This window comes from Triticum urartu, chromosome 2A (genome assembly GCF_056163025.1).
Source record: "Triticum urartu cultivar PI428250 chromosome 2A, HENAU_Tu73, whole genome shotgun sequence".
NCBI lineage: Eukaryota > Viridiplantae > Streptophyta > Magnoliopsida > Poales > Poaceae > Triticum > Triticum urartu.
The window spans coordinates 16,852,492-16,924,580 of NC_141874.1; the positions used below are offsets into that span (position 1 = coordinate 16,852,492).

Here is a 72,089-nt window from a genome sequence, read left to right on the forward strand (position 1 = left end):
TACTATGTAAAATGTAGTAATTCTGAAATATATTTTTATTATTCAAGTTTTTTGATTTCTCTATTGTAAAAAAAATTCATACATTTTATATGCTAAGTTACTATATTTTGTATAGAGCGTTACTAAGGTAGCACTACTAAGTGTAACGCTATATACAAAATCTAGTAAAACGGTGTATGAAATGTAGTAATTCTGAAAATAATTTTTTGACTACCCAAATTTGTAATTTATTACAATTTTACAAAAATTACTACATTTTATATACTGTGTTACTATATTTTGTATTGGCCATTACTGGGGTGTACAATAAGCTATTCTACACCGCTCTCTCTATTTTAACATCAATGCACCGTAATTTTGTGTTCCAATTGTTTCTTATTTCAAATGTAAAAAGAGAACTTTAGAAAATATTAGACCTCCATAAAAAATATATTATGCTACATAAAATTATAAACATAAAAACATTGTGTAAAATATACACTAAAAAATAAATTTTTTTGGTCTTATGACCTTTATTTCTTCTTCTGCCAAATTTTACACAGTGAATCAATATGAATGTAATTATTTGTATTCCAAATGTAATTTATTTATGAAACGATCGTCAAATTATCTCAGGTGAAGAATAACTTATTCTGCACCCTCAGTAATGAATAATACATATATATGTGAGGAACTTTTCGATAAAAAGGGAAAAAGGATATTGTACCTATGTTCATGGCCCATGATGACTACGTCCCATTCAGCCTTTGTTGTTAGCCTCACTAAGTACGAGAGCTATGTCTTGCTTACTACGAGATGTGTGCTCCTCTCGCCTCCGCGATCGACTGTGCACTCGCTTTAATGAACCGAACAAATAGAATGGTTTTGGAAATTTCAACAGACTAGTACGGACCCATTTTAGAACCATTTGTGTCATTTTTACTTTTCAGTTTGTTATGTTATTAGACAATCAGTTTACTTCTCTTTATGTTTCTTCTCTCTATTGATTTTATCAATTTTCTTTCTCATTTCTTTATTTTCTTGTTTTTTGTTTTTTCATTATTTATCATTTTTAATAAGTAATGATTTTTTAATATACGTTAAACATTTTTCTTATAGAATTTGGACATTTTCAGATACACTTTAAATATTTACTGCATAAACATTAAAACTTTTCAAAGTAGTTGTTCAATATTTTTGCAAAATGCTCATTTCAACATTTTTAATACAAAGTAAGCATCTTGAAATACATGTTTGAACTTCAAAGATGTCATTTATTTTTATACAACAAAACGAGCAAATATTTTTTGTATGTTGCAAAACAATTAAAATGCCGCCGACATTTTTAATATTCTTGGATACTTTTATAAAACTTTGTGGACAATATTTATTGTTCATGAATATTTTCTGAAAATATGACTAATGAAATTTAAAATACATACATGGTGAACAATTTCCGTGTACCGTTTGAGAAATTTCCAGATACACATTGAAATTACAAATAGATGATAATTATATAAATCCATGATGAACATTGGTGAAATGCACATTTGACATTTTTTTAACTACCTTCTGAACAAATTTAAACACACGTGGAATATTTTTTTAAACGTAATAAACATGTTTTTCAATTTTGTGAATATTTTTAAATTGTTATCAACATGTTTAAAATCTAAAAAACAGTTTTTTAATGCTATAGGACATTTTTTAAAATTGTGAGATTTTTTTTGACATTCCATAAACAGTTTTAGAAATTTAAATAACATAATTATAAATGCCTTACAACTTTTTAAATGTCGTCAACATTTGTTTGATTGATATGATTTTCTTTAAAAATTGCACAAACAAAATGCTATATTTTAAGTACATTTACCAAAAGACAAAAGTGTTTTTTACGGGAAGGCTTACTTTATTAATCAAATAATAGTTACATCGTCCACTAACAGTTTTATGATGAACTCGGGCGGGGCATGAACCCAAAGAGAAGGGTTATTTGCACGTCCCCATCTAGCCAACTCATCAGCTACATAATTTATCTCTCTACTACAACGCTCAATATTATCCCGAAATCTAGTAAAACTAGTTGATTCCCCGCGCGTTGCGGCGGGAACCTCTGCTTATAAACTAATGTAAGAAAACATGTATTTCTTGTACCATTGAAAAACTGACCCAATTAGCAATTAATTCATTTAAACGAAGTTCTCATGAGAGCTAATTTTAATTATCTGATTAAAAGAAAGAATACCTATATTTGTTTTACCATTGAAAAACGGACCCAATTAGCAATTAATTTATTTCAAGGAAGTAATTATGAGCTCTAAATTTTAAGTACCTGATTAAAAGTAGAAATCAAGACGATATGCAATGGCGGGTTCCAAATAAAAATCGACAGATGGTAGAAAAAATGTACTACATTATTTCCAAGTGAAGAAGCTTTGATCATTCATCTTTAATTTTTGTAATTGGGTAATGGAACAGACTATACTCATTCATCAAGAGCACACATCACAGAAATAAAGAAAATATTAATGAGAGTCATGCAATGCATGCAGGTAGATTTAAAAGTCAATCGAATCTCGACTTAATTGTTCCACCGTTGCTTGTTTACTTAAATAGAATTCACTATTCCGTCTCATGCCTAGGTCTTGGTTGATGCCGAAAATCCTTTTCACAAGGCTCTCAACATAATGCCCTGAACACTGGAGCAATGCTACCAAGGCATAACGATAATTGTGTAGCAGCATAGCAAACATATAATCTACATCAAACAAAAAGAGTAGATGTCGGAGTATGTTAAGTTCTTATAATAAAATAAACCTGTTTAAATCCTCATAATGGAACTACATGAGTAAAAGCTTGAGAAAAAAGTGATCACTTGTTAGCCATTAAATATGGAGCCAAACAAAGCTACTCCCTCCATTCCTAAATATAAGTCTTTTTAGAGATTTCAATATGGACTACATATGGATGTATATAGACGTATTCTTTTAGTGTAGATTCATTTATTTTGCTTCGTATGTAGTCCATATTAAAATCTCTAAGAAAGACTTATATTTAGAAACGGAGGGAGTACAACTAAAAAGACACATTTGGAAGAGGAATCCTACTTTTCACTGACTTTTTCATATGAAAGGAAAGGAACACACACAGATTGCATCTAGAATATTATCTAACTTGAGAAATATAAACTTTAATGCCGCCCGGTTGGTAAGGAATAGGAGGAATTCTACTCAGATATTAGTTGAAAAATCAAAAGAATATGCCAAGAAAAATAGACAGCATGATTCAACTAACAATTTGTACTGAACAATAAATAAAACTCAAGCTATATTAAAAGAAAAAGAAAATTTACCTCATTCTTCTATTCCTTTTCTTGGACTTTTTTTCACAAATGGATTATTTTTGGATGAGAATGGAGCGCAATGCGTCTCTTGATCTTCATCCCCACATTCTGCTAATGCATGAAACATGAACCAATTAAGAACACAACAAACATATCATTAATTATATCTGGAGAAAACTGTAAAAGCAATTGAGAGGGAATAATAATATGTTAATGCGAACTTGAAAAAAAATACCCTGTCTGGTTGCAATTTGCAAGAAGGAATGGCACACCTGCGGCTGTAGCATAAAGAATGAGGATTGTAAGCAAGATATAAAAATATAATATGAGATAAATAGGTACAGCACAAACTGAGTCTTAATGATATACATTGACTTGTCATCGATGGTGATCGATGAGGATGGTAATCCGTGAACAACAGCAAAAATCATGATGTCTGCACATATACAGGATCCAATCAAGAACAAAATCAATCAATCCTGATGCATAAGAAGCAAACAAAACAGGCAAGCAAGAAACTTCGCGTGCATACTATAGCTAAGAATTGTCAGGTCCAAGCAAATAGCCAAGGAAAATAACTTACCAGCCATGTGATATGTCATCTTGTATCCGATGTCACTTGACATGGAGGCGAGGCTGCCGAAGGGCTCACTTAAATGTCTATAAGATTCGAAGGAAGATGCATGTACAAATTAATTGGACGTCTTTGCGGCGTTTCTGATGATGTGCCCTCTGTCTTGGGCCGTTGAAGAGGACAGATAAAGTGTTTTTTTTTCTGTTTCTTCCAACAGGGGCGGAGCCAGCGTAATAGCGTTGGGTTCAATTGAACCCAACGATATTTCCTGGCTGAGTATATGTACACGTATACGTACTTGCAAGAACCCAGTGGAAAATAGAGGCTGAACCCATCAAACTTAGAATGCAACACAAGAAGCCCAAAAGCCCGTAAAGTGAACTCCATCCGTGCCAGCCTGCCAGGCAAGTTCGTGGCTTCGTGACCCTTTTAGGTATTCCTATTCTCCTGTACACATGTACGTGCACACAGGCAGCCCTCAGCAGCACGATCTTTCGCCGTTCGCTTCGTCGACTCTCTCCCAATCTCCTCCATGCGCCGGTGACGAGCCCCGCCAACAAGGGTAGGTCTGGGCGGCAACCTTGCCGCCTAAGAGCATCTCTAGCCGTTGGCCCCTAGGGGGCGCCTAAAATCGCCAGGGTGAGCCGGCGCAAAAATTGGGCCTGGGGCAAGTTGGTCCCCAGCCGCCGGCCCCAGGACCGCCCCCAGGCGCGTTTAAAAATAAAATTTTTATAGCAAATTTCGGCACAGTTCGGCGAAGTTCGGCTAAACACGAAAATTTCGGCAAACTTGGGCATATATTAGACATGTTCGTGGATTTTCATTACATAGCAAAATAGATAACTAATCTAAAAAAGAAACTAGCTGAACGCCGAGTAGTCGCCATCGTCGCCGCCATCGTCGCCGCCGTCGTCGGACTTCTCCTCCTTGACGCGGCCGTCCCTGGTGGACCCCTGACCGGCGTCGCCAACGCGGGCTGGTGGCGGCGGCGCATCGTCGTCGTCGCTGTCGCAGATGACGACGACTCCGCCTTCGTCGCGGCCGCGTCGGCGCTCCGCGAAGCGGCGCACTGGCGCTCCTTCGCCTTCTCCAGGCGCTCCTTCTCCATCGCTATGGAGTCCCTGCGCGCCCATTCCAGGGCCGCGTCGTCGTCGTCGAGCTCCGTCTTCACCGGCGCGGCCGGCTCCTTCTTCACCGGCGCGAGCCCCGGCTCCGTCTTCACCGGCGCGAGCCCCGGCTCCGTCTTTGACTTGACGAAGCGCGGAGGAGGAGCCGACGAGGAGGCGCGCCGGCCGCCCTCGTTGATGACGATGCCGGCGCTGCGAGTGCGCCGGCCGAGCGGCGTCTTCGCCACGAGCTCGGCCTTGACGCCGAGCAGGGCCGGAGTACCGGAGGAGTGCGAGGAAGATCGCGAGGAGGAAGAAGAGGAGGAGGACCCGGACCTCCTTGGCGCCCATGGCCCGGCGTGTCGGTGGTGCGCCGGGGCGGCCACCCTCGCCGGGTATGCCAACGGCGGGTCGTTGCCGCCCTTGAGGTACGTCAGCACGCCCTCGAGTATGCGGCCGGGGACGCCCCACCACAGGTGGCGCCCCTCGCTGTTCTTCTGGCCGCCGACCACCGGCGCGTCGTTGGTGGACGCCAACCGCTGCTGCTGGTGGCGCTCGAAGTATGCCGCCCAAGCCGCGTGGTTGTCGGCGGTGTACTGTGGGAGGGAGAGCTGGGCGTCAGTGAGGGAGGCGCGTACGACCTCGACCTCCTCGGCGAAGTATTTGGGCTTGGCCACGGCGTCGAGCAACGGGGGAATGGGCACTCCCCCGTCGCTGAGTCTCCAACCCGTTGGCCCGGCGCGCATGTCCGGCGGCGCCGGGATGTTCGCCTGGAACAGGAGCCAGGACTCCTGTTCGCGTAGCGAACGGCGGCCGAAGCCGTTGGCCGCCGCCTCGTCTCCGGGAAAACGCTCTGCCATGGCGACGGGCTCGGGAGAGGTAGAGAGGGAGAGGGAAGGGCTGGGCGGCGGCGCTCGGGAGAGGTAGAGGGAGGGGCTGGGCGGCGGCGAGGGGCGGGGCTGGTGTGGGCACAGGCGAGTGAGGCCACCGGCTATATAGCCGCGCCGCGCCCGTGTGAACGCGTGCGAGTGAGGGGAGGCGTCGGCGCGCTGTCCCGTGATGCGCCGCCCGTGAGGAATCAATGGCAAGGCTGACCGGCGGCAGCCTTGCCATTGATTCCCCGCGGGAACCGAGGCCGTTGGGGGAAGACGAGGCGCCGTGTCGCTGACGCGGCTGGCCCGCGGCTTTTTCACGCCAAAATAGCTCGCCCCGGCGCTCCCGGGCGGCCCCCAGCGCGCCGGGTTTGGCCTGGGTCCGCCGGCGCTATTTTCGGCCCAGGCCGGCGAAAATCGGGCTCCTGGGGGCGCGACTGGGCCGTTTTTTCGGCGCCGGTGCGATAAAATCGCCTGGGGATACCTTCCTAGGGACGCGGCTGGAGATGCTCTAATATAAACCAAAAATTCAAGATACCGAGTCGCATCGTCAGATCTCCTCTCCATTAAACATGGTGTGGTTTTCTAATTGTTATTCCCCGTATTTTGATTGATCTAGGCTATGGGATAGTATTTTTTCAGATATAGAGGTCATCCATTAGAGGTAGGCAAAGTGCACCAAATACCACTCCAAGTAGTCTTCTGAAGCCTTCTATACAAAGAGAAATTAATTAAGACAAGTTGCCTTATGATCTGATTTGTAGGAAGAAAATTTTGGAGTACACGAGAAATTCTAAGGAACAAGATGAGATATATTTATAACTATATAAGGGGCCTCAAATGTTACCGCTTTTGGATTATCCACAAAGAGAAATTGGAGATACTAAACTTAGATTTAGTCCAAAGTAATGACGCGGACAAATAAGATATTACTTTTTCTCTGGGCTATCAACTTCTAAAGCACTAATACTATTTGTTGTCACAACCTCTGTGGATGGATGCTTTTCAGCTATGAATGCTGTGAAGAAAAAATTGCACAATAAAATGGATGATTGGCTCATTGGTGATTGTTTAATTTGCTATGCGGAGAAAGATATGTTTTCTGTACTAGTAATGATCTGGTGTTTGATCCTTTTAAGTAGATGAAAATCAAAAGCGGGCACTCTAAAATGTGATTTACTTTACAACTTCTTTCGCTTGATAATACTTGTTTTTAAACTTCTCAAATTAACTTATCATCTTTTCAATGTTTTTAGGAAGATGAGAAGCTACAACTGGAGTTGCAAACTATTTACGGTATTACTCTATTTATAATATGTAAGGAACTCAATTTATAATTTCATCCGACAGGTATGTCTTGCACTCTTCAGCTTTCAATGTAACACAATTTGTGATAACTAATAGCGTATGTATGTTATTTTTTAGTGCTATACTCTTGCTTAAACTTGTGTCAAATTAGACTTTACACTTAATTATACCATACCAAATCTTTATAATGAGTTAATGAGTGAACCCAATGGCAAAATTTTCTGGCTCCGCCCCTGTCTTCCGTCCGCTAATGGCGTTGAAGAGCATCTTATAGGCTGTGGCCATGGAATTAACAGGGAGAACATGAACTCAGCAAGGTGGGGTTTGTAATGAGGGGTGATGAATGCTGCCGTTTCTAGATTATTTGTGGTTGCAATCCAGATCGGGAGACGGGGAGAGCGTCGGTTGCGGCGGCGGAAGAGACCAGCGGCAATCAGAATCCCAGGAGGGAGATGAACCGAGACCACGTAATTTTTTTTGAGAGTAAGCATAAGGCTTTATTACGCAATGTTTTGGGCTAAATCACCCATTACAGACGCAGCTACATGAGCTGGAACATCATCATCAAATACAACAACTTCTCCCTGAGGGAGTAAAGAGCCAATCTGGGCTAGATGGTGTGCGGGCATGTTTGCTTCTCGCTTACAGTGGACAAACTCGCAAGATGAAAACCAGAGGCTCGCCTGAGCCCTAATATCTGCAACCGCATGTGCCTGGCGAGAGAAATCCGGTGTTCGTCTGTTGAGGGCTTGTTCAACCAGGATTGCATCCGTCTCGATTATCAGCCTTACCACCCCGAGTTTTGCCGCCAGGTCCACTGCCTTCTCTACCGCATGCAGTTCTGAATCAAACGCATCAGCTACATGCTCCACACGCCCGGCCCTTGCAGCTATGACTGTGCCAGCACTATCTCGTGCCAGTACCCCATGCTCCATGCTGGTTGCTGGCATTGTAGGCCCCATCCACATTGAACTTTACCACCTCTGGGGGTGGCGTACACCATGTATGTTTATGCTGAGCTTGCTTAGGCGCTTTAAAGAAGCACTCCTGGTACTCCGCAGCTGTGCAAGCAGCTCTAGCGGCAAACTGGTTGGCTTCCAACGGCTTCTCACCCTCGCGCACCTTGTTCCACTGAGTCCACCACTGCCACCACATTACAATAATCTGCATACGAACATTCTTTTCCTGCTCCCACAACCTGTCAAGAGTCTCAACAATGGAGGTACAGTCCGCTAGTTGCTGCCTTACCTGCTCGAGATTCAGCTCTCTCCACACCTGCTTGACCTCCTGGCACTCAACAAACAAGTGTTTCCCCGACTCATGCCTAGAGTTGCAAAGAAAGCATCGGTGGTCCTCAATTTCCACACCCCTCCTGCCCAATATATCCTTAGTGGGAAGGGTATTGTGTGCCATCCTCCACATGAAATGACTGATTTTTCCTGGACATGGCATTTTCCAGATTCTTTTCCACTTGACGTCGCCCCCATCTGACATATTACCAGCCACTTGTGGGGCACAATCACTTACTTCATTAGGAGATTCAGAGAGAGCCCGCTTCAGTTTGTAGTCCTGACAGACTGAAAAATTGCCCTTGGGGTCGAAGTGCCAGGCCATGAAATCCTCAGCGCCGTCCCTCAGTGGCATTTGAAGGATTAGGTCGGCGTCGTGCTCCCAAAACGTGTCTCTGACCAGGTCTTCGTCCCAGCTAGCTGTAATAGGATCAATGAGCTCTGAGACCCTGGTTAGCAGGTTACCTCCTCTCGGAGTTATCACCTTTCGCGACAAGGCTCTAGGGATCAACGGGTCCTCCCAAATCCGGATGTGCTGCCCATCATCCACACGCCAAACCACACCCTGCTTAACCAACTGGATTCCATGTGTAATGCTGCGCCACGCATAGGACATATTTGCCGTTTGGTCTGCTTCTACCACATTGTAGTTAGGGTAGTACTTTGCTTTCATGAGTTGTGCACACAGGCTGTCCGGTTGCTGGAGTAGGCGCCACACCTGACGTGCCAACATGGCGATGTTGAAATCATGGATATCCCTAAACCACGTAATTATACGATATGATAAGAGTCACATGGGCTATCTTCTCTTTTTAACACTAAGAGTATCTCCAACTGTGACTGTAAAAAACGCGCGCGGGGGGCAAAAGTGGGTTTTAGCGCGCGGGACTGTTTCGCGCGCTCCTCCAATGCCTCCGCGCGTCCTCCCACCACTCTGTACCTCGCCTCCGCTCTCTCCCCGCTCTCTCTCGCCTCGCCGCCACCGCGCCGCCGGGGAGCTTCGGGCCACCGCGGCGTCCGCGCGCGCCCCTCCGGTGCCTTCTCCGCCGAGATTTGGACCAGCGAGATGCGCCTCGGCCCCGGCACTTTCGACACCGCCCAAGAGGACGCCCGCGCGTACGACGCGACGGTGTGGCGCCTCCGGCGCCCTCGTCGAGAGATGAACTTCCCCGACGTGCCGACGCGGGAGCGGGCGCAAGAGCTCGCGCCTCCCCCGCGGCTTATCACCGACGAGGTTCATCGCGACAACCTGAGGCGGGAGCGTCGTCTCGGCATCGCCGAGATGGATGAGGAAGCTATGGCGCTGTGGCGCCAACGCTTCCCGTAGGACATCATCAACGAGCGCGAGTTACGCGCAAAGGAGGACGGAGAGGGAGGAGAGGAGGGCGGAGTGAGCCGCTTATCGTGAGGACAGGCGCACGCGAAAGGCGGCCGCTCAATTCAACATCGTCCTAGGAGCAGCGCCGTCCTGGGACTCCGATGAAGATCGGTATCTTGATGCTTTCATTATGACGTCGCAGGAGGACATCACCGAGACGAAGTCGGAGGACGAGGACGAGGAGTAGTTGAACTATCCTTTTTTATCTATCTATGCTAAACTATCTATGCTATGAACTACCTTTGTATCGTTTATTTATCTCTCTATGCCTAGCTATGAGTATCGAGTCGGAGTCGAATGTGTATCGAGTCGAAATAGAAGGAGAAGACAACGAGTAGTAAAAAAAAATATAGCGCGTCTGCTGGAGCGGCGCGCGCGCACAATTATTTGCAGCGGCGGCTGGAGCCAGCGCTCTAAAACTGACTATTCCAACACTGTAAACGATTTTTTTAGCACGCCGCGTGTTGCGCGCCTGTTAGAGATGCTCTAACCAAACACTGGTAGAAAAAGGGCCTATAGTCCCGGTTCGTAAGGGCCTTTAGTCCCGGTTCCTGAACCGGGACTAAAGTGTCGGTACTAATGCCCTGTACCTTTAGTCCCGGTTCAATCCAGAACCGGGACTGATGGCCCTCCACGTGGGCAGTGCGCAGAGCCCAGGCAAGAGACCCTTTGGTCCCGGTTGGTGGCACCAACCGGGACCAATAGGCACCAACCGGGACCAATAGGCATCCACGCGTCAGCATTTCTGTGGCTGGGGTTTTTGTTTTTTTTAAAGGGGGGGTTTGGGGGTTTTGGAGGGTTAATTTAGGTGTTTCATATATTGTGTTAGCTAGCTATAATTAATAGAGAGAAGTGTCCTCTCTTACGTTCGTGCTTGGTCGACGCTACGTACTATACATACGTACACTACAACAAAAACGGCTTGTATGGTCGCTTTTTCTGAGACGCTATTTGTCTTCGTCTCTATGCCCAAGAACACTAGCAAGCTAAAGACGCTTCTTAAGACGTTTATGGGGTGTCACAAACTTTTGCTTATAATTGGCCATTTAGAAAATAGGTATATAATTTTAATTAATTTAGAGACAATTTGTGAGACGTTTTATATGCGACTATAATCAAAGATTTTGTACTCAAAAGGCAAATAAAATTGTACTTGTGGTAAAATTCGAATGGATGACCCGAGTAATTGCACGAACAAATTGACCAAGAGGCATTTTTTTATTTGATTGCAACCTTAATCATCACATTCATAATATTCTCCTAAGTAATATTATATTACCTTTCTAATATTCTCATGCTAAAACAAAAACCTTAATCATCTCTCCTTGGAAAAAAATCCTTAATCATCCGAAAGATACAAGGGATTTGATGATTTGCCCTATTATAGTTTGGCACTTGATGATTTGCAACATTTGATTTAGAGTTATATATACTTTACATTAATTTACTGATCATTTGCCCTGAGTGGCGTTTTGCTGAATTTTAATTTATTTAACTTGATAAATCCTGGTGGAGTGACCTATATACCCTTTGGTATTTTTGCAATCTACTTTGTACTAATATATGCGGCTCCTGGACTAAAAAAATCGATCTACTATGAGGGCTCGTCCTTAGCGTCGCTGCTGCTCGGCACCTCGGCACCAACCGCCGCTCTCCCGCCGCTGTTTGCCCCCAGCCAGAGCTCTCAAGCCGCCAACGGTCGCCACCTATCAAAGATCTGACGCCACCGCCACTCGCCCTTAGCCTCAACTCCTACTTTGCTCCATTCTGCTCCCCCGCCGCTCGGTGGCTGTTCCCTCTGGCCAGAGCTCCCCCGAGGCCCCCCGCTGCTTCTCCCAGCCAAGTTCCCCAGCCGCCATATGCTGATATCCTCCCTCCAGCCCAAGTTTCCCCGCCACCCGACGCCGGTCTCCCCGCCAGCCCAAGCTCCCCCGTCGCCTGACGCGATGGCGAAGTTAGGGGTCTTCCTAGGAATTCCGGGCAGATCCTATATGACGCCCATGTCCGTCCGTTCGTCGCTGCTTCGCTGAAGTGAAGCGAGCGAACAAGGCGCATGGGCCGGCTCACTTCGAGCGAGACCTGGTTTTGGGAACCTTCTAGTAGGTTCCCTAAACCGAGTTTTTTTTTCTTTTGCTAGTTTTTCCATTTTTACTGTTTTTTTTACCTTTTTGTGTCCATTTTTTGTTTCTTTTCTTTCATTTTATCCTTTTTTGTTTTACTTTTATACTTTGTTTTCAAGAAAATGGTTCGAATTCCAAATTTTGTTCATGATTTTAAAAATTGTTCATGGATTTATTTATTTCACTTTTTTAAAAAAATGTTCAAAATTTCAAAAATGTTCAGCGTATATCACAAAATGTTCAATATATACTTAATATTTGTTTAGTGTATATAACAAAATTGTTCCATGTGTAGTTAAAAATAGTTCAATGTATATTACAAAAATGTTCAATATATATTTAAAATTTATGCATCATATATCACAAAAATTTACAATGTGTAGTTAAAAAATTGTTCGGCATATATTCACAAAAAATTCAATGTATATTTGAAATTTATAAAAATTCAACAAATGTTTGGAGTTTCATCCGTGGTCAATAATTATTCACGTTCTTTTTTTTTGTAAAAATCAAGTTTTAAAATTTTGTTTTCGAAAATGTTATTCATTTCTTGAAGGAATGATTAGAAGACGGATCTACCTCTGTACATAATACCTATCTTTGAGCGTTGTAATTTAACATATGGTCAATCGCTGGTGCAGTGAGGAACAAAGTTGCTATATTGCGGTGGGTCGCGGGTTCTAGTCCATGGAACGCTCCATTTTTTCGTGGCATTTCTCTTTTTTAGATTCGCTCGTTGGAATGGCCGGCCCTTTTTGCGCTAATCCTTCAGCGTGTGGGTGAGCTCGCTGCCGGCCATTTCTCTTTTTAGGCGTGGACTATGAAAGAGTTTTGGAGTTTTGTGCAAAACAAATACTACATGTAGGTAATGAGTGACTAGGCCGTTGGCCCATGAGCCCAAACACAACCAGGCAGCCACGCTCGTTACCAGACACGAGCGACGTGGCGTCTGGTCAAGCGCGCGAGTCGCCGACCGTGTTTCCCTTCCTCGATTCCAACTTTTCCCCAACCTAGCGCTAGCTGAAGGCTCTAGCGGCGGCGAGCGATTCTTGGTCCGGCGGCGGCGGCCGGCTCTCCTGCCTCTCCCTTGGTCCCTCCCCTCCCCTCCATCCGGCCATCTCACTCCCCTGCCCTCGCCCTCCGGCGCCCAGCCCTCTCCTCCGCGGCTCCCCCAGGCGCCAGGCCACCAGTCTGCCTCCAGCCTCCCGAGCGCGGCGGCAGCCGGCAGCGCCCTCCAGGCTCCAACCACCGTCCTCGGGCCTCCCCGGCGCGGCGGCAGCAACAGTCCGGCCTCCGTTCCTCAACAGCCACAATGTAGTGCATCTATTCTTTCCCTCCGTTTCTATTTTCTAAACAAATTGAAGATTATTCTGTGATTGCTTGTAAATTTAAATTGAACTTGATTCATTCGCTGCGTATGATCATAAATGATTGCTACTTACTAATTACTATGTGATTCATTTGCTTCTTACTATGGAAATTGAAATGCTTATCCAATGTACATCAGACCCTGACGCCGGTTGCCCTGGCAAAATGCCGCTCCCCGCCAACGCCCCTCTCTCTCAGCTGCCGACCTCGGCAACGAGCTCACCCACACGCCTCTGCTGCCAGAAGATTGCCCGCAGGTTGTTGTTTTCTTTTTTTATATCTCTGCATCATGTGGGACATAGCTCGAATTGAGATGTATCACTTGTGTTTTCCCTTTCTATCTTACTGTGATGCACTGTATTATTGCAATTTGAAAATTGTTGTTAAAAATCGGTGAACCTTTTTGGTTGTTGAATAACAATTGTTGTTAAAAACAGTGGTACTGTTGATTGGATGGCGCTCATTTATGGCATAATATTCTTAAGTCGATCTGGTTAGGGGGAACTGCCTATGAATGCCAGAGAAGAATATTCAGCAGTGTGATGCAAAATTTGAATTACCTAAGTTGTGTGTCATCTCTACTTTTCTTGATTTAGCAAAGCGAAACTAGTGGATATTACTTAGATTTTCAGTAACTAGTTACACCAGCTAGCCTTCTGCTGTTTGTCACTTGAATGCAAAAAAAAATCAAGCATTGGAGACATCCATTTTTTGTCATGGAGGAAAACTTCTTTATGTACTTCACATAAATTCTTCTAGTAAAGACACATCTCGATTTATGTTTTGTAATGTAAGGTGAATGATGTCGGTAAATCATATTATACAATTTGAACCTAAGTATCGAATGCATAGTTTAAAATATTCATATAAACCTATGCTTAATGTAAAAGAGCATATGGAAAATTATAAACTGATCTATTTTTTTTTCATTACTACAGCTAGCAAAGGCTAATGGATCGAGGTTGGATGAGTAAACCAAGATCAACTACTGATTATAAAGAAGGTGTCGAGCAATTTCTATCTTTTGCCTTCCATGATGTTCCACTCGGTGATAAAATTCTCTATCCCTGTGTAAATTGTGGAAATAAGGCAACGCAGAATTACGACGAAGTGAAAACCCACCTAAGATGTGATGGTATTCTTCAGGGTTATACAAAATGGGTTTGCCATGGAGAAGAGTATGATTCACCGTCATTTGCATTTGCACCCATGTCAAATAACAACAACAATTTTCATATTCCGGGTTTTCCAGTGAATTCTGATGTAGAAGGCAGTAATAGAAGATTGCATGACATTTCTGGGCTCTTAAGTGCCATTTTCCCCATGGCTGACAGCTTCCAATCACTATCAAGCGCATCTGATGGGGAACTAGATGGTGTTCAGTCTGAATTTGAGAACTTGGAACCTGGTATGACTGAGAATGTCAATACAACATCTGCAGATGATGATGCAATGAGAGAACAAGACATATACGCAAGTTTCCTCGAGGAAGCAAACACAGATTTATACCCTGGATGTGCAACATATTCGAGGTTGTCATTTCTTGTCACTTTATATCACATGAAAGTCTTGCATGGATGGTCATAGGAATCATTCACACAGCTACTTGGTGTATTATCGGTTGCATTTCCTCAGATAAACCTACCCAAGAAATATTATGAGGTGAAAAAAATCATACGCGGATTAGGGCTGGACTATGAGAAAATTCATGCATGCCCAAGAGACTGCATGCTTTTTAGAGGTGAAAGAGCTAACCAGGAGTCTTGCCATGTGTGTGGTGCCTCTCGTTGGGTTACCAATGAAAATGAGAAGAAAGATTCGGCAACTGAATCTAAAAAGAAGAAGAAGAAGAAACCAGCCAAGGTGTTGCGATATTTCCCATTGATTCCAAGGCTCCAAAGGTTATTTGCAACCAAGAAGACATCAACTGACATGCGTTGGCATGATGAGGGTCGTACTCGATTGCTGCGATGTCCAGCTGATGGAGAGGCTTGGAAAGATTTTGATGCCAGATATCCTAAATTCGCTCAGGATTCCCGTAATGCACGGCTAGGCGTTGGGTCTGATGGGTTTAATCCTTTCCGACTCATGAGTGCAAAACATAGTACTTGGCCAGTGATGCTTATTCCTTACAACCTACCACCTTGGATCTGCATGAAGCAAACATCTCTAATTTTATCAATGATTATTCCTGGACCAAGTTCCCCTGGCAATGACATTGATGTATATTTGCAGCCGTTGGTAGATGAGCTGCAACAACTTTGGAAGGGTGTGGACACTTTTGACTCATGTACTCAGGAGAAATTTTCTCTTCGAGCTGCACTATTGTGGACTTTGAACGATTTTCCAGCATTAGCTTACCTCTATGGGTGGAGCACGAGCGGTAAATATGCTTGCCCGTCTTGTGGTCCTTTCACAAGATCATATTGGCTAAAGAAGAGTAAGAAATTTTGTTATATGGGTCATCGCCGATGGCTACCACAGAATCATGTATTTCGGAGATGAAAGAAGGAGTTTGATAACACCGAAGAGATGGAACTTGCACCTATAACAATGAGTGGTAGCTCAGCTTTGAGAATGTTGCAGGGCAGAGTGTTTGTCTTAGGAAAAAAGGTTATTGTGGCAAAGAAAGGGAAAGGGAAAAAGAAGGGCAAAGACAGTGAAAAAGGAACTGAAGGTCCTGAAAAACAGAAGCGTAAAAGAGCGCCTAACAAGAAATCAGGTAACGTCGCACGTAAACCTGAAAAGAAGCCTGAGGATTGTTTCAAAAAGAAGTCGATATTCTTTGATTTGGAATACTGGGAGCACAACAAGTTAAGGCACAATCTAGATGTAATGCATATTGAGAAAAATGTCTTTGAAAATTTAATTGGAACCTTACTGGATATTGATTCTAAAACAAAGGATGGCCTTAATGCACGACTTGACTTAGGTGAAATTGGAATTCGATCTAGCCTTCAACCTCATGAAGGTGATAAGGGTAAAACTGAATTGCCGCATGCACCTTTTAATATGTATAAAGAAAAGAAGGAGATTCTTTGTACAGTGGTTAAGAATTGTAGGACACCTGATGGTTGTGCATCAAACTTTTCGAGGTGTGTGAACATGAAAGAATTGACATTGACTGGCCTCAAAAGCCAGGACTGCCATGTTATTCTACAAGACATCCTTCCTGTGGCACTTTTACACTGCTATCCAGTAAAGATGTCATGATAATAGTTGTTGAGCTGGCTAATTTCTTCAAGAATCTATGCTCCAAAGTGTTAGATGTCTCTGAGCTTGACAAACTGCAAGAGAGTATTGTGAAGACACTTTGTAATATGGAAAAGGTTTTTCTTCCATCGTTTTTTACTGTCATGGTACATTTAATGGTGCATTTAGTTGAAGAAGCTAAACTTGGTGGCCCGGTGCATTACAGGTGGATGTACCATCTAGAGAGGTATTCTACTTTGATTGATTTGTTATTTTCCACAGTGCATCTAAGTATGTGATTTGATTTATTGTTTCCCATTATGCATATAACATTGTTGTTTTATGATGTTCAGATCATTTGTTTGGCTAAAGTCACTTGTGCGCAATAGAGCTTATCCTGAAGGTTCTATTGCTGAAGGATATACTGTTGAAGAATGCTTGATCTTTTGTTCAAGATTTCTAGAAGGAACCACACGTTTCACAAGAACATCTAGGAGCCCTGATCCTTCAGATAATACAAAGGGCATGTACATGTTTGATAGTGTTGGTGAGCCAATTGGAAAGGCTGTCACTATAGGCCAGTTGGACGATCAGCTTCTAGTTCAAGCACATCGATTTATCTTGCGACACTCTGATGAGCTTGATGATCTCCGTAGGTGTGCTTCAATGTTGTCTCCTATTTCTTTTATTTTTCACAAGTTGGAAAAAATCATGATGTTATTTGTCTTATTATTACAGAGAATTTCTGGACCAAGAGAGGAGGAAACCAGGTAACTGAAATTTGACGGATGATGACTATGAGGATTTGATTGGTAGACACTTTGCTGACTGGTTGGAACAAAAGGTATAATTCACCTTTAGCATGTTCCTTCACTGTAGTTCCATGTGAACTCAATGTAACCACTCTTACATACAGGTTATACTAGATGATGGACCGGATATCACAGAAAAGATAAGAGCATTAGCCGCAAAACCAAGCAAATGCGGGGTGCGCTATAGTGGCTATATAATTAATGGTTTCAGGTTTCATACTATCAGTCGCGAGACAGGACACGTGACACAAAATAGTGGTGTCGTGAACCTTGCTGAAAATGGCGTGTCCTATTATGGTCGGTTATCTGACATCTTCGAATTGTCATACAAAGATTACAAGGTGGTCTTCTTTAAATGTGATTGGTATGATGTTCATCACAAAGCTGGTATTATAAGAGATGAGTTTGGATTCACTCATGTGAACTTCTCCCGAAAAATACGTAGAGGGGAGAAGTTAGAGGATGAACCTTTTGTATTTTCTTCCCAAGTGGACCAGGTCTTCTATATCCAAAATCCGAGAAGTGAGAATTGGAATACCATGGTGAAATTCAAACCTCGTGATATTTTTGACATGGGTGGAGAACCATCTTCAGATGAAACAGAGTAGTCTTTGTGTTTTTAGCTTGTTATCTCCAGCTAAGATATAGGTTGAGCAATTGTCATCCATGCTCCTAGGTAGAATTACTCCAACATAATTATTCTAGCTGGGTGGATCTTCTTCGGAATGTATGTTACTTTGTGATGAACGAGCCTATGGTCTTTTTTTTAATGTGTATGTTCCCTTTTGTTATGAATGAGTTGTATGGCTGTCCGTTCTTTGAACAATTTTTTAACTTTCACTGACAGTACTACTGCTAAATTTTGGAACCTTCTGATAAAGTGTGCTTCAGGTTAATTTGTCCTGATTGGATGCTTCTTTGTGCTAGTTTATAGAAAAGGAAAGTAGTCTAGTCAATATTTCAATAATATTTTGCAAGTGCATGACATCGACTTTGCACGATTGACATCCCAGTTAACCAGAAAAAATTATAGTCAACAAATATGGAGAAACTGGAAAATCATAAAAATCAAACGCAGTATGGGATATTTGGTGAAATCATTGAAGTGTTACAGTAACTAGTACATTTCTTTTGTTATTTTTAAAATCCTTGAAACGGCTACATATGGCCGTTGACTTTTATAAAAATTTAAATTTTTTTGGGGGAAAATCAAATTTGAAAATGTTTGCGATCTTGAAGAAAAACATGAACTTGAAAAGGATTCACGGCTTCTGAAAATGTTCATGAATTTGAAAAAAGTTCACCAATTCAAATAAATATAATCACGAACTAAAAAAATCAATTTAAAAAATATTCATGACCTTTAAAAAATTTGAGTATTTGAAAAAGTTTCGTGAATTGGAAAATGGTTTATGGTTTCAAAGTTTTTTTGCAAAAAAATGATTTTTTCACAAATTAGGGAACAATTCACAAATTCAAGAAATGTTTGTGAACTTGAAATTATTGTGAATTTAAAAAATGTTCACGGTTTGAAAAAAACATTCACGAATTAAAAAAATTGGGAATTCTAAACAAAAGTTCACAAATTTGGAAGAACCTCAAGAATTTGAAAAATAAGAAAGAAAGGGAAATAAAAAAATAGAAAGGAAAAATAAATAAAAATTAAAACAAAAGGTAAAAAATAAAAGATAAAGGAAAAAAGGAAAACCCAGGAAAATATAGTAAAACCCGGCCGAAATAAACCTAAACAAGATAAAGATAACCGACTTTAAAAAGCTAACAAAGCTTCTGATGCTTCCTAGAACCCAAGCAAGGAAGCTTTTGGGGGCCTCGAAACCAGGGAGCAAGAGGGAGGTTCGCGCTTGTGCTTTAATTGGGCCGGTTATTTGTAACAAAAACAGCATGTGGCGAGATGCTGCAACCGGCCACGCCGAGAGCTGGAAATGGTGATGGTGGCCCTGCTGGATGCTCGAGCTAGCCACACGGTTTGCTGGAATCGGTGTGGCAGGTTTATTTCGGACCAACTGCATTTTTTGCTCCAACCGGAGTTGGGTATGGACTACGACCGGCGGCATGAGATGCTGGAAATGAGTGGCGGCGCGGTGCTTCAAGTGAGGTACTACGTTGATCACTCCTACAAGGATAAATGAACACGGGGACTGAGAAGCCTACTCCGGTCGATGTGCCACATTGAAGCAGTGTCGGTCTGTCTGCCCTGGCTATTTAAGTACGACGCAAACGCCGGCCAACATACATGTTGAGGAGGAGCCCCTCTCCTATGATGAAACTGTCGAGACCAAACTGGACGTCGCATTAAAAAGGAGCCACCGCAACACGTTTGACTGTTTCGACCAACTGGCATCACCACCGCGCCGCAACTGGCGTGACAAGGTCATGAAGGAGGAGGAGCCCTCCCGGACGCCTCCTCCATTACCTCTACATGGCGAAGACACATCATCACCCAGCACCCTGACGTCGGCCAAGAGGATGGCACAGGAGAAGGAGCGGCAGGAGTGGCGCAATGCTGGGCCACGTTTGCCACATCAGACGCCGGCACCGTAGAGATGCCGACGCCGCAACAATGACCAGCTGGTCTAGATCGGCTTGGAGGAGTCGCTGTGCGCCGCCGCCCCTGTCGCCGACAAGGGCTAGGTGAAGGGATGACACGTCAGGGCGGCGTCCGCAGTCGACACGGCATCGCGCGGAGGAGGGGCAGGCCCAACTTCGATCTACCACTGCCTTTATTATTTTTATTAAGCTATATAAAAAATACTTGGAACATATATTACCCAATGAAGTTTCATATTTTTTCAAAAAAGAACAAAGCATACAGATTTATCCAATAAATGATACACCTAAAAAAATTGGCGCTAAAATGTTTTATTTACCGTGGGAAAGACTTCCCACGTCTCTCCTATCCCCCCCCTCCATCTTATCCACCTCCCCATTATCCAACCTCCCCCAATGTGCCTCCATTCCCGCACACCGCGCGGTGGCAGCCTCTGTCGCTAGCTCCGCCCGCCGACGACTCCCTTCTTCCTCCATCAACAAGGTCGCTAGTTGGAACCTCGTCGGCGTTCGTCATCCTCACCATCACAAAGCCGCGCTCCTCCCGACTTCGTCCTCACATCCACGAAGCCGCATCCGTGCCGATCTCTCAGCCTTGACACAAAGTTGTGCCTGTCCATCCTGTACACCGCCCACCAAGCAGCTCTTGCCTCCATCTAGCATCTTCAGCATCCACCACATCAAGCAGGTGATCCCTCCATACATTCAGAGAAGTATGCTTCAGTAGTACAGTAGATAAGGTAACCCACTAGTATGCACTCTAATTGTTTATTGAATTGCTTGCTTGCCTATAAATCAATTACTTTTTAGGTAAAAGAGTTGCAGTTGTTCTTTTTACAGTATCAGACAAGATGACTACAGATTTTCAACCTTATAGACTGAACACTAGTCATAAGCAGGCACTGTCAGTGTCATGCACAATGAATTAGCCAAGTGACTTTAAACTCTGAGAGCTTGAGTAGACAAGCCTTGGTAAAGTAGTTACAAACTCGGATCCAAATTTGAGCCTAATCCATGAGAACATTTTGTTATGATGGCTAAACACACAAACCATTTGCTAAAATCCTCTCTAACCATAGCAAGGCGTTCATGTTAATCACCTAGACCGACTTGCTGTTAATAGCAAGTTTATACAAACATGTACTGTACATGAAGGATGGAGTTAGTTAAATGCAATTGACACTCAAGGTCAGATATAGGACTTAGAACCCAGCAACCTGATTCCTTTACTTTATGCATGCATACAGCAAGATACCCCTATACTACTGAAGCATACTTCTCTGAATTTGGTACAGAGAAGTATGTGTACATACTAGTGGTTACCTACTGTACTACTAAATTATACTTCTCTGAATATATCCTTTGCCCAAAATAATTGTAAACTTCCAAGCTACTTCTACTCATGATAAAAAGTACAGTATGTTATGTAAACCAAGTGTCCATATGCTTAGTATTTTATAAATTTGGTTCCAAGAAATTTGTGAAATCATATGCAGGACATTGACATATGCTTTGATGCTTGACCTTAACATATGATTTTAACATTGTTTGGTAAAGATATCATGTCGACGATACCTCGACGGCTTCGAAGCCTAAACATCCCAGAGCAAGCTTCTGAAAGTGTACAACCAGATGAAGAAAATTTACAAGGCCCTCCAGAGATTGATGATGTAGTACCAAAAAAGCCTCCTGAATCTACTAGGCAAATTAAAATAATTTGTAAGCTTAATTTTCTTTTTCAAACACATATCTAGTATGATGTATATGGTCCAGTTATATGCCACTGTGATACTCTTGCATGCAGGGCCAAATGGAGATGTGCGACAGATTGTAGGGGAATTCCGAGGTAAAAATTTGTCGGAATTACGCGGGGGGAAGATAATTGTGGAGACTGACGGAAGTGGAATTCCAAATGGAAGGTCGGCTGCGATTCTCAGTCAGCATCTTACCTGGCTTGCAGAAAACTCAACATTTGCACCATTGCATATTCCAAGATGGACAATGAATTGTTTCTACAAAAACATGGGCAGATGATCACAGATGTGGAGGTAAAAAAATTATAACACTGTTCAAGACTGTTCATTTCACATTGCTGATTGTCAATTTTAATATTTGAAGGAGAAATTTATCTACCCCAATGAGACTAGACAACTTACGAGAGACTGGATCCTATTGAATATTAACAAAAAATGGAGAGTGTATAAGTCTCGTTTGAAGAGTAAATATTTCAAGCGTGACAAGAAGTCTTTGGCTGAAATTGTAGCAGCTGTTCCCAAAGGTGTTAATGAACATCAATGGGGTACTCTTGTTGGGTTTTGGTGCCAGGATTCACACATGGTAATGTGTTATATTCTCACACTTAATCTGGTGTACATAACTAGTTTGGTGACATTAATATTGACTATATGTGTTGTTTTCCCAGAAATTATGTGAAAAGAACACCGAGTGTGCAAAGAAGCAGAAGACTCCACATACAACTGGGAGAAAAAGCCATGCTAGGCTCAAAAAAGAGATGGTAAAACTTTTTCTTTCTAAAGATGGATCAGAAAATGTGAAGAAAACTGAACATGTTCTAACAGAAATAGAACATTCTAATTTACTTTGTTGAACAGGAAATTAAGAGCAATCGAAAGGTTAGCAAGATTGAACTATGGGATGAAGCTCATAAGCAGAAGAAGGACGGTGAATACAAAAATGCGAATACAAAGATAGTGATGGTATACTTCTACTTGTGATTAAAGTAAAGGTTTTAATTTAAAACTACTTAGTATAATGAGATGTTTGTATTTATTTCAATAGGAGAAACTGGAAGAAAGAAAGAAAGGTAATAACGGGAGCCTTTCATTTAGTGATTTAAAAGTGTGCATGGGGAAGAGGAAAAAAAAACTTCGAGGGTATTATGGTGATAAGTATTGGAGCGAAATAAAAGTTTCTCAGGGACTGACTTTTGTTCAGCATCCTGAGAAAGAAGGAAATGTTCAATTTAGACTGCGGGCACTAGGAGATAATGTAGAAAATGTGACAGATGAGTTGGCTATGATCCGTTCATTCCTGAAGAGAAAATTTCCCACAGAGGATTTGAGAAATGAATATGTAACCGCGGGAAGTGATGAAGTTAGTATCTAGACCACACCTCTTTCTGCAAAGATAAAAATATGAGTATTAATATATTGTTATCCTATTCTTGTTTCAGGTTGATCTCAATGAAAGAGTTGTTGGCAGTGATCTCCCAAATGAATCACATAATGAAGCTGAAGAATATGCTCGATTGAGTGCTATGCAGGTGATGTAATAGTTTCTTCACTAATAAATATTCTACTTCATTCTCATACTTAAACAATTGTTCGTCATATGTTGCAGGAACTACATACTAGCGATTGTGCGCGAACCAAAGAGTGTTACACCGGTTTATCGTTACCACAAGAAAAAATGGTTGCTAAGGTGTTTGCATAAATTTCTGCTTTTTTATACTTGGACCCTGTTTTGATTGAAACAGGCCAGTTTTGAAGAGGTCAATTAAGTGTTTGTGCAAGAGTATGTGTGTGTGCTTGTGTACAAGTTAGTCTAGTGAGAACAAGAGAAAAGTAAAGTGTTTGCACTTCTACTTGTGTGTGAACAAGAGAAAGGCAGCTGTACTGAATATAGCTTAAGAAAATCTGAATATAACTGAACATAGTTTGGACATTTCAGAGCATCATACTGAATTTAGTTGAACATAGTTTGAACCCAATTTAGTTGAAAATAGTCTGAACATATTCTCAGCCCAATTTAGTTGAACATAGTCTGACAAAGTACTAAATGGGAAAGGGAAATAGTACTGAATAGAGCTTACAATCAACGACAGACATGAATTCTCACATGGTTTGACATAAGAACAGACAGCAGCAAATAAGCCATTCACAAGAACAGACAGCAGCAAATAATCCTTTGAATCTTCATTTGCAGCATCTGGATCTTCATTTGCAGCCTCTAGATCTTCATTTGCATGCTCATTTGAGTTACCTGCAGTGATTGCAAGACAATCAGTAGGTGCAGAACTAGCGACCACCACCGTTGCCACGCCTCACTACCTGCCGCTGCCGCCCATGAGGGACTCGCCGCTATCGCCGCCGCTCTATTTAGGGTTCATGAATGGGAAAGGGGATTGAGAGAATGTGAGAGCAAGAGTCGACAGGTGCCCGTTTTAGTCAAAAACCAGACCACGTGGTTCTTTTTAGTTAAAACGGGGTCACATCACTGTAAAACCACCTTAAACCATATTAGTGATGAAAAGTATCCGGTTTAGATAGTTGAGGGACTAACTTTTGGTGGTTTTGAAGTTGAGGGACGATTTCTCAACTTTGGGAAGAGTTCGAGGACGACAAATACTTATCCCTATTAAAAATACCTATGTTTTGTATAAGTTTACTTACAACTGAACTAAACCTCAATTGTAGAAAGCACACATTGAAAAGTTTGATAGGGCCAATCAAGGAAGTGCAGAATCAACTTTGCCGGACAAGCAGATCACTACCCAGGAATTTTATCCTAGTTTTTCTATGAGAACCAAAGAGGGTTACACTGGTTTATCTTTACCACACATGGTTGCTAAGGTGTGTGCGTGGGCATAATTTTTTTACTTCATTATCAACCAATGCCTATGATTGTGTATTTTTATGTCGTACTGGACTGCACCTCAATACTGGACTGCACCTCAAATGTAGAAGGCACGCATTGAAATGTTTGAAAAGGACAATCAAGGTCGCGCAGAATCAACCAAAGAGGGTTACACCAATGAAGGAAGTGCAGAATTAACTTTGCCGGATAAGCAGATTACTGCCCAGGAATTGCATCCTAGCTTTTCTTCAAGAACCAAAGAGGATTACACTGGTTCATCTTTACCAAACATGGTTTCTAAGGTGTGTCTGTATGCATAAACTTCTGATTCTTTGTCAAACAGTGTCTATGTTTTGTGTATGTTTACTTACAACTAAACTAAACCTCAACTGTAGAAAGCGCACATTGAAAAAATTGATAGGATAAATCAAGGTTGTGCAAAATCAACTTTACTGGACAAGACTAACCAGGAATTGCATCCTAGCAATTGCGCAAGAACCAAAGAGGGTTGCACTAGTTTATTTTCACCACATGAACACACAGTTCCTAAGGTGCGTGTGCATGCGCGCATAAATTTCTGCTATGTTATCAAACTATGTCTATGTTTTCTATAAGTGTACTTACAACTAAACTGAACATCAACTGTAGAAAGCACATGATGGTCCTGAAGCAAAGAATGGTCATGCTGAAAATAACAATGCGACCAAGGAAGGTGGTCCTGAACCAAGTGTACAACTTCATCGCATCACTAAGCAGGTATATTATATATATCTGAATGACAATGGTTAGAATAGTTAGTTGGTCTAATTCCATGTGCAATCGTCCCTTTCTATGTAAAGTGAAATCTTCCATGGTTTGTGATAATGGATGTTTCATTTCTTGAAAAAATAGGATAAAATGAAAGTCTCCTTGGTTTCATTGAACCCGAGATGCAAAGATAAGTTTGTGGCCAATGGAACTTTAGTGAGTAGAGATATGACATACGTGGTTGGAGGAAACATGCTTGGAGAGCAATATGTAGCGGCCTCTGTTTGTGCTGTTTCAAAACTTGGAGATCAGACACTGGTTAGACCATATGGAAAATTGCAAACAGTAAGGGATGCTATTGGTCATGTTATTGCGTGGCCTCTATCACATGTAAGTGCACTTCCATGCAATCATCGTATGCTCCAATGTGCGTGCTTAAGGCTTTTTATTTATGAAGGATCTTTATGATTTTTAGGTTAAAAAACCGAAATTAACCATTCCTACACAACCTCAAAACAAGCCACCAAACACTGGTATGGTACATCATCAAAACACATTTCTTCTCACAATAGTCCTAAAGCTATGTTCTAAATTTTTCTCTGTTATCTTTCTTTTTCAGGGCACTCAAGATTTATAAAAGGAGTGCATTGCAGGAGCCAGGAGCAACTATAGAAGAATTAGTCTTTAGATGGAAAAATATTATGTTTTATATACAGATTTTAGCTTTATAGGGAAACTTAGTTCAATTTTGTATTATCTCTTCTTAATTATTTGCACATTTTATATGAAGATCTTATTTGATTCAGTTGTGAACCTAAGGTGTTTGTTCCTACTAAATGAAATTGTACGAATGGGATGGTTGTGTATACAATCAGTGATATGGGTGGATCCCTTCATATAATGATATTTGTTGCTTATGAATGCGATTGGTGATATGGGTGGATGTTGTTATATACAATATTTCTTGATCATTCTGCACAAGCATATGGCATGATAAAGTTACTGGATTTGAAATGGCGAAGTACAAATTTGGAATAAATCAAATATTATTTAAATTCAAATTTTACATGGTTAAAGCTTTTGTATATTTAGAGACGAATACAACGTCTATACATAGAGTGTATAGGAAAGGGCCTAGGGCCTATGACAAATCAAATGGCCATGTTAGTAGAGGCGCACGAGCGCGCCTAACAGAATGACTCTACATATCAGAGACGCTTTTGAACGTCCAAATATAGCGTGTCATATCTAGAGACGCCTTTGGACGTCCCAATATAGCGTCTCATGCCATGTACAGACGCTTAGACAGCGTGTCTATATGTTTTGAGACGGTCCGTGGGGAGACGCTCCAAGGACGCTTTACTAAGTCGACTCTACGATTGCCTAGAGATGAAATAACAAGTCTCTAGCTTTGGAATATGACGTCTCTATATGCAGTTTTTGTTGTAGTGGTATAGAGAGGACTAGACACGCTAGTTAGCTAGTAAGCAAACGAAGGAAACAGAAGATCGTCATGAACATATATGCATACAGAGAGAAGTGATATCGACCACCTCTCCTTCTCCGAGAGATTGTTCGAACAACAAGTTCTCGTATATCTATCCGACACTACCAGCTACATATATACAATAATTATCTCTTACAAATATAATCATACGGACTCATGGTCCACATAGTATTCTCCGTCTTCAGCGATCACTTGGTCAAGAAAGAATGCCGCCAATTCCTCTTGAATTGCTCGCATGCGAGCTGGTGCTAGGAGTTCATCCCGCTTCCGAAACATCTAATTTGAAGAAGGGGGTCAATACATATATATATGAATGAATGAAACTCAATACAAATGATGGTAATAAAATAAAATTGTGAATGTTGTTATTTACGTACTTCATATTGTTCGTCAAAGTACCCGCCCCGCTCACAGGTCGTGTGGCGGATGGACTCGCAGACGTAGTATCCACAGAAATCATTCCCTTTTCCTGCCACAACCACTTTAGAAGAAATAGAGGTCAATCAAACTGATAAGCAAGAATGCTAAATGATATTGATGAAACTAGCGCTTGAATCACTAGGAGATGCGCGGAACATGCTACTATAGTACTTACTTTCGGGTGTCTAAATTCCAGCTCCTTCGGTAGTCCCGGAACTGTTCTGGTGAATTTTCTCCAAACCCTGCCGGACAAAGAAAACAATTACTTGATATCAGGAAATGAACAAAGTTGCTGATATGGTGGATAATGATCGATTTAACTTACTTCTTGAGGATTTCAGTCATGTCCGCATACTCCTGAGGATCTTTTCGTTTAGAGTCCAAGACGGTTACTACTCCCTGCTCAAGCCTAATCTCTAGGAGAATATAGTGGAAACTGCACACGCATGCATAACTCATCAATTACATTACTATAACCTGGACTAATATATAAGGGAAACCGAATATGCACAAGACAGTAACACTCACTTGAAGTTGTAAGGAAAGAGTATTATATCTTTGTTTTCATTTTTTTTGAATGATCGTAGCAAGTTGGCCTCGGTATCTCTGGGATGATGTTGAACCTCAGTTGCATCTATGAGATATGTGTTAATGAACCCAATATCACCGATTTGTCTTTTCTTCAATTCGGCGATCTTCATTCTGCATAATATAGTGAGGATAATTATAAATACATGCAATGAAAGAGATGAGCTATATAGAGAGACTTAATGACAGAAGTAGTAGTACTTACAGACAGTAGCAGGTGATCGTTGTTTTATCGAGGGCCAATTGATTGAAAAACTGATAGAACTCCTCAAATGGAATAGGTAACAGTTCAATTCCAACGAGGTCATGCTCCGCTTTTAACTCTCGCATACAAAGTACTCCTCCCCCCAGACTCTCTGCAGATTTTCAAGTACCAATCATGTAATCTTCGCATCATCATTGTTAAATATTTTTCATCTTTGACGAGAGGCTTCCCGTACTCGTATCTGTGTATCTGCACCTCCATGGTATCATAATGTACATCGTCGGGCAGGTAATCATCAACATTGCCATAACCAGGCACCATCCTCGGATCGACGATGTCGCTAGGCACCTTGAGGGGGGGGGCACGATTGCTTCGCTTGTTCGCCGAGCTGGGCAATTTGTTTCCCAGCTGCTCGTCGTTCTTTCAGCCTTTGATCACTGACTGTACTTCCCGACCGCTCCGCTTCGGCCCATGTCTTTGCAATAATGCGCTCATAGTTGCCTTTCGGCGGAGACTTGTGTGGTTTTGCCAGGGCAGCCAGAGTGCGCTTCACTTTCACCGGATCTACCTTCTCCTCCGGAGGTGGATGTCTCTTTGCTCTCAACCCTTGAAACCAGTCATCCACTTCGGTTCGCGCGATCTCGGCATTCTCCTCCGGGGTCCTCTCATATGGTAACTTCTCTAGAGTCTTCAGAGAAGGACCGAATCTGTATGTCCTCCCGCCTCTGGTTGTACTGCTAGACGTCGACCGAGCAGACGGAGCGGTTGTCTTCTTTACTTGCTTACGAGGCGGAGGAGAAGGACTACGATGCGCCGGAGCAGCTGGAGCGGCGGGAGGTCTCTTCCGCCCTTGCTGACGAGGCGGAGAAGGAGGAGGCTGGCTGCTCGGGCGTGTCGGCGCATGCGGAGAAGGAGGCGGAGTGCCGCCACGCGCCGGAGAAGGAGCCGGCCGAGGGCCCTGATCGTCACTCGCCGGAGGAGGAGGCAGTGGAGGAGGCGGAGTGCCCTGACTCGCTAGAGGAGGAGGAGGCGGAGGCGTCCAGTTCGGAAGGTTGATGAGCTCCTTCCGCCATAGGCATGGAGTCTTCAGAGCAGACCCCAACCGAGTCTCCCCTTCACCGTTAGGGTGGTCAAGCTGGAGGTCCTCAAATCCCTCTGTTATTTCATCCACCATCACCCTAGCATATCCTTCTGGAATCGGCCGGCAGTGAAAAGTTGCGCCGGGTTCAGTAGGATAAACAGAGCCAACAGCCGCCTTGACCTTCAAATTCATCCATTGCGTCATCATATGGCAATTTTGAGACTCCGTGATAGCATCCACGGGATAGCTGGCAGGAGCCATCAAGGCATGCTCCGGCTGAAGCAGCTCGGTGGAAGCCACGCTGCTTCTGCGCTGAGATGGCGGGGTAGCTTCGGGGGAGGCTTCGGCAGTACGTTTGCTGCGATTTGCTTCTCGTTCCTCTATCGCGTCTACCCTTGCTTGCAGCGCCTGCATTTGGGTCTGCTGCACTTTTTTCCTCCTCTCATGGGATTTGTAATCGCCTGCGTCCGGAAACCCAACCTTCCACGGAACGGAGCCTGGCGTGCCTCGTGTCCGTCCAGGGTGCTCAGGATTCCCGAGGGCCATTGTGAGCTCGTTGTTCTCTCTGTCTGGAAAGAACTTCCCTTGCTGCGCTGCTTCGATATACTGCTTAAGCTTCCTGACTGGTATGTCCATTTGATCGTTCGTCCAAATGCACTTCCCTATTACAGGGTCCAAGGTTCCGCCAGCCCCGAAGAACCAAGTCCGGCAACGGTCTGGCCAGCTAATTGTCTCTGGTTCGATCCCTTTATCAAGCAGATCATTCTCAGTCTTGGCCCACTTAGGCCGGGCTACGAGGTAGCCACCTGACCCCGTGCGATGGTGAAGCATCTTCTTCGCAGCATTTTGCTTGTTTGTCGCTGACATCTTCTTACTCTTTTCTGATGTCTTGTGGGCCACAAATGCGGGCCAGTGATCTCTGATCTTCTCATATCTGCCCTTGAATTCTGGTGTCTCATTATTTTCGACAAACTTATTCAGCTCTTTCTTCCACCTCCAGAACAGTTCTGCCATCCTCTTAAGAGCAAAAGACTTGATTAATTTCTCTTTGACTGGGTTCTCTGGATTATCCTCTGGCGGTAGGGTGAAATTTGACTTCAGCTCAGTCCAAAGATCATTTTTCTGCATATCATTGACATAAGACACCTCAGGGTCTTCTGTAGCCGGCTTAAACCATTGCTGGATGCTTATCGGGATCTTGTCCCTAACCAGAACCCCGCACTGAGCAACAAATGCGCTCTTTGTCTGGAGGGGTTCAATCGGTTGGCCGTCGGGCGCGATTGCTATGATCTCAAACTTTTCATCCGAGCTCAACTTTTTCTTCGGGCCTCGTCTCTTTACCGAAGTTGTGCTCGATCCGGAGGGCTAGAAAAAAGAACAAAGACTTAATTAATATGTGTACATACCAAAACAATGAATGCATCAATCAGCTAGTTAGCACAGGCTTAACTAATATATATACCTGGCCGGACTCGGTTCGGTCACCGGAGCCGTCATCACGGTCTCCTTCTTGCACCGGCATTGGGTCACCGGAGCCGTCCTCATGTTCTTCTTCTTGCACCGGCATTAGGTCACCGTAGCCAGCTTGTTCACCCTCTCCTACCAGACCATCGATGTCGTTGAGAAACAACGAGACGGCATCACTTCCTTCTGCGATTATGTCCCTCAACAACGCTTCTTTTGCTTCGTCTAGGGCGGTGTCCATAGTTTCTACAAATATTTACAACATGGCAATTATTATTCAAACATGACAGATGGATATATTAGTGCCAAACGTAGAACTAGCTACCTAATCATAGTAAGCTATCGGGAGGGGGTATATATCGACAACGACGACACTACATCTATGTCCCTCGACGACCCTCGTTCCCGATAAAAAAAAGAGGAAGAAGAAGAAAAAAAAGAGGAGAAGAAAGAATAGAGGAGAAGAACTCCTCTATTCTTTATTCTCCTCTTTTTTTCTTCTTCCTCTTCTTTTTTTATCCTCTTCTTCCTCTCATGTTCGAGAGCATCGCCGAGGGGTCGGGAGGTTGCCTAGTGTCAAAGGATTCAACAAAACCATGTCTTCATCATTAGGCGAAAGTAACATGTGCATGATGGTACGAAGCTCTCCAAAGTTATTTTGGAACGGAGTCCTAGATAGGATAATTCGCTTTTTGGTACAAAGTTCAGCAAGAACCTTCCAAATATCGTTATTTGGAAGGCCTTTGCTGAAATTCATACAAGAAGGCAAATTATCCTATCCGGGACACCATTCCAAAATAATTTTGGAGGACTTCGTCATGCCCTGGTTACTTCTGGCTAATGATGAAGCCATGGATTTCTTCAATACTTTGACACTAGGAAACCTCTCTCGACCCCTCGGCGATCCTCGACCCCTCGAACCCTCGACGACCCTGGAACCCTCGACCCCTCGGCGATCCTCTTCTTCCTCTCATGTTCGAGAGGATCGCCGAGGGGTCGGGAGGTTGCGTAGTGTCAAAGGATTCAACAAAACCATGTCTTCATCATTAGGCGAAAGTAACATGTGCATGATGGTACGAAGCTCTCCAAAGTTATTTTGGAACGGAGTCCTAGATAGGATAATTCACTTTTTGGTACAAAGTTCAGCAAGAACCTTCCAAATATCATTATTTGGAAGGCCTTTGCTGAAATTCATACAAAAAGGCAAATTATCCTATCCGGGACACCATTCCAAAATAATTTTGGAGGACTTCGTCATGCCCTAGTTAATTCCGGCTAATGATGAAGCCATGGATTTCTTCAATACTTTGACACTAGGAAACCTCTCTCGACCCCTCGGCGATCCTCGACCCCTCGAACCCTCGACGACCCTGGAACCCTCGACCCCTAGACGACCCTGGAACCCTCGACCCTCGACCCTATAGAACCCTCGAACCCTCGACCCTGAAACCCTCGACCCTTGACCCCTTAACGACCCTCGACCCTCTACCCTAGTTCCCGACCCTCGACCCCTCGACGATCCTCGACACCCTCGTTCCCGATAAAAATTAAGAAGAAGAAGAAGAAGAAGAAGAAGAAGAAGAAGAAGAAAAAGAAAGAGGAGAAGATCGAAGAAAAAAAAGAAGAAAAAAAAGAGGAGAAGAAGAAAGGAATAGTGGAGAAGAAGAGAAAATAGAATATATTCTATTTTCTCTTCTTCTCCACTATTCCTTTCTTCTTCTCCTCTTCTTTTTCTTCTTTTTTCTTCTTATTATTTATTTCTCCTCTTCTTCCTCTCCTCTTCTTCTTCTTATTTAGTTCTCTCGACCCCTCGTCCCTCTCTCGACCCCTCGACGACCCTCGTCCCTGATAACATTTTTTTTCTCCCCTCGACACCTCTCGACCTCTCGTCCCACTCTCGACCCCTCATCATCATCTATCACCCCCCTCGTTTTCTTTAGCATATATCCATGAACAAAATAGAGGAGAAGATCGAAGAAAAAAAAGAAGTCTTCCTCTTCTCATTTTCCTTTTTCCACTCCTTCCTTTTCTTCTTCTTCTTCCTTCTTCCTTCTTCCTCTTTTCTTCCTTTTCCTTATTTTACTTTTTCCTCTACACTAACCTAATTAAAATGCACTAACCTAAAATCGATATCTAATAACAAAATAAATAAAAAATTAATACATATATGAAAAAACAAATATAAACAAAAAAAATGCTATGAACATTATATTCATACATACATATATAGCCACATCCATTCATCATATAGCTATAAACAAAAAAATTAATACATATATGAAAAAACATATATAAAAAATGCTAAGAACAGAGCCTCGACGGCGGCGGCTCACAACAGGGGCGGCCGGCGAGGGCGACGGCGGCGGCGGCGATGGCGTCGGCGACGACCACGGCGTTGGCGGGGGCGGGCGGCGGGCGGCGTAGGGGCAGCGCCTGGCGGCGACGGGGCAGGGGCGACGAGGACGGCGGGCTCGGGGCGACGCGGGGCGCGGGCGACGGCGGGGGCGGCGACGACGTCGGGGCAGCGCGGGCGACGACGGGGCGGCGCGAGGCAGCGCCTGGCGACGACGGGGCGGCGCGGGGCAGCGCCTGGCGGCGACGGGGCAGGGGTGACGAGGACGGCGGGCTCGGGGCAGCGCGGGGCGCGGGCGACGGTGGGGGCGGCGACGACGTCGGGGCGGCGCGGCGACGACGGGGTGGCGCGGGGCGCGGGCGACGACGGGGGCTGCGACGACGTGCGCGGGCGACGACGACGAGGAGCAGGGCGTCGGGGCAGAGGGCGGCGTCGGCGGCGGGGAGAATGAGGAACTGAATGAAAATTTTGACAAGTGTTGTATATATAGCAAGAGCATTGGTCCCGGTTCGTGAAACCAACCGGGACTAATGCACCCCTTTAGTCCCGATTGGTGCCACCAACCGGGACCAAAGGCCTCTTTTCAGCAGCCCAAAGGGCGGGAAGCGGCGGCCTTTGGTCCCGGTTGGTGGGCATTAGTCCCGGGTCGTAGCACCAACCGGGACTAAGGACTAAAGGGGGGCATTAGTCCCGGGTCGTAGCACCAACCGGGACTAAGGACCAAAGGCCTGTGCTGCCCCGAACCCAAATATTTAGTCCCACCCTTCTAGTTGAGAGGGAGGCGCACCTGTTTATAAGGTGCGGTGCGCCTTCCCTCTCGAGCTCCTCTCTAAAGCAGGCTTTCGGGCCCAACACTGCAATCTGTGCCTGTGGGCCTACTGGGCCTCCCGCGGGCCTGAATCCTGGCCCATGGTAGGGTTTCTAGTCGTATTCAGGCCATGGGGGCCCAGTAGGTGGCATTTTTTTGTTTTTTTGTTTCTACTTAGAACTAAATACTTATAGTTTTGTAGTGATTTCTTTTAGTGCCATTAGTTTTAAAATTTGAATAGTTTAAATTTGATTTTTTTTAAATTTGTGTGAATCACTAGTTTATGAATAACTTTACTACAAAAATTGATTTTCGAGTCAATCTTTTTCCTGCTATTTAATATTACTGTGTTTTATCATTATACTCAATTTGGTAATTTTAGTTAGTCATAACAAATATTATAGGGGTGAGCCCTATTTTTTCCAGTTTTTTTGTTTTGTTTTCTGCATTAGTTATTTCCTTTTGTTTTTTGCTTTATTTTTTAATTCTTTTTGCTTTTAGTTTTAGAAAAATTATAAACTTTCTGTTAGTGCCATTAGTTTTCAAATTTGAAAACACTTTTTTAGTTTTTTAGTTTTCTTTGTTGCTTTATTTATTTTATTTTGTTTCTACTTACAACAAAATACTTATTGTTGCTATTTTTATTTTGTTTCCAGTTTTTTTGTTTTGTTTTCTGTATTATTTATTTTCTTTTGTTTTTTGCTTTATTTTTTAATTATTTTTGCTTTTAGGTCAGCAAAATTATAAACTTTCTGTTAGTGCCATTAGTTTTATAAAAAATATAAACTTTCTGTTAGTGCCATTAGTTTTCAAATTTGAATAGTTAAAATTTGAACATAGATGCACATATAGAGAAAATTCGACCTAAATTCATAGTTTTCAAATGAACTCTGAAAAAGTTGGCATAGCATACTCGTCTGTTACAAATTTGGCATGGTATCATCATAATAGTTGCGGGAGAAAGTCTTCACTTTTTCTTCGCTTGTGTCATTTGCTTATTGCGCCGTAACCATGGATAATCTTCATTGTTTATCAGGATGCTTGGGTCAGCCTTGACATTGAAGGGAGGAATTTCATGAAACTTTTCATAATCTTCAGACATGTCTGTCTTGCCGTCCACTCCCAGGATGTCCCTTTTTCCTGAAAGAACTATGTGGCTCTTTGGCTCATCGTATGATGTATTCGCTTCCTTATCTTTTCTTTTTCTCGGTTTGGTAGACATGTCCTTCACATAGATAACCTGTGCCACATCATTGGCTAGGACGAACGGTTCGTCAGTGTACCCAAGATTTTTCAGATCCACTGTTGTCATTCCGTACTGTGGGTCTACCTGTACCCCGCGGCCTAACAGATTGACCCATTTGCACTTAAACAAAGGGACCTTAAAATTAGGTCCGTAGTCAAGTTCCCATATGTCCACCATGTAACCATAATATGTATCCTTTCCGCTCTCGGTTGCTGCATCAAAGCGGACACCGCTGTTTTGGTTGGTGCTCTTTTCATCTTGGGCGATCGTGTAAAATGTATTCCCATTTATCTCGTATCCTTTGTAAGTCAATACAGTCAAAGATGGTCCCTTGGACAACAAGTACAACTCATCACAAACAGTGTTGTCACCTCTGAGACGTGTTTCCAACCAACTGCTGAAAGTCCTGATGTGTTCACATGTAATCCAGTCATCGCACTGCTCCGGGTGTTTGTAGCGCAGGCTGTTCTTGTGTTCATCGACATACGGGGTCACCAAGGTAGAGTTCTGTAGAACTGTGTAGTGTGCTTGAGACCAAGAATAACCATCCCTGCATATTATTGAATCTCTTCCAAGAGTGCCTTTTCTAGTCAGTCTCCCCTCATACCGTGATTTAGGGAGACCTATCTTGTTAAGGCCAGGAATGAAGTCAACACAAAACCCGATAACATCCTCTGTTTGATGGCCCATGGAGAAGCTTCCTTCTGGCCTAGCGCGATTACGGACATATTTCTTTAGGACTCCCATGAACCTCTCAAAGGGGAACATATTGTGTAGAAATACGGGCCCCAGGATGACAATCTCGTCGACTAGATGAACTAGGACGTGCGTCATGATATTGAAGAAGGATGGTGGGAACACCAGCTCGAAACTGACAAGACATTGCGCCACATCACTCCTTAGCCTTGGTACGATTTCTGGATCGATCACCTTTTGAGAGATTGCATTGAGGAATGCATATAGCTTCACAATGGCTAATCGGACGTTTTCCGGTAGAAGCCCCCTCAATGCAACCGGAAGCAGTTGCGTCATAATCACGTGGCAGTCATGAGACTTTAGGTTCTGAAACTTTTTCTCTAGCATATTTATTATTCCCTTTATATTCGACGAGAAGCCAGTCATGACCTTCATACTGAGCAGGCATTCAAAGAAGATTTCTTTCTCTTCTTTCATAAGAGCGTAGCTGGCAGGACCTTTATACTGCTTCGGAGGCATGCCGTCTTTTTTGTGCACACGTTGCAGGTCCTCCCGTGCCTCAGGTGTATCTTTTTTCTTCCCATACACGCCCAAGAAGCCTAGCAGGTTCACGCAAAGGTTCTTCGTCACGTGCATCACGTCGATTGAGGAGCGGACCTCTAGGTCTTTCTAGTAGGGTAGGTCCCAAAATATAGATTTCTTCTTCCACATGGGTGCGTGTCCCTCAGCGTCATTCGGAACAGCTAGTCCACCGGGACCCTTTCCAAAGATTACGTAGTGTAAATCATTGACCATAGCAAGCACGTGATCACCAGTACGCATGGCGGGCTTCTTCCGGTGATCTGCCTCGCCTTTGAAATGCTTGCCTTTCTTTCGACATTGATGGTTGGTCGGAAGAAATCGACGATGGCCTAGGTACACATTCTTCCTGCATTTGTCCAGGTATATACTTTCAGTGTCATCCAAACAGTGCGTGCATGCGTGGTATCCTTTGTTTGTATGTCCTGAAAGGTTACTGAGAGCGGGCCAATCGTTGATGGTCACGAACAGCAACGCCTTAAGGTTAAATTCCTCCTTTCTGTGCTCATCCCATGTACGTACACCGTTTTCATTCCACAGCTGTAAAAGTTCTTCAACTAATGGCCTTAGGTACACATCAATTTCGTTGCCGGGTTGCTTAGGGCCTTGGATGAGAACTGGCATCATAATGAACTTCCGCTTCATGCACATCCAAGGAGGAAGGTTATACATACATAGAGTCACAGGCCAGGTGCTGTGATTGCTGCTCTGCTCCCCGAAAGGATTAATGCCATCCGCGCTTAAAGCAAACCATACATTCCTTGGGTCCTTTGCAAACTCATCCCAGTACTTTCTCTCGATTTTTCTCCACTGCGACCCGTCAGCGAGTGCTCTCAACTTCCCATCTTTCTTTCGGTTCTCACTATGCCATCGCATCAACTTGGCATGCTCTTCGTTTTTGAACAGACGTTTCAACCGTGGTATTATAGGAGCATACCACATCACCTTCGCAGGAACCCTCTTCTTGGGGGGCTCGCCGTCAACATCACCAGGGTCATCTCGTCTGATCTTATACCGCAATGCACCGCATACCGGGCATGCGTTCAGGTCCTTGTATGCATCGTGGTAGAGGATGCAGTCATTAGGGCATGCATGTATCTTCTCCACCTCCAATCCTAGAGGGCATACGACCTTCTTTGCTGCGTATGTACTGTCGGGCAATTCGTTATCCTTTGGAAGCTTCTTCTTCAATATTTTCAGTAGCTTCTCAAATCCTTTGTCAGCCACAACATTCTCTGCCTTCCACTGCAGCAATTGGGGTATAACCCTTTTTTGTGATCCTCTAACATGCGATCGAACTTCGGCTTCTCCTTTTGACTAATGCATTGCGCCCTTGCATCGACAATGACCCGGCGGAGATCATCATCATCGGGCACATCGTCTGGTTCCTCTTGATCTTCAGCAGCTTCACCCGTTGCAGCATCATTGGGCACATCGTCTGGTTCCTCTTGATCTTCACCAGCTCCCCCCGTTGCAGCATCACCGTATTCAGGGGGCACATAGTTGTCATCGTAGTCTTCTTCTTCGCCGTCTTCCATCATAACCCCTATTTCTCCGTGCCTCGTCCAAACATTATAGTGTGGCATGAAACCCTTGTAAAGCAGGTGGGAGTGAAGGATTTTTCGGTTAGAGTAAGACCTCGTATTCCCACATTCAATGCATGGACAACACATAAAACCATTCTGCTTGTTTGCCTCAGCCGCATCGAGAAACTCATGCGCGCCCTTAATGTACTCGCGGGTGTGTCTGTCACCGTACATCCATTGCCGGTTCATCTGCGTGCATTATATATAATTAAGTGTCCAAATTAATAGAAGTTCATCATCACATTAAAACCAAAGTGCATACATAGTTCTCATCTAACAACATATAGCTCTCCAGAGCATCTAATTAATTAAACCATACATTGAAACTATGTAAAACATTTCAATGCGAAAACAAATGCGATCATAATCGCAACCAAGGTAACAATTGATCCAACGGCATAATGATACCAAGCCTCCGTATGAATGGCATATTTTCTAATCTTTCTAATCTTCAAGCGCATTGCATCCATCTTGATCTTGTGATCATCGACGACATCCGCAACATGCAACTCCAATATCATCTTCTCCTCCTCAATTTTTTTATTGTTTTTTCCTTCAACAAATTGTTTTCTTCTTCAACTAAATTTAACCTCTCGACAATAGGGTCGGTTGGCATTTCCGATTCACATACATCCTAGATAAATAAAATCTATGCCACGTTGGTCGGCATAATTTTCATAAACAATAAATGAACCAATAGTTATAAAGATAATATACATACCATATCCGAATCATAGACAGGACGAGGGCCGACGGGGGCGGATACCAAAACCATCGCACTATATAAGATGCAATAATAAATGTAAGAAAATGATACAAGTATCTATCTAAACATACAAGTAAGAATATTTTTCCTTTCAGAAAGAAGATATGAACAAGAGGCTCACCAAGGTGGTGTCGGTGATGAGATCGGCGCGGGTGATCGACGGCGGTGAAGACGGGGACGGGGCGTGACGGACCGCTAAATCTAGACAAATCTCGAGGAAAATGGAGCTTGGAGGTCGAGCTTCGAGAGGAGAAAGCTTAAGTAGTGTGGCTCGGGCATTCCATCGAACACCTCATGTGCATAGGAGGTGAGCTAGAGCACCACAAAGCCCTCTCCCCCTCGGCCAGAAAAAACAGAGCACTGTGCTCTGCTCTTGCGCGAGGGGGTATATATAGGCACCTCATTGGTCCCGGTTGGTGACATGAACCGGGACTAAAGGGGATCCTTTGGTCCTGGTTCAAGCCACCAACCGGGACCAATGGTGGTGGGCCAGGAGCGAGGCCCATTGGTCCCGGTTCATCCCACCAACCGGGACCAAAAGGTCCAGATGAACCGGGACCAATGGCCCACGTGGCCCGGCCGGCCCCCTGGGCTCACGAACCGGGACCAATGCCCACATTGGTCCCGGTTCTAGACTGAACCGGGACTAATGGGCTGACCCGGCCTGGACCAAAGCCCTGTTTTCTACTAGTGAAAGGACCCAACAATAAGTGCCCTGATGGAAAAATTGGCTGGGTCAGCCGTCCAATAGGCCACGTACAAATATTGGCTGGGTCAGCTCAAGAGGAAAAACTGTAGGCTTTGCATAGCCCAGGCGTAAGAAATCTGTAGAGTCGCTCAGGTAGTGAATCCACTTTACAGATGCCAGACCACGAAAACTACCTGCAACTGAACTGCTGACATGGCACATGTGATGATGTGGATAGGCTGCATGTTGAGATAAATCCTATAGTGGGGATGAATCTCTTAGTATACTAGATGATGCCCCGCGCGTTGCTGCGGGACACTATAGTGCATTTGACGTATGAATTTTGTCCCAAGTCTAATTCACATTGCATGCCTAGAGGGAACAAATAAGTAATATAGTTAGAAATGGAACCAAAAGGAAGAGAAATTGAAGTGTCCACTATCAAACTTTCTTGTGTTAATGTATAACAAAGGAAGGATGGATGCAAAGAAAATAAGCATCATCAGTTTTAGTTATAATGTTTCAGTCAATAGTACATGCTTTCAAGGTTTGCAAATAAGATGATTCCGCTTTGAAGATAATGCCAACATTAATTGGAGGAAAACATAATTGAATATAAGCTCAAATTACTTCTCAAATGCGCAAACATAAAAGATGTGTAGCCTTACACCTAGAGGACTTCACCATCCTAGAAGCCTTCCTTTAAAATACTGAAAGGTAATACAAATACTATTTAGAATATATCAACAAATTCTGAAGGACAATGAAGAAATGTAACTAAAATCTCGTGTTTTCCAGTTTAGCAGATAGCATGTATGATTCAAAAGGATACTATAACACAGCTGCAGTCCAGCAGCTCGTGGGCACAAATTTGTATTCTGGAGATTATAATACTATCAATTCGGCATGTACTGTACGATTTCTCGTATGCTTTGCGTGAACCCTAGGGATGCACCCATCATTCAAGAAAATTGTGCAAAAACCTACACAACTGCACAATGCACATGAATTCTCATATTACTTAGAAAGGTAAAAAATAGCAGTCTAGCATTGCATAATTAGCGTATTCCTTAAAAAGGTAAAAGAATAGCACTCTAGCATTGCATAACCTAAATAAAAAATGAACACACGTGAAAGGTACAAAACACATGTAAGAAATTTACATGTACTTTCTGTATCATATAATGTGTGTAACATCCTAAAGGATGTGAAGCTCCTACTTCAAATGTTAACAGACATCTATAAATAATTCATTCAAGGGCATTCAAAGGCTTATTTTATAGTTAACACAGGGAAAGGTAGTCTGTCAAAAAACTAAAGAAAATGCAATTGTTGTCGATCCAGGAAGTAAGTAATCAGCTGAACTACTGAGCTACATACCACCAAATTTCAAGCAAACTAAGAAAATCACCCAATACAATCAAGTGTTAGGTTCAAACAAAAAAGTGTAAACTATGACTGCTTCATAGTTTAAATATTCCATAACACTTATGGTCTTCATCATTATCCAATTTCACCTATTCCCAGTAATGTTGAAGGGAACATGACCTGAAAATTTCCTTTAAAAAAGTACTTCATGGAGAAAAAGTACATGCATTAGAAGAAAAGTTAGTATACACATATGTTATCCATACCTTTTGATACAACTCACATGAGACATGCTTTTGAAAGGTATTTTTCTTTCATATTCTGTAAGCAATAATCTATATATTTGGTAAGAAAACATACTTTGCATTTATAGTCCTATTTTATGGTGAAAACAAAGCAGAATCCTCATCAAGTTTCAACCCACATTCAAATCTGTCAGGCTCGGCTGATCTATAAATCCCATGGTCGGCCTCGATTGGGGCCGGTGAAGTCAAGTAGCCAACGTGTTACACGCAGAGGCATCCAGAAGAAGTCCAAAGATACAGCATTCATGATCAAACCAAAAAAAGTAGGATCTGACATCGACAAAGAAGATGACACGATGCAGAGTGTTTAGATCGTCCAATCACATCCAACAAAGAAGCAAATCTAGTAAGATCCTCCCATGGAGCAAAAGCCGCCCAAAGGCATCTAAAAGGCAACCATGTTTCCACTCTGGTCTGATGTGTTAGACGAAGTTTCAGTTCAGCATACGCTCAAAAACAAAAGTTGCAGTAAACCAGCTCCATGTTCTCTCTACCAGACAGTTAGAGAGGGAGTTGCAACCACATATGTAAACATAAAAAACATGTTGGGGAACATAGTAATTTCAAAAAAAATCCTACGCACACGCAAGATCATGGTGATGCATAGCAATGAGAGGGGAGAGTGTTGTCCATGTACCCTCGTAGACCGAAAGCGGAAGCGTTATGACAACGCGGTTGATGTAGTCATACGTCTTCACGATCGACCGATCTTAGTACCGAACGTACAGTACCTCCGCGATCTGCACACGTTCAGCTCGGCGACGTCCCACGAACTCACGATCCAGTAGAGCTTCGAGGGAGAGCTTCGTCAACACGACGACGTGATGACGGTGATGATGAAGCTACCGGCACAGGGCTTCGCCTAAGCACTACGACGATATGACCGAGGTGGATTATGGTGGAAGGGGACACCGCACACGGCTAAGAGATCAATGATCAACTTGTGTTCTAGGGTGCCCCCTGCCCCCGTATATAGGTGGAAGGGGGAGGGGGAGGAGAGGGGGAGGCCGGCCTGTCTTGGGGCACGCCAAGGAGAGGGGGGAGTCCTCCTCCTAGTGGGAGTAGGACTCCCCTTTCCTAGTCCAACTAGGAAGGAGGAAGGGGGAAGGAAGGAGAGGGAGAGAGGGAGGAAAGAGGGGGCGCCCCCCTCCTTGTCCAATTCGGACTCCCAAGGGGGGGAGGGGGCGCGGCCAGCCCTAGGCCCTCTCCTCTCTCTCCCACAAGGCCCATGTTGGCCCATTAGTTCCCCCGGGGGTTCCGATAACCCCCCGGCACTCCGATAAATATCTGGCAACCCCCGGAACTCATCCGGTGTCCGAATATAGTCGTCCAATATATCAATCTTTATGTCTCAACCATTTCGAGACTCCTCGTCATGTCCGTGATCACATTCGGGACTTCGAACTATCTTCGGTACATCAAAACACATAAACTCATAATACCAATCGTCACCGAACGTTAAGCGTGCGGACCTTACAGGTTCGAGAACTATGTAGACATGACCGAGACATGTCTCCGGTCAATAACCAATAGCGGAACCTGGATGCTCATATTGGTTCCTACATATTCTACGGAGATCTTTATCGGTCAAACCGCATAACGATATACGTTGTTCCCTTTGTCATCGGTACGTTACTTGCCCGAGATTTGATCGTCGGTATCTCAATACCTAGTTCAATCTCGTTACCAGCAGGTCTCTTTACTCGTTCCGTAATGCTACATCCCGTAACCAACTCATTAGCTACATTGCTTGCAAGGGTTGTAGTGATGTACATTACCGAGAGGGCCCAGAGATACCTCTCCGACAATCGGAGTGACAAATCCGAATCTCGATCTATGCCAACTCAACAAACACCATCGGAAACACCTGTAGAGCACCTTTATAATCACCCAGGTACGTTGTGACGTTTGATAGCACACAAAGTGTTCTTCCGGTATTCGGGAGTTGCATGATCTCATAGTCATAGAAACATGTATAAGTTATGGAGAAAACAATAACAACAAAGTAAACGATCATCGTGCTAAGCTAACGGATGGGTCAAGTCAATCACATCATTCTCTAATGATGTGATCCCGTTAATCAAATGACAACTCATGTCTATGGTTAGGAAACATAACCATCATTGATTCAACGAGCTAGTCAAGTAGAGGCAAACTAGTGACACTCTGTTTGTCTATGTATTCACACATGTACTAAGTTTCCGATTAATACAATTCTAACATGAATAATAAACATTTATCATGATATAAGGAAACACAAATAACAACTTTATTGTTGCCTGTAGGGCATATTTCCTTCAGAAGAACATAGAATATTGTGTATGCCAAATGTGTGATGCACCACATCCCTGGAACCCTGAAGATTCAGGAGGGAACATTGGCACAATGCTCTGGAAGGAGCAGGACAGATCAGACGGATCAGGAAAAAACCAAGAGGATATAATTCTAAGAAGAAGAAAAGAAGATAAATCTCTCTGGGTGGACGAAGATGCAGCGCCCGGGCGACGCCTTGGTCCAGTTGCTGAGCAGGCCGTGGTCGTAGTCGTTGGTGAGTTTCTTCATGCACCAGAGGTCCTCGGCACTGAGGTGGGGGCACGTCGTCGCGAACAGGATAGAGAGAACGGGCTCGGTAGCCACGACCCGCAGCCGCTGCGTCAGGCCATGGTGTGCACGTGCCGACACAGCGCGTGCACCAGCCTTGGCGCCGCCCAGGTTATAGAGGAAACAGATCCTGAACGACGCAAAAAGATGTCTGGGGTGGAGGGTATCCTGAGCCACAACACCGCTCGCCATCCTCGATGGTCCTACCCACGACGATGGCCCAAACCCTAGAGGAGGCTGGGCTGCGTCCGTCGCCGCGTGGGGTTTGTGTCCTTTGGGGCGATATAGAGAAGGGGGATGGGAGATGGGGCGCTTCCGCTTCCCCTTCTGCACTTCGATTGGAGGAGTCAACGGGAGTCAACAGGAGGGGTGTGTAACACCGAGATCCACTCAAACGAAGGGGCAGAAGAGATATAATGATGCAGCATGTGACAGAGGAGTCGATTGGTTTTCACGGCTGAAAACAAAACGATGATGCGGCGTTATGCATGCGTAAAGTTGATAGATTGGTTGATGTTTGAAAACTAAGCGCTGACGTGGCATCATGTGATGTGGACAACTTGCATGTTAAAATAAATCAAATAGTGGGGATGAACTTATTAAGTATACTAGATGATACCCACGCGTTGCTGCGAGACTTGTAAGTATATTAAAGCTATAAAGCTAATTCATAGATGTGAGACTATATTGGAAATAAATAGGATGATAGACACGGTGATGGAGTACAGTTGTGACAATAGACAATATTGTTGCAGCTAACTAATAAGGTATAAGCTTATTACATATACTGACGGATAAGAAATTCTCTATGATATGATGTAATATATATGTTTATATAAAAGAACGATCTAGAATCTAATGTGTAATATTTGTGTCATGCCAAGTGCGTGTGGATGAGCCTTTTCCATACTTCATATACCTGACAGAAAACAAAAACCTAAGAGGGGAAGATAAAATGTTAAATACAGATTGCAATTCTGATGTTGTGATACACATCTCTCTGGTTTGCACCTCTGTATAGTAAATATGCATGGATTAAATATAGCAAATAAAAATCAGCAGATGCAACTTTGTGGTGATAAATAATGACATTTATTGTCACCAGGATAGATATATACATTGAAGATCATTTTATCATAGCTATGCTTGACGGGATGATGGCAAGAAAAAGTGAATTCATAATGATGTTTGATGGCTCTCATACCCAGAGAAAGGCGAACCTGACCCAAGGGGAAGAGCAGAAACCTTTGATTTGGGTGACAAAAGTGATTACTACTATTGACATGGGATAAATTTAGTGATATGGTGCCTGAGTTGAAACTCGAACACAGAGTAGCAAAGAGAATGGTAAGCATCAGAACAAATTTGTCAGCTGCACAGAAATATGAATATATACATACACAACATCAATTCATTAAAAAAGTAATTGGTACAAATATGCTGGTTTAAATTAAAGATTATAAACATATTTTGATTGAGAAATCATAGGCAGAGGTATAACTCCCAAGTCACAAAACAGAATGTCCCGATATGCCATGCAAAAAGGTACAGCTTCATAAGAAAAAGACTCTTAAACAATAGACTACTTTCCAGTAGATGTCTCTGTCGCATATGATTAAGCATATCATGTTCAAAGAAAATAAAGCCCACCAGGTACCACACTGAAATGTTACCCTCTCCAGATCTAACTATTAGGGCTGGAACGTACCTTGAGTTTATGACACATTTGATGGATCATTTGCTAGGACAGATAGAGACATGCGCGACCTGTAAATTTGGTGGTCAATAATCAAATTATTCCGCACAAAAAAATTAAATCTCTAATGGAAATGCATATCAAAACTTCTGCCAACAAAATCAGTTGTTCATATGAAAAGAAATTGATGGCGCATATATTATTAAAGTGATAAGGGGAAAAGCGACTTGATCATTCGCTCGGTTGGTATTCCAACACGAACGCGGCAACGCTTTCGCATTTGTAGGGTAATAACGGAGGGCGGACTAATCAATGAATGTTGCGGTGCCTCCGGCCGTTTCTTGTGTGGAGGCACGGAAGGGACAGTGTGGCAGCTAAAGAGCCGCTGCAGGTAAGATGAACTGATAAGTTAGTGCATCGTGGAGACGGAAGGGTAAGGCGCGGCGGTCGGTCGGGAAAGCAATCGATCGTGGCGGCGCCCGGCGCGGAAGGTTTAGTGTTGGCTTGACGATAAGAGACGTAGCAGCTTTGACTTTTCTAGAGCGCTGGTTCATGGTCCAAGGGAGAGAGGACGCTCGTGAGCCAAACTTGGTGGGTCCTCAGCAAGTAACTGAAGTTTATGTGGCAGTGGTGCTGTTGTAGTTGGCCCCATATGTAAGTCAGTAAAATAATGATGATGTGGCAAGCGTGCTGAGGTGGATAGGCTGCATGTCAAGAGAAATAAGTTAGTGAGAATGAACTATTTAGGTATTATAGATATAGGACAAGATACTATGGCAATCACCAAGAACCGGGGCTGCCCCTATAGAATACCCTTCGTTGCAGTTTATAGCATTCACCACCGTGCCATTGTCCGATCTCACCACCAGATAAGAGCATCATGTATTTCTTGCTAGCTTCAGCCCCTCAAGCAAGGCCGCTGATTCTGCTATGAACACATGTCAGTTACATATTCCAGCTATAATAAAAACCGTAAATGATATACCTATAATAAAAAGTGTTATTAGACCCCGGCCGCCAAATCCCACATAATATATGATACAAAAAATGGAGGAAAGTCAGATGCACACTAATCAACGGAAAACCGTATATGACGCTCATTGTGTCTTCTCAGGTGCATGCACAGGCCATTCCCCAACGCGAGAAATGAGCCGGCCCATTTTACCCTGTGATATTACCGGTTTTGGAAACTTCTAGAATGTTTTGTTAACAGATTTTTACATTTTTTTTTTGGTTTTCTGGTTTCTTTTGGATTTTTGGTTTTATCTTTTCCTTTTCCTTTTTTCTGTTTTTCTGTTTCTGTTTCCTTCTTTCATTTCCTTTTTCCCTTTTTTCTTTTTATTTCTTTTTACCTTTTTTTTCCTTTACCTTTTCCAAAAGTGTTCATGCTTTTGAAAAATGTTTGTCCTTTTAAGAAATGTTTAGAATTTCATACAAAAATATATTTTGAAACTTTGTTTCATAAATTCAAAAAATGTATACGTAATTTCAAAACTACTCATGTTTTTCAAAAATTGTTTAGAGTACTAAGAAAATTTCGTGTTTTCTAATTTCCCTCACAGACTCAAAAACTATTCCTGTTGTTGCGGAAAACAAATGGTATTCCAAAAAAATCATCGATCCATAAATTTTGCTCACTAATAAATTTTATTTTTTATTGATTGTTCAAAAACTTTTAAAAAGGTCAGTTTTTTACAAAAAATGTTTAAAATTTCAGGAAATAGTTTTATGTTCAAACAATTGTTTGTATTTTTCGAAAATTAATTTAGTTACAAAAAATTGTCTAGATTTAATAAAAATGTATAAAATCTCAAATATTGGTTGTCATTTTACTTTTTTCGATTTTTTAAATAAAAATTAAAAAAATTCAAATGATTTTTGAAACCCAACACGTGTTGTTAAACAGTTCGCTCCGCCATGAGTCACCAGCAGATGTTTGTTCTGGTGGTTAGCATCCTGACATCAGGAATAGCATGTCATGATTTTTATGTCGTGGTACAAAACACAATTTGCTTTCGTGTGAGTGGGCCCACCCAGTAGCGTGACTTTGACGCAAGTTGCATCATATAGGAGCTCCCCTAATCAACCGCATGAGATAAAAAAAACATGTTAGCAGGCCGGCCAGTGCCTGAACGCATGTAGGTGAGTCAGAACATGGGTGCTCCTTATTGGCACTTATGGCTCCAGCTCAGGAAGCTGCCGCTCACGCAACCGCTCCAGGGGGCTGGTAGCTCCCGCAAACACGCAGTCACGCGCTTGCTCAGTCTCCTAAAGTACGTATTTGCTTGCTCTTACAATGGTTGAACAGTTCACTTTTGAAAAATACAACTTTAAAAAAATATACAAATAAAACACGAAAATAAAAAAAACATGAGTTCAGAAATGTTCATGGATTTTGAAAAAAATTCAAAAACTTCAAAAAAGTTCAAAAATTTTAGAAGAAGTCCATAAGTTTTGGAAAACGTTGATTGAATTTGAAGCAACATTTAACAATTTCGAAAAAATCACAAAAATTGGAAAAAATAACATCGATTTTGGCTAAAGTTCAGAAATTTCGAAAAAGTTAATCGAATCAGGAAAAAGAATCATGTATTTTGAAAAAAAAACTCTCAAATTAATACAAAATTCATTGATTTTGAAAAAAGTTCATGCATTGCCAAAAGAGAAAAAATAGAATAAGAAAGAAAAAACAAGTAAGACTGGTCTAGAAAAAACCAAAATGAAACAAAAAGAAAAAATAAAAAGAAAAAGGAAAAAAGATGAAAGAAAATAAATAGAAAAGGACAGAAAAAATCAAAACAAAAAATCGGTCCAGAAAAAATCAGAACAAAAAGAGAAAATCCCAGCTGGAAAAAGCATAAAAGGAACAAAAGGAAATACATTATCACAATGTGTGGTTTGTCTAGTCGGTTATTGGGAGTTACAATTAAGGTGGAGGTCGTGAGTTTGAATCTCTCCGGTACAACATTTTTTGTGTATTAAACCAAAAAAAAGTGAAATTGGGTTGGCCCAGCGCGGGGGGAGGGGTGTGCACCGGTTTGCCAAATGACCTATAACCGGCCCCTGAAGCGCTAAATATGATGTCGTTGAGGGACTCGACCATGCTCCGTAGCTATTCAATCAGCACTGCAGTGACTCGGTGGAGTATTGTAGCGCCTCGACCAGATAGTGTAGTGAACGGTTTTTTGGTATTCAGTTGATTTTTTTTATTCTGTTCAGAAAAGACGGACAAAACATACTATAATACTATTCGCAAATTTAAAAACTAGATACTATAATGCAGAGTTGAGACTGAGAAATTTGTAGCTGTTTCAGTGGAGAAACGTGCAAGTCACTTTTTAGATAAAAATGCTCGATTTGAAGACTGAGAAATTTGTAGGTTCGCTTGATTGCTAAAATAAATTTGCTGGGCATACCAGCTTACAATGCAGAATAAAGTTTTTGACAAAAGTGTCGCTAGAAACAACACCTGGAGCTAACTATGCCATTGACCAAGAAGGTTCAGACCACATGACGGAGATCCTTTATTGAGTTGCTGCCCTTTAACTGGCGGCATGCATATCAATCAGATACCGGTGAGTGACCCATTTGTAAGGTTCATATGATTACTGTTGCATTTACTCTCCCCGCTTGGTATATTTCCTTGTCATCCATATATGATCAGGATAATAGCATAAGGAATCCTTGATTATTTTTCTGATTGAACAGCCAAAGGACTGGTTATTTGAAGTTTAAGTGGCTCTCTGAATATTGCATTCATCGTGCAGAGCATTTCTTTGGGCGAGGAAAATCCGTCGGTGTGACAGTAGAACAAGTGAGCTGTCTTACAAAACCTCCAGAACACATCCTTGCATGGCCTAGGAACAACACGTTCTTCTCTAACAACCAGCCTTAGCAGGTCTCTCCGACACGAGGCTATTGACTCTTGTATCACCTCTTGAGCAGCTTCGATGGACATGGAACCCTCACTGTGAAGAACACGCAGTGAGATGACGTTCAGTTTTCCATCACTGGACTCCCTCTGCAACAAGAAGTAGATCATTTATTAGGATCTACCCAGTGCCAAGATTAATCTGCACGGCAGTGATAAAGTAACCCATTGCTATGAATATTTTGTTAGAGATGGAATGAGAAGTACCTCAAAGCCTTGAGTATCATTCAGGAGACGGCCACATGTGCCCATTAATTTAAGCAACTCATTGTACTCCGGGTCTTTGATAATATGATTCTCGAGTTTTTGTTGGACCAAATAGAGTGATGTGAGGATAATGGGACCCATCCCGAATGAGGTTACCGCTTCTGTCATGTATTGCTCAACTGTTGGTACATATTCACTCCATCGCCATCCCGCCTCGGTCGCTGCAGACCTCAAGTAATGTAGCCACTGCAGATGAGTATGGACTTTTTAATATACAATTTTATTTATTTATTTTGTACGTAGCTAGCCACAGCAGCCATGCCATTCTTATCAACTTGGAACTCAATTTAGTATATCTCAGAATAAGAAGATCACACAAGAAGCTCACTGTTTCATCCAGGTGCTTTGTAACATCGAGGTTTTGTACAGCAGAAGCCATCTCTCCGATCTGCTTAACTGTAGTATAAAGAGCAGAAAATACTACTTCTACTTGCTCAGAGTAGAACTCAACTTGGTGATGCTGATCCCACCTAAGACAACCATTGGCAAAAAACAGCGAAGATGACTCATTAGCAAAGCACTACTTCAGAAAGTGTAGACAAAAAAATCAAGTTAAAGAATTGTACTTCTCTACTAATGCTATGAGGTTTTCTTGTTCTTCTTTGGATGCTCCAACATCAAAGAAGTCATCAGTAACAAGTACGAGCGCAATAGTTTCCGCACATGCAATACGAGCATCAGAGAATTCATGAGCGGATATGGTTGCAGCAGCAGAGAGATAACAATTTATAAGACTCCCTTTGCGTAGAAATCTTAGCTCGTGCAGCCTGTTTTCTTTCTCCCACCTGTCAGCACAAAAATTAATTCAAATAATCTATATAAACATAATTTAATCAATTGGAAAAATGATAGTCAAATTACCTCTCGAGGTGGCTGAGTTCATCCTGGTATATAGATTGAGAAAAACTGAAATCTTGAACAGCAAAATCTAGAAGATCTTGATTAACATGACACAGCCTGATCCATAAAAGTATTTTTGTTTTTCTGTAATTAACATATATTGACATGATATCACAGACATTTCTTTTTCAGAAAAGAGAGCCTTACAAGTTTTTTGTCTTTAGCGGCTCAGAAACCCTAGAGTCAAAATGTTCAATGTTCCTCTTACGGTCTAGAGCTTCCACTGTTGCATAAAATGGAAATTTAAGAGTATATTCTACCTGAAATTACAAAATAATAATATTAAATGTAAATTGAACTGCCAAATGAAATGGGGATTTTAAATTCATACACTTACCTCTCCAAAAATTGGTATTCTGTTTGTCCCATTACAACACAACTTTTCTGTCAATAAGCGGCCTGACCAGTTACTTATGTTCTCCAGGATCAATTCATTTTCTGACAAACATACTTTCGAAGCCTTGTATAACTCTAATAAAGAATTTGTTTGACTTAAATAGCCTTCAAGTGAGTTATGGAAAGTGGAGGCCTCAGCAACATGGGACAACTCATCTGTGCAAGATTAATTTTTGACTGTAGTGAGTAAAAATCAAGGGCAAAAGAGAAAGTTTGTTAGGAGAAATGGAATTTTGATCAAAGTATCTACCTGACGAAACATCATATCCATTCATCCGTAAAAGGCGGAACGCCATTGCACATGTTTCTACATCTTGAATTATTTCCTCCTCTCTCTGTAACCAGGAACTGCAAAGTGAATACAGTCAAGTTGACATACTAGCTACTAGGAACAGGTATCAGGTATTTACTCCGGATTATTAATTACATGTATGCCTTGTCCAGGATGGTGTTTATGTCACTGGAAAAATGGCGAGATATTCCAATCTTTTCGAGCATATCCACCATTGAGAGCTGATAATATATATTCTGTGGGTATACTGTTGGTACTGTAAACGTATAATGGCATTAAGTATACAGCAACAAAATCTGCACCCTGGGAGATCCTCCACAAAGGAAATTAGAGAAATACACACCTGCACCACCAAATATTCTGACAATGGAGTCGAGGTACTGGAGAGCTTTATTATCATAGTAGTGCACTAATGCAGCAGCAGTTGCGGCAGGAGAGTTGAACAAGGACCCATTCTTTCGCTGGAACTTCATAACTTGATTGTAGTCCAACAAGTTTACTAACCTTTCTTCAGCAACATAGGCCAAATATGCTTCTTTCCCACAAGATTTCTCCTCAGCCAGTCTAAATAAAATCAAGTGTAAATTTGTTATTATGTTACATCAAAAGAACATATAATCGATACTCGTCCCCCTTTTTCCTATGTCAAACTTGATTCCTACAAAATTACAGCAATAGTCATGGCACCCTTCTCGTTTTCATTTCATACCTTGTCAGCTCCATCTCACGGAGGTGAAGTATCCCACTGATATCAGTTTCTCTGACTGGAAATTCCAAACCCATCGTGATAGCATGGTTAAGCATACCAGGGAAAATAAGATTGAAGCCTACCGGAGAAACAATTTGCTCATTCTTGACAGTGGAGACATTCCTTCCAATAAATTCTAGTCCTTCGAGTATCATTTTATACGCGTGAAGATCTTTCAAAGAAGAAAGTTAAAAATACAAGTATTAAAACAATTACACATACCTCTCCTTATGTGGCAGGAGCCAATGTTCCATTTCTTAAGTGCAATGATACAGGCCAATGTGGATAACATAATATCCTTGTTTGCTAATAACCCAAATTCGTTGATACCCCAAGACCCACTAGAGTGTTGATTTTGCAGTATCCATTCAACACACCGAGGGAAGCATGGAGCCTGCGGATCCGAGTCCGGCAATGGCACCATAGCCACCCATGCCGTGTCATACGCAGATGGCGAGAATTCAGGTTTTTTGAGATGCTTTCGTATTCTAGCATCCAGTTCCTAGTTTACATTGATCAAAGCAACACGAATCTCACCATGGCACGAACTTGAAACATTTATCGAAAACAAGAGTTAGGATAGCAATGTTCATACCACAGCACTGCATGGTCCTATAGTTTGTCCTGCCAACATCGCCTCGGCAACATATGCTGTCGGATGGAATATATAACACAAATCAATTATATTATATGGCTCTAAATTCAGAAATACAAATATGAAGTAGCAACCTTATATATAAAAGTAAGTTTCAGAAAACCAAGATTTCAGGCATTGGTAAACAGAGAACAATTATATTGTGTATCTCTTCCACGGAAAAAAAGCAACAAAATACCTCATGTTGTGCGAAAATGCTCTGGCCAAAGAAAGCTCTATCCTAGCAAAGCTACGGACTCTTATTCCCTAGCAGAAGGAGAAGAAATGGAGAAGCAATGCACCTGGTTCCGTGGAATGAAGCCTGGAGGCTAAGCAGGCGAAGCTGACGCGCGGAGGCTTTCCTCTTCCATGATGCTGCACCTGCAACTCACACTTTGACACGGACGGTGGAGCGGCCGGGAGGCGGACGGCCTGGTGAGGCGCAGATTGCAGGAGGGTGGAAGAGACACTAACTCGTGCAGGATTTGCCATGGGAAATGGGCGATCACCAGGGTTTTTTTTAGTACAGCAAACAGAGAGGTTAGCTGAAAAACTAACAGTGATTCTGTGCCAACCTTCTGAAAAGACGAAGTATATATAGAAGTTTCAAGTCCATGGACTCCCGCTGCTGCGACTCTTCTTCAGTTAAGACATTTTTCTGTGCGGAACCCAGATATAGGAGTTTGAACTTGCTGAATATTCCTTGTATATGTGACGTCTAAGTGCTGCCATCCGCGTCGCCACGTCACTCACAGAAGTTTGGAAAATACGAGGACTAGCCGGTCAAGCTGGTTTGAAATATCGCCTAACTTCCACAAGCCTGCGCTGAAGCGAGAAAATTCACACCATTATTCCTTGTACGTACGTGGTACGTCCATTCATCCTTGGACAATCTGGCTAACATGCATAGAAAATGGTGGCCTTGCGTGGAAGACTACTAAATTGTCAAAAGAAACTGACAATAACTTTGACACCAGACAAGAAAACATGCGTGGAAGACTGCTGAATTGGGTACAAGATTTTTCAACGAACTGCAGTGATAAGGACCTATACAAGATTTTTCAAATCGAGTGAATAGTTTTTAGAGTGACCAGCATTGATTTGTCCACAGTGTGACTGTGACCATTATCCGTCTTCCTTTTTTCAACGGTATACTCCCTCCATTCCTTTATATTAGGTGTATTTGTTTTTCATAAAATTCCACAATGTAAAACGTATTTGTTCTAATTCCTCTTAATTCCATTCTTGTCCCTCCAGAAAAAGGAAAGTATCTCACACCTGATTGTATGTTTATCTCCTTGTAGAGGAAAAAAAGGAAACTATCTCACGAGTGGAAATGTAGTAGTAACCATCTGCTCTGAGTAGTTCTTGTGGTTGATTAGTAGTTAAGTCAATTTTGTACATTTCTAAAAGCAGATTCTGCTCCCATTCAATATGGATCGAGTCGTTGCCCTCGAATGATTTTTCTGAGAAAAATTAAGGCCTGCATCTCATACGTTCTATAATTTTCCACACATTTTTAAATGAACAGAAATTGCTGTGGTGAGTGAGAATCAAACCTAAGTCCTCACATGTGGTAACTTTGACCCTAAAAAAACTTGTTAAAACACGATGAAACGTGTTTTAAAGGACTAATGCAACATGTTTTGTACTCCGCATGTCTCTTTTTTGTAGCGATGGTTTTTTTCTAGAGAAATAAATGTTTTGCTCATGTAGAATTCGGACATCAGTCTTTTTCTTATGTGTCATCCCTCGGCAAATTCTCTTTAATGAGCCCGATAATTATACGCACCACAAATCTGCTAGCTAAAGTTACCAGGACTGGGATACGTAAGTTATCAGGTCTATGATGTGTGAGTTATCATGCTATTGACACAAAAAGCTATGGAGGGGATATTTCATCAACTCCCCCCCCCCCCAACCCGCACCCTCGTTGCCAAAGTTACCAGGACAGGGTGCATAAGTTAAGGCGATATGTGAGATATCATGCTATTCGCACAAGAGTTCATCAACTTCCCCCACCCCCTTTCGCCGCGAAGGTTACCAGGACTGGGATACGTAAGTTATCAGGTCTATGATGTGTGAGTTACCATGCTATTGACACAAAAAGCAATGGAGGGGATATTTCATCAACTCCCCCCACCCCGCACCCTCGTTGCCAAAGTTACCAGGACGGGGTGCATAAGTTAATGTGATATGTGAGATACCATGCTATTAGCACAAGAGTTCATCAACTCCCCAAACCCCATTACCTCAGTCCTGGTAACCTTCGCGACGAAAGGGGGTGGGGGGAGTTGATGAAGTCTTGTGCGAATAGCATGGTATCTCACATATCGCCTTAACTTATGCACCCCGTCCTGGTAACTTTGGCAACGAGGGTGCAGGGTGGGGGGGGGGGGAGTTGATGAAATATCCCCTCCATTGCTTTTTATGTCAATAGCATGGTAACTCACACATCATAGACCTGATAACTTATGTATCCCAGTCCTGGTAACTTTGGCGACGGGGGTGGGGGTGAGAGTTGATGAAATATCCCCTTCGTAGGTTTTGTGTCAATAACATGGTAACTCACACATCGTAGAACTGATAACTTATGTACCCCGGCCCTGATAACTTTGTCGACATGGGTGGGGGGGGGGTGAGTTGATGAAATATCTTCTCGGTAACTTTTGTGTGAATAGCATGGTAACCCGCACACCACAGACTTGATAACGTATGTACCCCGGTCCAAGAAACTTTGGCGACCGAGGTGGGGGTGGGGAGTTGTTGAAACATATCACGGTAACTTCTGTGCAAATGACATGATATTTTACATATCGAAGACATGATAACTTATGTACACCCCATGGTAACTTTCTAGGACCATGGTACTTTGACATGATATTTATGCACGCGGACCTCATAACTTACGTTCAACCACCATGTTATCGAAGACATTATAACTTACGTTCAACCACCATGTTAACTTTTGACTTCGAGGAAAAAACGTTGAAACAGAACTCCTCCGATAACTTCCATGTAAGTTTATGAAAATTTCATGCATGACAGACCTGCTATCTTACGTTTAAACATCATGGTATCTTTCATCCAAGGGAAAAGTTTTTGAAACATTCACCGGTAATTTCTGTGTTAAATTATCATACATCCCCATGCTAAAGTTATCATGTTGTAACCTTCTCGTACTTTAGTTACGAGCCCTATCATGATATAGTTATCATGTTGCTCATACCATAGTTATCACGCTGGTCATGCCAAAGTTACCAAGCCAAAGTTTATTATTTTTCTGATATGGCAAAAATAACAAAGGTTCAAATAACGTTGTTTATCTAAAAAAGACAACAACTAAAGGTGGCTAGGTTGGCTATTCGGCTCAATAGCTATTGCATTGACCTGGGTTCGAATCCTCTTTCAAGCACTTTCATTTTCTTCTCATATTATGCAACGAAAAACCAAAAAAAAAGAACACTATCGATTTATTATTTCCATCAACGATTTTTAAGAGAAGGAAAAAAATCAATGGAACCGAGCATGGGATGATAACAATCACGTAGGAACTAGTCGTGTGGATCTGTCGCTAACGACCAGTCGACTGATCGTTAGCACAGTCCTTTATATATTATGTTACTATACTTTATGTAACTAGGGGTTTAGAATAAGCTAGTTTTCGAGAGCACTTCACTGGAGGTCCATAGGTAGCATTATTGTATGCGTGAGTACAGAATAATTATTCTACACCCCTAACAACATTATATACATAATCTAGTAAAACAGTTTGCAAAATGTAGTAATTACGAAATAAATTTTTATCATCCAAGTTGTTAAGGGATTACTGAACATACCCCCGCGTCGCCCTCTTCTGGCGACACGGGGGGAACCACATCCACCGCCGCCAGGAACCCCCCTGCGCCCACCACCGCTACGCCGCCGCCGGAGGGCCGGCCGGCGAAGCCTTCCCGTGTCCCGAGATGGCGGCGACGGGGCAGATCCGTCCCCCACGCGCTTCCCCCTCCCCGCCCTGCGGATCCACCAGCCGCCGCCGGGACGCGCCACCCCCCGCCCGCATCTGCCGCGCTGTCGCCGGTGGGCAGACCGGCGAGGCCCTGCGACGCCCCAGGATGCTGCCGCCGGCCGGATCCGTCCCCCGCGCGTCGCCCCCATCCCCGGCCCCGCGTCCCTGCCCCACCCTGGCTTTGGCACGGGCGCCACTCCTCCTAGCGCTGCTGCACGTCCGTGCCTGACGCCCTTCCCATCAGACCTTCCCTCCATCTTCCACGATGAGGCCCTGGCTTGCTGGTGCGACAAGACCTGATTTGGGTGTGGGATCCGCAGCCGGCCTCGGGGGTGTTCGTAGTCTGCCTTCCCGCGGGAGGCCCCCTCGTATCCGGCGGCCCTCTCTCTCCAGAGCCGCGGTGATGACTCACGCGCGGAGGTGACGAAGCTAGACTACTAGAGGCAGTCACGAAGCCCCTCAAGAAGGGTACTTGTTGGCGCTGCTCTGGCCTCGGTGAACTTGGACACGCGTCTCTCCGGTGTCCATGGGTGTCGGTGTCCTCTGTCGGGCGGCTCCGGCCTCGAGAACCTAGCAGCTGTGTCCCTTCCAGCTCGCCTGGCTCCTCGACGTCCCGACGTCTATGGTCGCGGTAGCTCGGATCTGCGCCCTCCAGTCCTAGCTTGCTGGCATTGCTGTTTGTCGTCGCCCCACCCCCTCGTGGTTTACTTCACCGTCTGCCCTACCTTGTACACTTGAAAGCCTCCCCTTTTTGCCAGATCCAATGCTCGTGGATCCGAAGGAGGTGCCACCCTCCGACAGCAGGTGCAGCCCGCTAACCCCCTTCCGACATGGTGGCTCTGATCAGCGTTGGCTTCCTCATCATTGTTTCCGAATACAGCGGCTATGGGATTGCTCAGCCTCAGGCTAGGGAGAAATCCCTGCTCGGTTTGCCGATGCTGGCAACGGCGGCATCTGCGGATGTCGTTTCCTCCTTGGAGGCGTTGTCAAGGCCCTCGGCTACGCCCCTCTTCGAGCTCAGGGGAAACCCTAGGTCCGGTTCCTCCGGATCGGCTGGCGACGGGGTCTAGGCGTCATATTCCTTCTTGAAGGCGCTATCTTGCTCGCTCGCGGTGTCCCCGGTCTTGGCTCCGGCGATGTTGGTTACCTTGTTGGTTCAAGTTTGCCGTTCTGTTTGGGTTTGGTAGGTTTACCTGTGTTGTATCTTCTCTTCGGGCTGAGCATCCCTTGTCTTTCTGCTCCGGGCACCAATTCACGCCTGTCTACATTAGTGTCATGTGTTGTACCCCTATCTGTACTTATTCTGCTCCTTCTATCAATGCAATGATATGCATGCTTTGCGTATTCGCGAAAAAAAATCCAAGTTTTTAATTTACTACATTTTTTTATAAATTACTATATTTTGTATATTGTGTTACTGTATTCTTTGTAATTTTTACTAGGATTGTAAAATAAGCTAGTTTTGAAAAGCTTGTTGCGGGGGGTCCATCAGTAGCGCTATTTTATGCGTGAGTGTAAAATGTGGATTCTGCACCTAACAATATATACAAAATCTAGTAAAACAGTGTGTAAAATGTAGTAGTTTTGAAATAATTTATTTACTATCCAAGATGCTAATTTCCTACATTCTTTTACAAAATAGTTTATTTTGTATATTATATTACTTTATCTTGTGTACTTTTTACTAGGTGTATAGAATAAGCTAATTTTAATGAACTCACTTGGGGGGGGGGGGTCTTATTCCTTGAGGACGATGTCCTTTTTTACTTGGATCTTGATAAAGGTCACACATGTGGCACAAACACATGGTAACTTCGAATGTTTTTTATGGTAAGTTTAGTGACGTGAGGATGGCAATTTTAGTTGCCAAGCATTGCAACTATTTTTTTGGAAGGCAAGTTTCAGTTTTTCTGGTTTTTTTTCTTTTGGGAAGACAACTTTAGTTGTAAAAAAGTCAGAGCCGGAGTGCTTTGTGCCACACATGTGGCACTTATCATTTGATTTTTACTTTCCATTTTTGAGTGTTAGCTATGTTTCTTCGAAAGTGCAGCTTCCGAGCTGCAACTTTTATAGTCTATGGAAGATTGGACCGGACACATGCTTGGGAGGTGTTATAGAGGCCGGAAGAGGATCCAATGCAAACGATGACATCCCAAGGCTTATAAAAGGATAGTTATCTTGATGTTCTTATTACCAAGCAAGCAAACCATCATCATGGAGTTAAGCCTAAGCGGAGCCACCCTCTTTTTGGTTTCTCTCATCTCAGCCTCAGTGGCGATTATAGTTCCCTTACTTGGCCACAGTGATAAAGCTCTATACAAGATTTCCCAAATTAAGTGAATAGTTTTTAGAGTGACTTTATATACACTGCAGAATTCTCTAGAGGGTGACCATTATCTGTCTTCCTTTTTTCAACAGTATAGCTCCTAAATTATGACCATTCAAACAGAAATGAATGTATAAGTTCATAAGATTCCACATACATATTCCAAATAAGGGAAAGCATGTGACAAATAAGGGAAAGCGTGATGGTGAGCCAAACATGCATTATTTTCTGCCCAGCAAAATGCCATCTAGCTTCCACATGTATGACCAAGATGAACCACAAGTCAAAACTCATCGGAGGAAAAATGCTCTACTGTGTCGAAGACTTATGATGTCACCATTTGAATAAACAAGTCGCTGAGAAACGACAACGTACATGCACATGACTTTTCTCTGACACAGGTGACATCACTTAACTACATCACCATCGTCTCTGGTGCAGCTCCTGGCGCATATTGCATCAGTGGGGGCGTATCTGCGTCGGCGCTCCTCGTCGACAGCGGAGTGCTGCAGTGCCAAGTCGAGCTGGCGCTGCTCGTCTGTCTGGTCCATGTGGTAGGAATGTCGAGGTTTTGGATGGGCGCAGGGACGTGTGGCTTGGACAATCCGGCGACCGCCGTCTTTGAAAGCACGTTGAGACCCCTGGCGGTGTGGGGAGACAATGACGATCCATTGCTTTTTTCCGAGTTGAGGATGGGCTATATTCTACAACGCTATTAACATTATATACATAATCTAGTAAAACAGTGTACACAATTTAGTAATTTTGAAATGATTCTTTTACTATCCAACTTGCTAATTTACTATATTATGTATGTTATGTTACTATATTTTATGTAACTAGGGTGTATAATAAGCTAGTTTTGGAGAGCTATTCTGTCATGGGAGGTCATCGGTAGCGCTATTCTATGCGTGAGTATAAAATAAGTATTATACAACTCTAATAACAGTATATAGAGAATTGGTAAAACTGTGCAAAATAAAGTAATTACGGTATAAATTTTTACTATCCAAGTTGTTGATTTACAACTTTCTTTTCAAAATTACTATATTTTGTATAGTATGTTACTATATTCTGTGTAATTTTTCACTAGGGTTGCAAAATAAGCTAGTTTTGAAAAGCGCACCGTGGGAGGTCCATCAGTAGCGCTATTCTATGGTTAAGTATAAAATGCTTATTCTACACCCCTAGTAACACTATGTACAAAAATCTAGTAAAACAATATATTTAAAATATAGATATACCAAAGTATTTTTATTTACTATCCAAGTTGCTAATTTACTACATTTTCTTACAAATTAGATTTTTGTATATTATATTACTATATTTTGTGTGTTTTTTACTAGGCGTGTAGAATAAGCTAGTTTGAAAGAGTCCGCCACAGGGGGTACAGACTAAAATGCATGGCGTCCTCTTATCTCTTACACAAAAAGTCTCCCCTACTTAATACTCCCTCCGTCCCAAAAAACATGTCGCGGGCGCAGTTCATTGTTGATTTTGCAAAAAGGCCCTTGTAGTTTTAAAATCGTCTGAAACAAGCCCCTCCGCCCCCTGTCTTCTTCCTCCGCCGTCGATAGGGGCTGGGGCCGCCCAGCTGCGCGACTCGCCGCCCATCAGGAAGTGCTCCGCCGCCGTCGCCACCTACCTGCAACGTCGCCGCCGTCGCCAAGTACCTGCTCCGCCGCCTGCCCCGCTCAGACCTGCGTCGCCGCGATCCCCTCCCGCCTCGATTACCTACGGGCATCGTCGGGACCTCCGGCCACGTCCTCCTCGAGCTCGCGGGCGTCCACCTCGAGCTCCCGCGCATCCTCCTCAAGCTCCAGCGCATCCTCCTCAAGCTCCAGCGCATCCTCCTCGAGCTCCCGCGCGTGCGCCGCCGCAATTACTCCCGGCCGCGATCCCCTACGGGCGTCGCCGGAAATTGCCTCCACGATCCGGTGGACCAGGAGCTCGCGCGTCCTCCTTCTCCCCTGCCCGCGCGCCCTCCTCAATCTTTCGCGCGAGCCCGTGCGGCTGCTTCTCCCCTACCGCCAGTGCTGCTGCTGCTCGTCTGCCCGTGCTGCCGCCAGAGCTCCTTCTCGTCAAGAGGAAGAAGGTACCGTAAGGAGTTGCTCCTCTGCTCCCTAAGCTGAATATGATCAGTGTACGGGAGTTGCTACTCTGCTCCTGTTCGTCAGGAAGAACTGCTCTGCTCCTGTTAACTGAATATGATTAGTGTTAGTTAGTGGGCGGTACTAGGCGCCGGTGCGCCGGCAGAAAGTTTCGGCCGGTCGCACCGCGAGCGTCCGATGGGCTGGCTTCCAGCCGTTCAGATCGAATCTTCTGTTCATCCCCTTCCTCTACATCGTTCTTATCTCACACACACAAACCACGCACCGCGAGCGAGCGCCGCCGGCCACCCCTCTCCGAGCCATGGACGCCCTCCCCCGGTTGCTGTTCCCTTCCTCGCCATGGCCGCCTCTCTTGCAGCTCCTGGCCATGGACCCATCGCTGCTCCGGGTTGCGCCGCCCCGCCTGTGATTGTAGCTCACCACCCCATGGTTGCAGCACCGGGGTTGCGTCGCCCCGCCATGAGCATTCGACGCACAAGGGCATCGTCCACTGTCGTCTCGTCGCCGCCCTTGCCATCAACACTCGCCCCCCTGGGTCTCTGTTTCGCGTGTATAACCATCGCAACAAAAAAAGTGTCGGCTGTAGCTTTTGCTGCGGCAGATTGCAGCCCGCCACGGCGGCACCCGTCATCGTCTTCGCACCACTTCATCGGTTGAAGCAAAAACACACACCGGTTCTAGCTTTCATCAATAACGGTTCCAGCATACGCATCGCATGGTTGCAGCTCCGCTCGTAGCCGGTTCCAGCAAAACAATCATCGCCGGGCATAGCACACCATTGCTTCTGATGCAGCTTTGGGAGTTGCTGGTTCCAGCATTTTTGTCTGCTGGTTCCACCATTTCGCCCGCCGGCCTGGAGCTCTGAAGCATCGCCACCCTCCCTTCCAGCGCTGCCTAAACATGGTTCCAGCATCGCCAGAACACGGTTCCAGCACGATGCGTGTGTCGATTCCAGCAGGGCACGCACTGGTTCCAGCTCTTGGCGTGGCCGTTGCAGCTCCTCCGTCGGCAGGTTCCAACATACCGGATCTATGGTTGAAGCACGCCAGGTCATGTGCTCCGTTTTTCAGCTCGCCGGCGTGGTCAGTTCACGACATGGTGTCGTCGTTGTTCCAGCCCGGCAGCCTGTGCTTGCGGCACCTACAAACGTGCGGTGCCAGCTCCTAGTGTTGGGCGTCTGCTCGAGAGGAGCCTCGTCGCAGCACACTCATCAAGTGCATAGCCGGAAGTGGCTGCAGCAGGAGGGAGAGGGGGCCTGCAGAGATGATGTAGAAGAAAAGAGCGGCGGCTGTAGTGATAGAGGAGGAAGAAAACACAGTGGAGGGGACTGCTTGTGAAGGGATAAGGCTGCATAGTGCGTGCGACGTGGGGGGCCAGGAAAACGTTTCGATCGCATTGTATCTATGCTCCGCGTGCGACCGGCTGAAGTTTCGGCCGGCGCGCTGGATACAAGCGTTTCCCTTAGTGTTAATTGAATAAAAATCAGTAGATATCAGGGAGGTGGAGGGAGCAAGCTAGAAATAATTTGCTCTGTGTCTTCTATCTTCTCAGGAAAGATGTTGTAGAAAACATAAAGAGGTGATGTGCCTAAATCTCCAAACACCACACCAAGGCATTGGAAAGCTAGTTGTAGCATCAAAACTGTTGGGTAGGTCTGCACATACAATAGGAGAAAACAGGGCAAAAGCAAAATTACTTATCATACTGTGGTTGTTCTTTTTTCTTCAGAAGTTCAGAGTAAAGACACCAAATGACTCTGCATCTTAGGCAACATCTCAAAATCCTTGCATAAAGACAACTACCAGGGATAATGTACTGCTGAAAAGAATGTGCTACGAAACACAAAATTGTGATCATCAATGCTAAAGCCATGTTGTTAACACAGGACATTAATTCTGTATCCTATTAGCTAAGATTCAGATACAGAAACTGACAAATACTTGGATCATGATATCAATCACCTTTTCTCTGTACATATTCCTCAGTCTCCCGGCCTCTGTGTCCATGGGCTGATCAAGGCTCTTTTCCAGCTCCCACATCGCCCTCTTGCCGGTGTCCTCATTTGTCGAAACGGTCTCCATGAAGTTCAGACTTCAGAGCAGTCAATCAACAGCAGAAGTATGTCACAAACTGCAGGCATCAAGAAGTCAATCAGTCTAAATGTATTTGTCTTTCCCTCTTACAAACTCCAACAAAACACATGCTGATTGCTGCACAGAGTACATGGCAACCAACGACAACATATCCCATTTTGATTACAAATCTAAACGAGAATATGTGGTTAGCAGAAACCCAAATCTGGTTCAGTTGAGTAAACAGCAAGAAACACATATTTTTGGTCTTGAACTTGTTTTGCATGTTGGTGGATGGCCATGCTTGTGCTGCAAGTACAAGTTAAATGAAAATAATGTTCAGATTTCTTCAGAGAAACACTGAATAAAACAGTTAACAGTAGGTGTGTACAAAACGTGGTCTCAAGCTTGTTGGGAGAAAATCATTACATAAGACACATATTCACACTAAATCCGTTTCAACAGTGTCAAAGCATACAGTAGTACTGACAGTAATTTTGATAATCCAAGCAAATTAATTGAACCTATCTATGCTTGACATGGCACAGAAAAAATCAGTAGATGCAGAGCAATTATGATCTGAACAAACACTGTCTCTAGAACTGTTACTAGAGGAACTACTGTAAGTAGAGTAAAATTGGTGGTGAATGAAGGGGGAAAACATGGGCCAGTTGAATTTATTCTGTTATGAATATATTCCAGTCACAAAAGACTGGCTGCTATCACTCTCTACTTATTATTCCCTTCCCACTCTACCTTGTGGGAGGAATATCATGAGGATTTTTCTGTGCATTGTGCATTGATTGGCATCAGAAGAATGTATTAGGAGTAGCTGTGAAATTGTGAAGCCTTTTTTTTGAAATGAGAATGTGGATCTTGTTAAGCCAAGCAGAACAAGATGATTTAGTGGCATTAGCACTTTAGCAGAGCACATCACAGTTCAGAGAATGTGAAGCCTTTTTTTGTAATGGTTGCAAGGCTCCTGTCATTCTACTCATTTTTTTGTGTATATCCTTGTTATGGTACCATGATGTACTCATCTTTTGTCATTGCTAGCAGGAGTATGGATTTGAACATGATGCCTCAAGAGGAAGACAATGAAGGTATTAATTTGAATTTGATGCCTCAAGAGGAGGAACCTCAAGTGGTAGAGAATGTAGTTATGGATTTGAACTTGATGCCTCAAGAGGAAGACGATGGAGATATGAATTGGATGCCTCAAGAAGATGAAGCGAAAGAGGATGAAGCTCAAGAGGAAGAGGATGAAGTTATGAATTGGATACTTCAAGAGAAGAGAAGATAATTGTCAGATAAGGAGAGGCATGGTGTTTAGTTTGCCTTGCTGGTAATCGAGCTCAGAGATGGGTCTGTTCAACCAGACGACAAGCTGCTAGTCTCAAACCTGTTGGACATAAGTGTACGATCTGTTGAAAGAATCTGGGAAGAGGCTAAAAAGCAAATTGCCGATGGCAAAGAAGTAGATGTCTCAAGCAAGAAGCCAGGAAGATCCGGCCGGAAGAGAAAGGAGCTAGATCTAGAGAGGAGCTCAACAATCCCACTGAATAAAAGAAGAACAATTCGATCTCTGGCACGGTCTCTAGGTGTGGCCCGATCGACCCTGCATAAGAGGTTCCAGTTGAATGAGCTCAACTGCATCACAAGCACCGTGAAGCCTCACCTCAAGCTAGAGAACAAGCTTGCGAGATTGTAATTTTGTATGTCCATGGTCGATGACAATTCGATCTCAACTTCTCGGGCTATGTTAAAACCAATGACGAATATGGTTCACATCGATGAGAAGTGGTTTGACATGACGAGAGTGAAGAATAGTTACTATGTACTTCCAGGAGAACCTGAACCGAAGCGCACCGTGTCAAACACTCACATCATTGGGAAGGTGATGTTCCTAACAGCTGTTGCCAAGCCTCGATATAACAATGAGGGGGAGCTAACATTCGATGGGAAGATCGGCATTTGGGCATTTGTCGAAGAGACTGAGGCGAAGCGGACAAGTCAGAATAGAACAAAGGGAACAAAAGTGTTGACATCAAAGAAAGTAACTAGGCTTGTGTGCAGAGATTATCTAATCAATAAGGTTATCCCGGCAATTCAGGATAAGTGGCCTGACGATGATGAGGGAGCAACAATATTTATCCAACAGGATAACGCAAAGCCTCATGTCCTGCCCAATGATGTAGCTTTTCGAGAAGCTGTGGAACAAACTGGTCTTGACATCCGATTGCTACAACAGCCCCCAAATAGCCCTGAGTTAAATTGTTTGGACCTCTGCTTCCATAACTCTCTCCAGTCTCTAACTGACTGCAGGTCACCTACAAACATCCAGGAACTGGTACAAGGTGTGGAAGAGGAATTCAAGAACTACGATCCCGACAAGTTGCACAGAAGCTTTATCACATTAGAAGCAGTTATGTTTGAAGTTATGAAAGGCAAAGGAGGAAATCAATATAAGTTGCCCCACTTGCACAAGGACCGCGTTCAGAATGCTGGAATGGAAATAACTGGTGTATATTGCGACAGTCGGGTAGTTGTTGATACTAGGGCCGTTATAGAAGAAATGGAAATTGCAATAGGAAAAGAAAATGAAAGGAAAGAATTAGCTAGAGAAGGGAAAACAAAGAAAAATAAAGGGAAGGGAAGGGAAGAAGTGGCCAGAGAAAGGAAAAGAATGTAGTCAAGAGGGGACAAAGGGGCCCTTATGTCATGTAGTCAGGTGCTCCTTGTGTATGTCTTGTGTAATCTTGTGTCAAGAGGGGACAAAGAGGCCCTTATGTCATGTCCTTGTGTATGCCTTGTCTAATCCTTGTATATCAACTCCTTGTTGGAATTTATTGGAATTATCTGGGTTATTTGGATTAATTGAATTATCTGGGTTATTTGAATTAATTTGGGTTATTCGGATTTATTTGAATTATTTGAATTGATTTGGATTAATTTTAGTTATTTGAATTAATTTGGGTTAGTGGACTGAAATTTTTGCTTGACAACTACATCAACTAATGAGGCAAGCAAGGCCTTTGCTAATTCCATATCATCAGTAGATGATATGGTATGAGATTATCTTCTACTGCAATTGCAAACTAGCTTTAGTAAAAAAGCAAGAGTCCGTTGTATGGAGTTAACTAAAGACCGAACATGTTCTAAAGTTTTGAGTAAGCTGGAGCAGTACTGAATTTGGTTTTGTTAATTAATGTTAAGTCAGCAAAGCTATCAGCATGGAACAAATAAAAGGACAGTGGATGACAAGAAATCGCTTCTATTTAGTTAAGAGGTCCATTTCATGCTATCAAGGACACTTCCAATTTTTCTTTAGTTTCATCAAAGGTTCATCAATACAGATGCTAAAATCTAGCATATCACATGGGATGGATCAGAAAAACCATCTTTGGTGCAGTAAATAAATATGCAGCCATAGCATGGATAGATTAGATAATGAGAAGAGTAGCACTGGATTAATCCATATCAAGGTCCTGGCTAATTAGCTATCAGTATATATTTCTCAGCTTCTTAATTAGCTATCAGTATATAAGTACAGCCTTATACATCTCTCCTTCATGATCTAAACATATACAGCCTTGGGTAGTTTAATTTCTCAGCAACTGTAGTCTACTGATTAATTACCTGGTGGGTATAGTGAAGAGGAGTAACTGAAAGGTTAATTAAGCTAGGTAGAAAGAAACCCACTGAAGTCTGTTGGAATGCAGTTTTGTTTTTGTATGCTAAACCTGTAGTACACTGTACACATGGAGTATACTATTGGAGTTTATGAACTGGGGTCATCGGGCTCCCTGAAGCAGGAGTACCATCACCAGGAGTGTTTGATGTTTGGCCTGATCCCTACATTGTGTTGGTAAGTGACATTAAAAAGAGATCTCAATCTATATGTTGAAAAATGATAGGTAATGCTTGACATGTTTGGCAATGTACTAACCGAGTCTCGTTGTCATCACATGTCAAGAATTCCTCGATCGTTAGCATTTCTGGGGTCGGCCCAGGATTGGGTGGTGCTGGTCCCATTGGTGCAGCCCGAGTGCCAGATTCCATCCAAATGTACATATTCTGCATGTTAGTTGACAAAGCGAACACTGGTAGAAAAAGGGCCTGCTGTCCCGGTTCGTAAGGGCCTTTTGTCCCGGTTCCTGAACCGGGACTAAAGGGTCGGTACTAATGCCCTGCCCCTTTAGTCCCGGTTCAATCCAGAATCGTGACTGATGGGCCTCCACGTGGCCTGTGCGCGGAGCCCAGGCAGGAGACCCTTTGGTCCCGGTTGGTGGCACCAACCGGGACCAATAGGCATCCACGCGTCAGCATTTCTGTGGCTGGGGTTTTTGTTTTTTTAAAGGGGGGGTTGGGGGTTTTGGGGGGTTAATTTAGATGTTTCATATATAGTGTTAGCTAGCTATAATTAATAGAGAGGAGTGTCCTCTCTTATGTCCGTGCTTGGTCGACGCTACGTACTATACATACGTATAGAGAGGACTAGACACGCTAGCTAGCTAGTAAGCAAACGAAGGAAACAGAAGATCGTCATGAACATATATGCATACAGAGAGAAGTGATATCTACCACCTCTCCTTCTCCGAGAGATTGGTCGAACAACAAGTTCTCGTATATCTATCCGACACTACCGGCTACATATATACAATAATTATCTCTTACAAATATAATCATACGGACTCATGGTCCACATAGTATTTTCCGTCTTCAGCGATCACGTGGTCAAGAAAGAATGCCGCCAATTCCTCTTGAATTGCTCGCATGCGAGCTGGTGCTAGGAGTTCATCCCGCTTCCGAAACATCTACTTTGAAGAAGGGGGTCAATACATATATATATATATATGAATGAATGAAACTCAACACAAATGATGGTAATAAAATAAAATTGTGAATGTTGTTATCTATGTACTTCATATTGTTCGTCAGTGTAGCCCCGCTCACAGGTCGTGTGGCGGATGGACTCGCAAACGTAGTATCCACAGAAATCATTCCCTTTTTCCTGCCACAACCACTTTACAAGAAATAGAGGTCAATCAAACTGATAAGCAAGAATGCCAAATCAATAGGAGATGCGCGGAACATGCTACTATAGTACTTACTTTCGGGTGTCTAAATTGCAGCTTCTTCGGGAGTCCTGGAGCTATTTTGGAGAATTTTTTCCAAACCCTGCCAGACAAAGAAAACAATTACTTGATATATCAGGAAATGAACAAAGTTGCTGATATGGTGGATAATGATCGATTTAACTTACTTCTCGAGCATTTGAGTCATGTCCGCATAGTCCTGGGGATCTTTTCGTTTTGAGTCTAAGACAGTTACTAGTCCCTCCTCAAGCTTAATCTCTAGGAGAATATAGTGGTAACTGCACACACATGCATAACTCATCAATTACATTACTATAACCTTGACTAATATATATATAAGGGAAACCGAATATGCACAAAACAGTAACACTCACTTGAAGTTGTGAGGAAAGAGTATTATATCTTTGTTTTCATTTATTACCAACAATCATAGCAAGTTGGCCTCGGTATCTGCCGCATGAAATTTAACCTGAGTTGCATCTATGAGATATGTGTTAATGAACCCAATATCACCGACTTGTCTTTTCTTCAATTCGGCGATCTTCAATCTGCATAATATAGTGAGGATGATTATAAATACATGCAATGAAAGAGATGAGCTATATAGAGGACTTAATGACAGAAGTAGTACTATTTACAGACAGTAGCAGGTGACCGTTGTTTTATCGAGGGCCAATTGATTGAAAAACTGAAAGAACTCCTCAAATGGAACAGGCAATAGTTCAATTCCAACGAGGTCATGCTCCTTTTTAACTTTCACATACAAAGTACTCCTCCCACCAGAGTCTCTGCAAATTTGTAAGTACCAATCATGCAATCTTCGCATCATCGTTGATAGAGATCTTTCATCTTTGACGAGAGGCTTCCCGTACTCGTATCTTTGTATCTGCACCTCCATGGGTTCATAATGTACATCGTCGGGCAGGTAATCGGCAAGATTGCTATAACCGGGCACCATCCTCGGATCATTAGCGACGTTGTCGCTAGGCACCTTGAGCGGGGGGCACGATTGCTTCGCTTGTTTGCCGAGCTGGGCAATTTGTTTCCCAGCTCGTCGTTCTTTCAGCCTTTGATCACTGACAGTACTTTCCGACCGCTCCGCTTCGGCAAATTCCTTTCCAATAATGCGCTCATAGTTTCCTTTCGACGGAGACTTGGGAGGTTTTGTCAGGGCAGCCAGAGTGCGCTTCGCTTTCACCGGATCTACCTTCTCCTCCGGAGGTGGATGTCTCTTTGCTTTCAACCCTTGAAAATAGTCATCCACTTCGGTTCGCGCGATCTTCGCGTTCTCCTCCGGGGTCCTCTCATTTGGTAACTTCTCTGGAGTCTTCAGAGAAGGACCGAATCTGTATGTGCTCCCGCCTCTGGCTGTACTGCTAGACGCCGGCCGAGCAGACAGAGCGGCTGTCTTCTTTACTTGCTTACGAGGCGGAGGAGAAGGACTACGACACGCCGGAGCAGCCGGAGCGGCGGCAGGTCTCTTCCGCCCTTGCTGACGAGGCGGAGAAGGAGGAGGCTGGCTGCTCGGGCGCGTCGGCGCAGGCGGAGAAGGAGGCGGAGTGCCGCCACGCGCCGGAGAAGGAGCCGGTCGAGTTCCCTGATCATCACTCGCCAGAGGAGGAGGCGGTGGAGGAGGCGGAGTGCCCTGACTCACCGGAGGAGGAGGCGGTGGAGGAGGCGGAGTGCCCTGACTTGCCGGAGGAGGAGGAGGAGGAGGCGGAGGCGTCCAGTTCGGAAGGTTGATGAGCTCCTTCCACCATAGGCATGGAGTCTTTAGAGCAGACCCTAGCCTAATCTCCCCTTCACCGGTAGGGTGGTCAAGCTGGAGGTCCTCAAATCCCTCCGTTATTTCATCCACCATCACCCTAGCATATCCTTCTGGAATCGGCCGGCAGTGAAAAGTTGCGCCGGGTTCAGTAGGATAAACAGAGCCAACAGCCGCCTTGACCTTCAAATTCATCCATTGCGTCATAAGGTGGCAATTTTGAGACTCTGTGATAGCATCCATGGGATAGCTGGCAGGAGCTGTCAAGGCATGCTCCGGCTGAAGCAGCTCGGTGGAAGCCACGCTGCTTCTCCGCTGAGATGGCGGGGTAGCTTCGGGGGAAGCTTCGGCAGTACGTTTGTTGCGATTTGCTTCTCGTTCCTCTATCGCTTGTACCCTTGCTTGCAGCGCCTGCATTTGGGTCTGCTGCAATTTTTTCCTCCTCTCCTGGGATTTGTAACCGCCTGCGTCCGGAAACCCAACCTTCCACGGAATGGAGCCTGTCGTGCCTCGTGTCCGTCCAGGGTGCTCAGGATTCCCGAGGGCCATTGTGAGCTCGTCGTTCTCTCTGTCTGGAAAGAACGTCCGTTGCTGCGCTGCTTCAATATACAGCTGAAGCTTCCTGACTGGTATGTCCATTTGATCGTTCGTCCAAATGCACTTCCCTGTTATAGGGTCTAAGGTTCCGCCAGCCCCGAAGAACCAAGTCCGGCAACGGTCTGGCCAGTTAATTGTCTCTGGTTCGATCCCTTTATCAACCAGATCATTATCAGTCTTGGCCCACTTAGGCCGGGCTACGAGGTAGCCACCTGACCCCGTGCGATGGTGATGCTTCTTCTTCGCAACATTTTGCTTGTTTGTCGCCGACATCTTCTTACTCTTTTCCGATGTCTTGTGGCCACAAATGCGGGCCAGTGATCTCTGATCTTCTCATATCTGCCCCTGAATTCTGGTGTCTCTTTATTTTTGACAAACTTATCCAGCTCTTTCTTCCACCTCCTGAATAGTTCTGCCATCCTCTTAAGAGCAAAAGACTTGATTAATTGCTCTTTAACTGGCTTCTCTGGATCATCCTCTGGCGGTAGGGTGAAATTTGACTTCAGCTCAGTCCAAAGATCATTTTTCTGCATATCATTGACATAAGACACCTCAGGGTCTTCTGTAGCCGGCTTTAACCATTGCTGGATGCTGATCGGGATCTTGTCCCTAACCAAAACCCCGCACTGAGCAACAAATGCGCTCTTTGTCCGGAGGGGTTCAATCGGTTGGCCGTCGGGCGCGATTGCTATGATCTCAAACTTTTATCCGAGCTCAACTTTTTCTTCGGGCCTCGTCTCTTTACCGAAGTTGTGCTCGATCCGGAGGGCTAGAAAAAAGAACAAAGACTTAATTAATATGTGTACATACCAAAACAATGAATGCATCAATTAGCTAGTCAGCAGAAGCTTAACTAATATATATACCTGGCCGGACTCGGTTCGGTCACCGGAGACATCATCACGGTCTCCTTCTTGCACCGGCATTGGGTCACCGGAGCCGTCCTCACGGTCTCCTTCTTGCACCGGCATTAGGTCATCGGAGCCATCATAATCATAGCCAGCTGCTTCCAGACCATCGGTGTCGTTGAGAAACAACGAGACGACGACATCACTTCCTCGTGCGATTATGTCCCCCAACAACTCTTCTTGTACTTCGTCTCGGGCGGTGTCCATAGTTTCTACAAATAATGACAACATGGCAATTATTATTCAAACATGACAGATGGATATATTAGTGGCAAACGTAGAACTAATATTAATTAGCGGCCTCGACGCTGCTTCTCTAGGGTTTGGGGTGGCCTCGACGCTGCTTCTCTAGGGTTTGGGGTGGCCTCGACAACGCTTCAAGGATATAAAAAGAAGAGGAAGAAGAAGAAAAAAAGAGGAGAAGAAAGAATAGAGGAGTTCTTACTCCTCTATTCTTTCTTCTCTTTTTTTTCTTCTTACTCCTCTATTCTTTCTTCTCTTTTTTTTCTTCTTCTTCCTCTTTATTTTATCGGGAACGAGGGTCGTCGAGGGTCAGGGTCGCCGAGCGGTAGAGGAAACCCTAAATAGCAAGTATCGTGGGTGTGAGATACATGTGGCCGTCGGTGTCGGACACTACATCCACGTCGCACAAGTGACGTGGGCGTCGAAGCCCGTGCCACTTGTGGGACGTGGATGTAGTGTCCGACACCGACGGTACATGTATCTCACACCGACGATACTTTCTATTTAGGGTTTCTCCTCTACCGCTCGGCGACCCTCGTTCCCGATAAAATAAAGAGGAAGAAGAAGAAAAAAAAGAGGAGA

The 72,089-nt window shown here is 43.6% G+C and overlaps 3 protein-coding genes and 1 pseudogene across 3 annotated transcripts; 3 read left to right on the forward strand and 1 right to left on the reverse strand.

Annotated features, from left to right (window-relative positions):
• The first annotated feature begins 14,288 nt into the window (after positions 1-14,288).
• On the forward strand, positions 14,289-15,842 carry LOC147982955 (uncharacterized; annotated as a pseudogene).
• A 3,553-nt stretch (positions 15,843-19,395) lies between these two features.
• LOC147982956 (uncharacterized) lies at positions 19,396-25,924 on the forward strand. Its single transcript, XM_087540597.1, has 15 exons — positions 19,396-19,457; positions 19,570-19,874; positions 21,714-21,828; positions 21,870-21,957; positions 22,028-22,246; positions 22,332-22,424; positions 22,522-22,626; positions 22,709-23,023; positions 23,103-23,192; positions 23,270-23,350; positions 24,346-24,501; positions 24,901-25,056; positions 25,154-25,261; positions 25,728-25,785; positions 25,872-25,924. Exons 1-15 carry the CDS (start codon positions 19,396-19,398, stop codon positions 25,922-25,924), a joined length of 2,004 nt encoding a protein of 667 aa, XP_087396723.1.
• A 22,666-nt stretch (positions 25,925-48,590) lies between these two features.
• On the reverse strand, positions 48,591-52,959 carry LOC125531377 (9-beta-pimara-7,15-diene synthase, chloroplastic-like). Its single transcript, XM_048695788.2, has 14 exons — positions 52,680-52,959; positions 52,339-52,394; positions 51,966-52,245; positions 51,705-51,885; positions 51,339-51,559; positions 51,131-51,251; positions 50,954-51,051; positions 50,645-50,859; positions 50,455-50,567; positions 50,269-50,364; positions 49,974-50,192; positions 49,736-49,877; positions 49,348-49,593; positions 48,591-49,230 (listed from the first exon to the last, which is right to left on the reverse strand). Exons 1-14 carry the CDS (start codon positions 52,867-52,869, stop codon positions 48,898-48,900), a joined length of 2,511 nt encoding a protein of 836 aa, XP_048551745.1. The 5' UTR covers positions 52,870-52,959; the 3' UTR covers positions 48,591-48,897.
• Positions 52,960-64,588: 11,629 nt separating this feature from the next.
• LOC147982957 (uncharacterized) lies at positions 64,589-65,587 on the forward strand. Its single transcript, XM_087540598.1, has one exon. The coding sequence runs from the start codon at positions 64,613-64,615 to the stop codon at positions 65,585-65,587; it is 975 nt and encodes a 324-aa protein (XP_087396724.1). The 5' UTR covers positions 64,589-64,612.
• Positions 65,588-72,089: the final 6,502 nt, after the last annotated feature.

Coding starts and splice junctions, on each gene's coding strand:
- LOC147982956 (XM_087540597.1), top strand. CDS start 19,396: ATGGACTACGACCGGCGGCATGAGATGCTGGAAATGAGTGGCGGCGCG. Junction 19,875..21,713: donor GTGGCGCAATGCTGGGCCAC/GTTTGCCACATC, acceptor TCTTGCATGCAG/GGCCAAATGGAGATGTGCGA. Junction 25,262..25,727: donor TTCATCGCATCACTAAGCAG/GTATATTATATA, acceptor TATGATTTTTAG/GTTAAAAAACCGAAATTAAC.
- LOC125531377 (XM_048695788.2), bottom strand. CDS start 52,869: ATGGCAAATCCTGCACGAGTTAGTGTCTCTTCCACCCTCCTGCAATCT. Junction 52,395..52,679: donor GCTTCATTCCACGGAACCAG/GTGCATTGCTTC, acceptor TCCATCCGACAG/CATATGTTGCCGAGGCGATG. Junction 49,231..49,347: donor ATGATACTCAAGGCTTTGAG/GTACTTCTCATT, acceptor TTCTTGTTGCAG/AGGGAGTCCAGTGATGGAAA.
- LOC147982957 (XM_087540598.1), top strand. CDS start 64,613: ATGTCCATGGTCGATGACAATTCGATCTCAACTTCTCGGGCTATGTTA.